The 72,089-nt window shown below is 40.1% G+C and overlaps 3 protein-coding genes across 4 annotated transcripts in view; 1 reads left to right on the plus strand and 2 right to left on the minus strand.

Moving 5' to 3' along the window:
- The first annotated feature begins 1,458 nt into the window (after positions 1 to 1,458).
- On the plus strand, positions 1,459 to 23,297 carry LOC149319358 (granulocyte-macrophage colony-stimulating factor receptor subunit alpha-like). Its single transcript, XM_089511547.1, has 10 exons — positions 1,459 to 1,554; positions 7,108 to 7,223; positions 9,469 to 9,607; positions 9,701 to 9,867; positions 11,459 to 11,586; positions 12,423 to 12,449; positions 15,897 to 16,026; positions 17,610 to 17,703; positions 19,884 to 19,962; positions 22,389 to 23,297. Exons 2-10 carry the CDS (start codon positions 7,139 to 7,141, stop codon positions 22,473 to 22,475), a joined length of 936 nt encoding a protein of 311 aa, XP_089367673.1. The 5' UTR covers positions 1,459 to 1,554; positions 7,108 to 7,138; the 3' UTR covers positions 22,476 to 23,297.
- Positions 23,298 to 31,556: 8,259 nt separating this feature from the next.
- LOC149319359 (ADP/ATP translocase 3) lies at positions 31,557 to 41,121 on the minus strand. Its single transcript, XM_089511548.1, has 4 exons — positions 40,920 to 41,121; positions 37,581 to 38,067; positions 35,406 to 35,546; positions 31,557 to 32,904 (listed from the first exon to the last, which is right to left on the minus strand). Exons 1-4 carry the CDS (start codon positions 41,028 to 41,030, stop codon positions 32,747 to 32,749), a joined length of 897 nt encoding a protein of 298 aa, XP_089367674.1. The 5' UTR covers positions 41,031 to 41,121; the 3' UTR covers positions 31,557 to 32,746.
- A 1,890-nt stretch (positions 41,122 to 43,011) lies between these two features.
- The window catches only part of ASMTL (acetylserotonin O-methyltransferase like), a 33,058-nt gene continuing 3,980 nt past the window's right edge, over positions 43,012 to 72,089 (minus strand). Inside the window, exons 2-13 of one of the 2 annotated variants that reach the window (XM_089511549.1) lie at positions 69,458 to 69,589; positions 69,223 to 69,270; positions 66,114 to 66,178; positions 62,932 to 62,993; positions 57,487 to 57,595; positions 54,038 to 54,449; positions 53,432 to 53,594; positions 52,729 to 52,913; positions 50,558 to 50,690; positions 49,474 to 49,617; positions 47,604 to 47,726; positions 43,012 to 43,411 (exon numbers count right to left, since the gene is read on the minus strand). In XM_089511549.1, coding sequence (XP_089367675.1) covers positions 43,194 to 43,411; positions 47,604 to 47,726; positions 49,474 to 49,617; positions 50,558 to 50,690; positions 52,729 to 52,913; positions 53,432 to 53,594; positions 54,038 to 54,449; positions 57,487 to 57,595; positions 62,932 to 62,993; positions 66,114 to 66,178; positions 69,223 to 69,270; positions 69,458 to 69,589 — 1,794 coding nt within the window. In that variant the 3' untranslated portion in view covers positions 43,012 to 43,193. Of the gene's footprint in view, positions 43,412 to 47,603; positions 47,727 to 49,473; positions 49,618 to 50,557; positions 50,691 to 52,728; positions 52,914 to 53,431; positions 53,595 to 54,037; positions 54,450 to 57,486; positions 57,596 to 62,931; positions 62,994 to 66,113; positions 66,179 to 69,222; positions 69,271 to 69,457; positions 69,612 to 72,089 lie in introns of both variants that reach the window. The other variant, XM_089511550.1, reaches the window with a different exon arrangement.

Raw genomic sequence — 72,089 nt, forward strand, 5'->3', positions numbered from 1 at the left:
TTTTCTTCAGGCTACCCCTTATGGAGCTGGGCCTGCCTGGTCAACTCCCTCATAGGCCAGAAGATGACAGTTATGGAGGGAGGAGTCTCTTCTTCCAGGCTAGCCCTGATGTATGTATGACCTATTGATTGGGCCTACTCTAGTTGAAATGAACAGTTGGTTTTAATCCATAGTAATCACTATTTGTCAACAAAGAGCAACTTGCAGTACCTCAGCTACCCTTTTGTCTCAGCTCAGCTAAGAAGACATGAAAATGGGAACTTTACAAAGGAGAAGCATTTTTTCTGCTCTTGTACAGAGGAAATGACTGCTTTCAGTGAGGCAACTGTGAGCATCAGAACTTCATATGAAAACCCACTGAATTCTCTGTAATTTGACATTTTCTGATAATTTCCTTTTTTGTGTTTTTTCCCCATAAACAGCTGAAGAACTTTGATCCACCAATAGACTCTTCATTGAAATTTCCACCACCCCATGTTCCTACCCACATATAGTGGATTCAACCCAATACATGTTAATATTGTTAATAATAATAATAATTTTTTTTATTTGTATACTGGTTTTCCTCCAGATCAAAGCAGTTCACAACATACAAGCTACATGTCACATACTATAGCACAAAGCAATACAATACATCAACAGTGACATCAGCGATCTCATACAATTCAACAAAAAACCTCAAAAACCATGTACAAAACAGTCAAAGCCATCAGTTGAGGCCTGTTGCCACCGGCCTGCCTCTCTCCCCCTCAAGATTTGGTTTGGAAATGTTATTGTATATTGATGCTGTTGTTTTTACTGTTTTTATTGCTATTTGTCTGTTCTGGGGACGCAACCCCACTGTTGTACGCCGCCTTGATCTGTGGAAAGGCGGGATTAAAATAAAGCTTTTATTTTTATTTTATTTTATTTAAGATGGTGGTCAGAAGGAGGGCTCTTTGTCTTTCAGGAGAGGCCTGTTGTTACTGGCCTGCCTCTCTCCCCCTCAAGATGGTGGTCAGAAGGAGGACTTGTTGAAGGATGCAATGGTCCCTGTCCCTTCCAGTCATCTCCACAACTCATTGGTGCCATTATTCATCTAAATGAATAGTATAGGTTTGTTCTGCGTCTTGTGTATGCACTTTTGTTTGAATGCTCGACCTTCAAATCAAAGAACTTGATATAATGTGTCATTTGTGTCTTCAATGTGTCTTCAAAGGTGTCATTTGCTTTCTGCAATTTCTGTAGGCACTTTTGTGTGAAAATAATATTTTTAACAAAAAAAAATCTGCCCAGTTATTTTTCATGCACCGTTAAATCAGGGACATACAAGTAAGATATTTTTTTAAAAAAAGAGGAAAGGATTTCACTTCTGTTTTATTATTATTATTATTGTACTAACTAGAATTGGAAGTGAAAAAAGGAACTAAAGAAAAGGCAAATGCAACACAATCTTTACAACACACACAGACACACCTTCCACTTGACAGGAGAAGACTTCACAGCTACTAATGCTACAGTGATTCTCAGTTTTCAGCTGTCTTTCAACCCTGGCAGGAAGAGAATGAGGAGAAGGTAAGGACAAACCCCCACCAGCAGCTGATCAGGGGACACCCTGAAATATTATTCATTTTGATTTGAAGGAGGGAAAACAGAAAAAATGCTCCCAAATGTCAATTAACTACCCTTGCTCCCCAAGTCACTGTTCATGAACAACAAGCCACTGTGATCTCCCATGAGCAGCTTTTCCAATACTCTATTGTTCACATGGATAGACTCCTCAGTTTATTCTTCTTATCAGAGAGCTCTAACCCTATATAAACAAGCTATTCAGTGAGCAGAAGATATTTCAAAGAACGAACAATCTGGGAAATTATGTTTACAGTATTTAGGAGCCATCACTTCACCAGCTTCTGAAAGAATGGAACAGAAACTGATGCTCATTATTAGTAGCCACTGGTGGATCCAACCATTTCACTCAGATACTGCTGCCTGGCAGTGGAAGATATTTCCCAAATCATCAACATGTATCCTGTTTGTTTCTCTGCTTCTCTCTCTCTCTCTATCTATCTATCTATCTATCTATCTATCTATCTATATATATATATATATATATGCCCTTAAATGAGTTAGCGTACGAAATACCATAATCAAAATACAGTTTTAAAAAAGTTTTCCCCTTCACTTAGTGATTTTACTAACCTCTCACCGTGAAAGTTGACTAAATATATACAGGGGAACCTAAGCACATCATATCAGCAGAGACAAATATGAGTGGAATAAACTCAGTGTCGGGGGATAGTTGATGGATTTGTTCATGGAACAAGCACGCCATAAAAAGAGGAGTCTTATATGAAGCTTATATAGTTTTTCTGATTGGGATTTATTTATTTATTTTTAAAAAGGAAATATACACAAGACTTTTCCTAGACTTATACTCCAAGTTGATTTTTTCTTTCTCCTTCTTTTCCCATTTCCTTTAAAGATTTTATTTAGAGACTTCAAAATAGCATATAGGACCTAAAGTAGATCAGAACGAACTCCAGAAAGTCAATCTTTATGTACTTCTAAGCATCTATGGGTTGGGGTTTTTTTATTTTATTTTTTGTATGTATATGTCAATGTTGTTATTATGTGCAATAACTAGTTATAGACTTTGTTAGGTTTTTGTTATTGTAGGTTTTATTGTCACTGTTATTATATGTTTATTGTTTCAATTTATGTGCTTTTTAAACTCTCTAATAAAAATTTATATATATATATATATATATATATATATATATATATATACACACACACACACAGAGAGAGAGAGAGAGAGAGGAGACCTCAACTTTCCAGATGCTTGTGTGCCAGAAATCTCACATACTTTTATTTCTTTTCAAGTATTTCACTCTACTTTCCCTTTCCTCACTTGTATTAATTCTAATTTAACTTCTCTTTCTCTTAATAAAAATTGACTAAATGGGTTATTGGGATTAAAGTATGAGAAATATAGAGGTCATTCAGACTACCTTTTAGACCGAATTGCAACCCGGATTAAAAGTGGGTTGTTCCCACTGGCACCAGTTTTTGCACACCCGGATCGAGTTTTGCACACCCGAACCAGAGCAAATCCCCCTCAGAGCGGGTTTTCAGAAAGCAGGTTTTTCCCTGTTTCTTTTCGGAAAACCCAGTACTTTCATGGTGCCAGCAAATGTGAACTTGTCCCCGGTCATGATCGGGTCATTTAGGGGGATGGATAAAGGTCAGAGGGTGGGCAGTGGGCAGAACTCACCTCCCCTCTCACACCGGTCACTTTGCAAGCGGCGGCCTTTTTAAAAATTTTAATTTTGTGACAGATTATGCACATGCATATGTTTCCCTTTCAAATTTGGCAAATTGATAGAATGTGTGAATGTTTGTGCTACATATGTTTCCCTTTCACTTGCTTGCTCCTGTCACTGCAGGCAAAAAGTTGTGGCTGGGATCCCTGCTTCTGCTTTCCCTCACCCTCCTCCTCCTCCTCAGCCTCCCCCCTTTGCTTTGGGGACTGTTTGGTAGGGACTGAGAGCCATTCCCTGGCCGCCTCCTTCTCTTCTCTTCCTCAACATTAGGAGGAACGTCCTGACAGTAACAGCTGTTCAACAGTGGAACACACTTCCTCGGAGGCTGGATGGCTATCTGTCGGGTATGCTTTGATTGAGAGTTCCTGCATGGCAGGGGGTTGGACTGGATGGCCCTTGTGGTCTCTTCCAGCTCTATGATTCTATGATCCCCCTCTCTCCCCTTTGCCTCCCTCAGCAAGGCTAGATGCAGATCCCTCTCCCATGTGGATGCCTTTCCATTGCAGGGCCGCGGTAGGATTGAAGGGGCAAAGAGGCAGGGTGGCAGGGGAGAAGCTAGCCCTGGGCACCTAGGAGTGGGGAGTGGGCTGAGGAGAGCGTGAGGGAAGAAAAGAGGGAGGAAAAGACGAAAAGAAGGGGGCATAAAGTAACCCGGGCACAAAGCTGGAATGGAGGGCCTCTGTTCACTCTGTGAGGTTTTTTCCATTTCACAAGTTGATAGAATATGCTAACATTGCCGCTAGATATTTTTTTTAAAAGGATGGGGGAAGCACCCATGCCATTGATGAATGGCTGCATGACACATCACCATTGATGACAGCAGAAGTGAATATGCAAATCATTTGATTGACAACGAGGAGGCTCCATCTTAAATTGCTACTTTGTGAAGTGTGAACATCAGCGGGGTAAATTGCATCGGGGAGGTTCGATTGGGGTAAAGGTAGTGGGAATATCATTCCGGACATATTCGATATTGAGATTACCGGATCTACCCAGGGCAAAAACGCCTGTATGAAAGGGGCCAAAGATTGCTCTTAATGTGGAGGATGTTCTTATTCAGTTTCTTCTCCCACACATGTAACAACTTTGAGATGGCACTGTCACAGTTTTTCAAAAAAATAAAGACCAGCTAGTAATGACCTTCAGAGGAAAGCAAAGACAGAGCCCCTCTGAACAGATCTTGCCTAGAAAACCTTATGATAGGATCACCTTAGCATTGCCATGATTTGGAAACAACTTGAAGGCACGTGACCACAGCAGTAAAGATCTGGTTCAGGAGTAGACATCTGCCATGAGTCCAGGAGGTATTTCTCTCAACCCACACACCAGGATCCATGACAGAGTGCACCATGCCACTGAAATACATCTACATTTCAAAAAGGCATACAAAGATTGTACACATTGTTTTAAAAGAAACTTGTGCTGCCAGAATAACCATGAAATTGTTTTAAAAGTGTGGGCTCCTTGTGCATCTTGGTTTAAAACAAAAATGCTTGCACACCACTGAATTTTGCCTGGTATAAGAAGAAGGGAAGCATGTGCTAGCCCAGGTGAACTATCTTGCATCTCAAAGCACCTATGATCAGAAAGCTATAATGCCCAAAGGCAGACAAGTGGAACTTCTCTTTTCTTGGCTGAGGGAGCTATGGGATTATATGATCACTTGCCAAAGGATCAAATGACAGATAGAGACATATATTTTCAATCACAGGACAATGCAAAATGCTTTTATACCCAGATATTTTCTGTGAACAGGATTAGCCAACTCATTGCCTGGACACTGTTGAGTATGAATGTACATAGCTATGTGTTTATACTCCACCATCTTGTTTCTCATCTCACAAAATTGCCTATGGACTCCTCTACTAACATCTTTGTTACTAGTGGTTGGTAGATCAATTCCAGCTCCAAGATAATTTTATCTGCTCATTTATTAATCTGCTAGTGTTGAGGTGTCACCAGACACTTTGTTCTTTATTATTATTATTCTTTATTTATATAGCGCTGTAGATTTGCAACACAGAATGATGGCTAGTCCTCTGAAAATAATATTGTGGAGCGACAGATGTCCATAACAATTATGCAACAATGATACACATTCCTATTTATAAAACTCTTAAATTTCAGGTCTTCTTTACTCAGCAGCTATGAAGAAGGAAATTGTAAATTTTTAAGTAAATGTGGCTGAAAGTGAAAAGAAGAACAGAAAGTCAAGGAATCTTTTTTAAAAGACTACTGGAATTGTAACAGAGAATGTATAAGCAATACAAATATGGAGATTCTGGCTTATCCATGTCATCCATGAGGGGAACTACAAGTGGTATATACTATCTGAGGGGAGGGACTTTCTCCACACTAGCAGAAAATTCCCATTTTATTTATTTATTTATTTATTTATTTATTTATTATTTATATAGCACTGTAGATTTGCACAGCGCTGTACATAAAAACAATAAATAGTTATCAAAGAACTTTATCACACTTGAGGAATTTCTCTTAATTTCGAATGAAAAGAAAGTGGGGCCAGAACGTTTAGCAAATTTATGTGAATGTGAATTGCGTTTGAACTGGCTTCCCATTGCCCGAAAATATCATGCCATTGCCCAAATTTGCATGTGGTAGTCTATCATGCAATAACGTGAAACCCCATGATTGCGTTCGGACTGACTTCCCATTGCCCAAACTTGAGTGTAGTAGGCTATCACACAAGAACATTAAACCCCATGATTGTGTTCAGATTGCCATTGGATTATACTTCCAATTTCCCTTGTCTGGTAAACTTCAAAGATAAAATAGAGATCTCTGTCCTCTGAAGTCTAAATGGATGTCAGATAAAGATAAGGCAAAGATTTTCTCTGAATAGGAAGATACTGAACTTTGTCCATTTCTCAACACTGAAAGACTGGACAGAGGGATCAAGGAGTCAAGGCCAAATTCTGCTAGATATTCAGGGGATAGGAACTAGACTGAGACTTTGAGGAGCCAATGGTACTGACAAAGAAACGCTGAAATCAGAGACCAAGGTATCATAGACCCCTAAACCCAGGTCCATAAGCTCAAGTGCAGCAGTAGTAGCACTACTACTCTAGCACTAGGATAACTCACTCTTTTCCATGAGTTCCATGGTTCCTGGAACTCATACACTGAAGTCAGAAACATGTTTGGCATGAGCTGTTGGAAATATTCAGGCTTCCCACACTTTACAAGGGGGTGGAACCTGGGAGAGGTGGTGTGACCCTGGAGGAATAAAATGTCTCGTTGAACTGCAGAGCTTATTGGAATAAGTTGCATATTCAGAAGTCTCTAAAATGCTGCAGTGTCCAGTAAGAGCACCCTATGTGCTCTCACTGAACACAATATCAGTGGAAGGAGAAAGTGCACCATGACCTGATGTCCTCTATCCCAGTCCCACAAATCAATTTGGCCCTCAGAGAGCAAAGGGCTTTCTCACCACTAGTCTATTTGTGTTCCCTTATGTAAGTTCTGTAGTCTGATATGCCTATATTGTTTACTTCTATCAAGCCAATACTAGCTGTCTTTTCCCAAGAACTCTGTAGGATGTTCTTTAGGTTTACTACAGAGAAGTAGTTTACTACTCAGTTTCATTATGTTCTGGACTACTACTGCTTCATTAGTAATACCTTGCCCATGTATACCTTGTGCCTCTTTTCTTGGCTTAGGGAGTAATGTTGTTTTTTTCTATGTGTTTGTTTGTTTTAAATAGCAAACTACATAACATTTGTAAAGAGAAGGTTTCACCAAAAATATTACTAAATAAAGTAATTCCTCTTTTTCATTTTAGGTTTTATTCTTGACTATTATAAAGGGAAAAAATGACAACAATTCTTGGATGTATTCACATAATTTGGCTCATTGTGTTGTGCTCCATATTACAGGTTGTATTTACACAGGAAAATGGTATGTATATATATATATATATCCATTTGTTATTGTTGTTGCTGTGTGATTTGAAACCATTTCCAATGTTCATAAATTAAACTTACGAGAGCATTGCTAATACTCCAGTGCCTGTGCTATTTGAAGACATGGTGGGGAGGGATAAAGTGTTTTTAATTGTTATATTTTATATTTTACTGTTGTCAACCGCCCGGATTGGTTTGCCATAGGGCGGTATACAAATAAATATTATTATTATTACTATTGGATTATTTATTACACTTATCTTTGCTTCAACTTCTCTAGTGTCCATAAGAGCAATTCTATTCCTAACTCATGAAATCTGAGGATATCAGCTGAATAGCTTTATATCATGTGCATGATTAGCAATGATCAGAGCAAGAGGGATCAGTTTTTGGAGACAAGAGGGTGGGCTGATCCTACCTTGTTCTGGCTATTTGTTTCTTATTGGCAAAACATAGTTGTATTTAGGATGACTATAGCCCGTTACAAACGAGCCGTTTTGTGTGTGCGGAGTGCGCACTAGGGTTAGAAAGGGGCGGTGCTTCCGCACCCCCCTAACCCTAGTGCGCGCTCCACACGCACAAAATGGCAGTGGCCGTTCCACACGGCCGCCGCCATGAGGATGTCTTGACCGCACCGCCTCTATACGGGGCGGTGCGGAAGTGACGTCCTCGCTTTGCACCAGGGCGCCTAGTGCGCCCTTAGCACGGAGCAGGAAGGAGCTCCGTTTCAGAGCTCCTTCCTGGTTTGGTCAGCTGGGCACAGCCTTCACACGGCTGCGCTCAGCAGAACAAAGGAGAAAGGGGCCAAGCGGCCCCTTTCTCCTCCTCCCTGCCACCGCGGGGTGTCCTTGGGGCTTGAAGGCCCAGGGACACCCCTTTTCAGGCTGTGGGGAAGCGGCATTTTGCCGCTTCCCCGCAGCCTGAAAAGCGGCGGATCGGGGCTTCAGCGGCTGCCGTTCTGGCCGCTGAGGCCCCGATACACTGGGGAAAGGGGCGGGTACAGCCCGCCCCAAATGGGCAGTCTGTAATCCGCCTCTGAGTGTAATTTGAGATCTAAATACCCTAAAGGCATCAAATCCCATCTGATCTTGAAAGGTTAAGAGTCAACCCTGACTAGTACTTGGATGGGAGAGCACCAATGAATATCAGGTACTTGAGGCTATATTTCAGAAGAAGGAACTGTCAAAACCACTTCTGAGAATTCCTTGCCTAAGAAAATCATATGAAATTCATGGGGTCACCATAAGTTGACAGGCGACTTGAAGATGTGTGTGCGTCTAATAGCACAGCCATTACTTGCCACCATTCAGCCACAAAAGCCAAACTAGAGTGCAACCCTTCAGGTGACCTTATTTGATAGATTAACAGCATTAGTGTCAAACTAGATAGGGTGCCATTCATGCAATTAGTAACTGCATGAACACGTTTTCCCCAAAAAAATGAAGGTGGAGGAGCTCATTCTGGACTGAGTTCAGTACAGAAAAATGAACTTGGATTTTAAAAACAAAATGCCTGTGAAAGGCATAATTGATCATTTTGGGATAGCTCTGGGATTACTCAGGGCAAATGTGGCCCATCCCTCTGGACGTTGCCCACCATGGTACATGATAATGACTGAATAAAGTAGAAGCCAAATGCCTAATTAGTTTTGAATTTTTAAGTAGGGGATGGGTAGGCAAATCTAGTAGGAAAGGCGATGAAAATGACAGTTCCCCTACCAAATATACAGCAAGTAAATAAAAGCTCTGTTGAGCAAATACAAGGCACACTGTATAACAGTGAGAGAACTGTTATATATTAGGAGTTGAGGATGTGACTTCCAAACCAATGGAGGCTGTCATCAAAGAAATTCAAGCATCACCCCATTTTCTACAGAATAAACATTGTTCATTATATCAACTGCAATTGAGACTAACTGTGTGAAATTATGGTGGAGGGGGAGATTTCATGGATCACTTTAACACACTTCCCAAATCCAGTCTCCTTTATAGAAGCCATGCTTTTCTCCAACTTTTTCTCAAAACTATTTTGAAATCCTGATCAATATTTTAGCCATCTTATTCTTTTAAAAGGTGTCTTCAGCGACAATTTAAGGTTAGGTTTTTTTTTTCTGTCTATTTTATCTCTGAACTCCACTGCAATGATTTGGTCCACACCTGAGCTGTCAGCCCTTCAGCATATTACATTAATGCTAAGCATGATCATAATAAATGTTTTTTTTTTTTTTCATTTTTTCCTAGGTACTAATGGAACATCAGCAGAAAATATATCCTGTATTGTTAACTCATACACATTTAAGGGGCCTTCTATGAATTGCACTTGGAAAGCTGGCAAAAAGGCTCCAAAAGACACTCAGTATCATATTTATCTAAAACACATGTAATTCACTTTTGTTTCTTATACTGATAATAAGTGGTTTAAAATAAGTTGTGGCTCACTTTTTAAAATGAAGCATTTTATCTTTTGACACAGGAAAGAAGAAATAGAATGCCCACATTACATAAATAATAATCTTGGAAGACATATTGGATGCTATTTTGTCAACGTGGTTGTAACTGAAGAAAAAGTGACCTTAACAGTGAATGGATCAAGTAAATCAATTCAGCCTCTTGTTCGTAAACTGTATCTATTTAAACATGGTAAGAAAGAGAAGGCAGTGCCTTGTTTACCTCTTTTTTCTTTATTTTTTATTGCTCAATGATGATAGTAGACATGAAATACTTATGAACCATGTGGTTAGGAATGGACTTCTACTAAAAGGCACAAACATGGAAGAGCGATCATGGGTTTCCACTCCCAGATTTCCCATGCTCATCCTCTTGAATTTTCATTGTTCATTAAAAAAAAGAGGTCTTCAGTTCTTTTTTTTTTATTAAGGAGACATAAAATTTGAGATGGAATCATAGGACTTTATCAGGGGGTTAAACAGTGATTATCCCATGAAAATCATGTGATTGTGATTAAGATTTTCACACACATTGCGATTAAAGTATCATGATCCAGGAAATAACCAGGGAATAACCAGCAACAAATCATTCACAGTTATTCGATCTGTAGGGAGAGGTGGGAAATAGAAATAATAAATTGTTGTTGTTGTTGTTGTTGTTGTTATTCCCTGGTTATTCCCAGGATAATTATCCTTTAAGCATGACATTGTGTGAAAATCTTAATCATGATTGCATGGTTTTCATGGGATAATCCTTATTAAAAAGCCCATTTCCCCTGATTTCCCCATGTGATAAAGTCCATACAGTCCAGCACAAGCCCTACCTTTAGGTTGAATGATGCAACTATCTTATGTAGCAGGGTGCCAAAAGCAGCAATTTTGTTGTTCCCCCTCAAGACCTCGACCCCTTCACCCCATCTACTCCCCAACTCACCTCCTCTCACCCAACACTACACCAAACTTCCTTGCCAGTTCCCTTCCCTGGAAAGTAGTGCTGCCTACACAAAACATACTATATAGCTTTGTGCACAGCAATTTGCATTCAAACAGGCAGACTGCATTTGGCACTGCTTTGCAGAGAGGTTCCTCAGTGTACAAAAGAAATGGGGTGTCAGCCAAGGGGGATGGCTGGATGGAAGCTAAGGCTGAACTGCCAATCGTTGTTCTTCTTTTGCCTGAAGGAGCAGGAGAGCTTAGGTCAACACTGAGCTAGTTAGTTATTAAGCAGTAAAAGTGAGCCATCATGGTACAGTGGTTTGAAGATCAGATTTGAATCCTCAGTCCACTACGGAACTTGGTGACAATGGGCATGTCACACTCCCCCTTTGCTTTAAACAAAGGGAATGACAAACCTCCTCTGAATCAATCTGGCCAAGAAAAGCATAGGATAGGGTCATCATAAGTCAAAGTTAACTTGAAGGCATCTCACAACAAAACCTACTTCTGCTTTCTATTGCTTTGTTCCACAAGTGAAAAGTTACATAAATAATTAGCAAGTTCAGGACCCATTTTTAAAAAAATGGTTATCTCAATCTTATATGAATAATGTTTAGCACAATTAAATTCAGTACAATTAAATTACTCTCAAATGAATTTGGCGCACTTATCACACCCTGTGATCACTATCCCTCACCACAAAGTCTGACCATACCCCTGGCCAGATACACACACTACAGCAATGTATGTGATTTTCCAGTGCCTATGGAGAGGGTTAACTGCTTTAATGTATATGAAACTTCACATATATTCATTTATCAATGACAGTACTGGCAATTTTGTTCCAGAAAAACTTGGCCCACCAAGAAATATCACTGTGAATTGCCAGGAACAATCCACATACTGTACAGTAGAATGGAAACCTCCTCCATCTTACATTAATGTCCGAGAATCCAGCTTTTGGTATGAAATAAAGGTAACAGACCAAGGTATTTTTGTATGTTAAAGAGCTTTTGATCACTGTTGGTACAGTATATCTATCTGATAAATTATACAGTATATATGATATACTCCTTAGGTTTGGCTCTATCCTATGCCTCCATAGCCTTCTCTAGAAAAATACTAAAGGTTACACACATTTATTTATTTGATTAATTTGATTTCTATCCTGCCTTTCTCCCTGAAAGAGAGCCAAGGTGGATCAAAAATAAAAATTCTAGAAACATATTACAATAAAACAATTAAAAATATCATCCAAAAGCTATATAAAATCACAGGCACTAAAACCATGATACCCACCCTATATAACAAACACCCAAGACAAGGATATTCTGTAGAAAGGATTTCACAGACAGAAAGGTCAGTTAATGTGCCTAATGGGGTAAAAACATGTTGTAGATGGGTGAGTTAGTAAGAAGCAAGTTTATTACAAGGAGAAAATCAGTGGAGGTGAGGATACAGAGGGGAATAGAATCTACTAGACCTGTAGTGAAACTGGGAAAGTACATCCTCACATTCAGCAACACTCAGGAACACCTGAGAAAAAAGGGAGCTGTCTGTCTCAGGACCTGGGTGTTTAGGAGCACCTTCCCTAACAATTCTTCTTATAACGAAAGGAGGAAATATCTGGAGAAAATTCAAAAGTCTTTTGTCTTCCCATCCAGGTGACCTAATCAATGGCTATGGGCAGTTTCTGCTTTCCTTGATCTTACCAGCATAGAACTGAATATGTAAAGATAAGCATAGTTAGAGATTATAGAAACAAACATTTTATACCAGAATTCTAAATATATAATTTTATTTGTTTCTTAGGATGAAACTAGAAACAGAACTGTGAATGTAAGTACAGTGTTGTTGTTGTTGTGTGGCTTGAACTCCAGAGTCATAGTCCAATGTTCAAACCACTACACCACATTAGCTAAACATGTGTGCTGAATTGATGTAAAGTAACTTCTATCATGCATTTTGGTCAGTACCTCTATTTACCAGGTGATTCAGGATGTTGGTATGCTGTCCCAGAATTACTGAGTGGCTTAAAATATACTGTAAATACTAAAATATAATTCAAAATCATAAAAATATGAATACAGCAGACAAATATTAACCTTCCAAAATCAATGCAAATCAACAAATCAATGTGGCAAGACTCTGCAGTGGCCCAAGCAGTATTTGGAAACAAGTTCCAAAATGCTTCAAAACCTTTATAAGGACCAGAAAAAAACATTTTTAAAGTCTTCATCTGGCATATTTGTTGTTGCTGTTAGTTGCTCTCAAGTCAGTTCCTACTCATGGTGAAGGTTCTTAGTGACAACCACTATGCTTGACTTGGAAGGCCTCGGAAGGTCTGCCTTCCAAGAGGGCCAAGCATACTCTTCACCTCACTGCATTATATTGTTATACTCATGAGTAGATTGGCACTACAGCAGTAAAGAAAGGAGTGAGCTTTTTTGGGCCCCATCTCCAGAAGCCCCCCCCCCCCCCAATTGGGTGACACCCTGGGTTGGGATGCCACTGCCTGTGAGGGTAGTGGAACTGACAAAACATCCTCTCTTGAGCTCAGGCAGGCTCATACAAGTTGGGATTGTCTTTCCAATACCTGGACCTAAGCTGTATAGGATTTTGTAAACATTACAACCAGTACTTTGTATTATTCCCACTGTTGTAAGCCACCTGGATTCCCAGTGATTGGGCAGGATATAAATAAATCCTATTATTATTATTATTATTATTATTATTATTATTATTATTATTAGAAATGGGTCAGGAAATAGACCAGTAGCCAGTGAAGCTGTAGTAACAAGGGAGGTGTGCGTTCCCAGAAACCAACTCCAATCAACAGTTTGAGGGTATTTTGACTAGCTGGAGTTTCTGAACACTTTTCAAAGGCAGCCTCACATAGATCATATTGCAGTAATCCTAGCTGCATGTAATTTAGGCATGTTTTACCATGGTTAGATCAGGCATCCCTAGAAAAGAAAACATGGTTTAAACATGCAAATGCAATCTTGGCTGCTGCAAAAAGCCTAGCATCCATGCTCAAGAGCCTAGATTTCAGAGCTCACACAAACTGCAAACCTGTATTTTTAGTGGAAAGTAACCACTCAAACACAAGCTGAATCCCTGTTCCTCAGGAGCATGTCCATCTTATGTGTATTAAACTTCACTTTCTTTGCCCTCATTCAGTGCATTACATACAGCAGGTACTGGTAGAGAAATAAAATATCTTTCTTGGGTTTCGATAGAAAGGCGTTTTTAACTTTTGTATGTTTTTATATTAATTTTATGATATTTTAACTAGATTATTTTAATTATCCTTAAATTTTTATTGTGTTGTTTTAATTATGTTTTTATCTTGTGAGCCACCCTGGGTCCCTTTTTGGGAGAAAGGCAGTGTCATGCCTCCAGAGCATCTTTGATGCTCTTGAGACATATATTTAGTTGAGATTATATTAGACTTTCTATGGCCCGTTACAGACGGGCCTGAAAATACGGACTGGGTCTGTATTAGGGTTAGAAAGGGGCATCACTTCCTGACACCCCTAACTCTAATACAGACCCAGTCCATACAAAATGGCGGCGCCCTATAGGGGGCGGCGCGGACGTGACGTCATCACGGCGTGCCAGGGCGCATAGTGTGCCCTTTCCCTGGCCGCAGAAGGAGCTCTGAAACGGAGCTCCTTTTGCTGTTTGCATCGCTGGGCGCAGCCTTTACATGGCTGTGCCAGTGACACAGAGGAGAAAGGGGCCAAGTGGCCCCTTTCTCCTCCACCCCATCGCCGCCATCGCCGGGTGTCCTTGGGGCTTGAAGCCCCAAGGACATCCCTTTCCAGGCCATGGGGAAGTGGCCTTTTGCCGCTTCCCCGCGGCCTGAAAAGTAGCAGATCGCGGCCTCAGAGGCTGCCGTTCTGGCAGCTGAGGCCCCGATACACTGGGGAAAGGGGCGGGTGCAGGCCGCCCCAAATGGGCGGTCTGTAACCTGCCTATGTATCAGTTTAGGAGGGGAAATAGAGATCTACAGCTTTAAGAAAGACAAGGATTGTGGGAAATCCCAGGGTCTTTTACTGTCTCTCTCCAGCTAGTTTCCGTTGTGTAGTAAGATTTCAGCCAAGTCAAACCTGGAGAGAATATTTTCCTTTGACAAAGATAAGTCCACAGAAGAAGAAAGATAAAACCCACCAAGAAGAGAGAGCAAGGTATTTAAGAATGACTAGTGAGAAAAAGGAGATCAGTTTCATGTTTTGTGTTTATAACCAGTCTCTCTCCAGCTAGTTTCAGTTGTGTAGTAAGATTTCAGCCAAGTCAGACCTGGAGAGAATATTTTCCTTTGACAAAGATGAGTCCACAAAAGAAGAAAGATCAGTCCACCGAAGAAGAAAGATAAGCCCACAGAAGAAGAAAGGTAAAACCCACCAAGAAGAGAGAGCAAGGTATTTAAGAAGGACTGTTGAGAAAAAGGAGATCAGTTTCATGTTTTGTGTTTATAACCAGTAAAGCTTTTGGAAACTTAAGAAATTTGTGGACAAGTCTTTTGTTCTGGCTGTGTTCCCGAGAGCCAGAGACCTTACTACACCCAAAGTCCATAGTATTGCTCTTGGGACAAAACAGGCAGCATAGAAGTAAAAAAAAGAAGAAGAAGAAGAAATAAAGCTGAGTGTCATGAGCATGCTGGTGGCACTTGAATTCCAAAACTTCTCCCAGTAGGTTCAAATATATGTTTATTAGCATGGGGGATAGAATGGAATCCTAAAGGACTCCATATGCCAACAGCCAGGAATTGAACTAGGATTCATCAAGCACCACCATCTGGGGTTGCCTCTCCAGGAAAGAGTGGAATTACTGTTTTTAAAAATAAAAAAGCCCTCCAAACAAAGCAAAGTGATAGGACACCATGTTTGATTGTATGCAAAGGGACCAAGAAGTCCTGAAGAACCATCAGGAACTCCCCTGCCTAGTTTGCAGTATACCAGAATAAGCCCCAAACGGCAAAGATTTTCATTAGTGTAGGATTCTTCTTGTCAGAGTTTCTCACCACTCAATGAACATGTTTTTCAACCATTTTTCAAATATTTTTGAATGTTCTTTGTTTGTTTTTTTCTTTGCATTTCAAGTGTGAAGATTTAAAACTGAAGGACCAAATGCTATAATGTGTACGTATATAGGGGGAGGAAGGCAGGAATGAAACCAAAAGAAAAAGAATAAAAATTGCACACAAACGATTCAGTGCCCATTCACTGACCAATCAATCAATCACTCAATCAGTGAAGCAGATAAATATTCTGCTTTTAGATACCCGAAAGAATCGCCTCCAAAAATTACTCTAAGGATGCAAGATACAGACTGAGGATTCGTACACGTCCACAACTTCACTACCCCCTTACAGATGCATTTGGTGAATGGAGTGAACCAATTGAATTTGGTAAGATTAATTTTTTTTTCTGATTATTTTCAGAAGAATCTTCATTCTATCCTTCCAACAACAAACCTATATGGCTGAATGCACATCAATTTGGATGTAAATGAGGCCACGCAAATAGGATATTAATTTTAACTTAATCAAGTGTCTTTCTTATATGCAAAAGGATAAATGTTTATAGATTATACAGTCGCCCCTCCAAGTCCACAGACTTGAAATCCGTGGACTTGAAAACTGGCAGAGGGATGACCACCATTAACCTCAATGAGGTGCACGCCTGTGGCATGCACTCCACATGCACATGGGCCCATTCAAGTCTATGGGGCTTGAACATGCGCAAGTTTTGGGACTCACTCAGGGGGAGGGGTCCAGAACCGATCCCCCACAACTTCCAAGGGGCAACTGTACTTTTTTTAAAAACTAGAAAAGCTGAAGTGGCCTGTCAAGGATGTGAGTTTTCATGCTAGCTTGCTTTGTGCCAGAAAAAATAGCATGCTAAGGTCTATCACATGAGGCTCTTCTCCTGTAAAATTATCATTGTTTCTAAAAATTCTATGCAATCAAGATTGCTCTCTTTCCTATTGCACCTTAGGAACAATTTCAGGATTTCAGCCTCCATTTGTGCTAAAAAAAATTATCAGAGGATTTGGGATTTCCCACCCAGTACCAGTTGCTGACTTTCATCTGCAGTCTGAAGCTCTAAGCAACAAGGCAGAACAGAGTTAATGAAATAAATGAAATTAACTCTTTTTCACTTACATTTCTAGTTGTGTGTGTGTGTGTGTGTGTGAGAGAGAGAGAGAGAGAGAGAGAGAGAGAGAGAACTGGGTTACTTAGCTGGAAAAGAAGGTGGGGAGCAGTGAACAAAATGTTGCCTTCTCAGCTTCTCTAACAAGCCTGAGTTAACGATGGCAGAGAGAATTCCGAAATGATTTTTTTTCTCTAGAGAAAAAAAGGTTAAAGGTTTCTCAGTTACTTTGCCAATTGAAAGGAAATCAAATGGAAATGTCTGCTCCTTCTTCTCACCTGATCACTAGAGTACCTACGTACCCGATGCCTACCCACTGACCACCCTTTGGTCATTCAAAATCAACATTAAAATAGAATTGAACTATAATACTGGTAAACCTAGTAGAACACTAGTGGAAAAAGAGGTTATTCTTCAATACCAAATCCTAAATGTCTTTGTTCCCATCCTTTTGCAGGATGAGAGAACTGGACACTCAGTTGCAGCCATGCTAAATTTCCAGATTTACTTACTACTTTCCATGTAGAACTTTCACCGTGACTGTAGGAAAAGGAAGATAGGAATCAGAAATACTCCTGTTCGGGCTTTCAGTTAAATGGGTTGGTGGGATGTGAGCTTTGTACCTGCTTCTGGGTCAATATGTTTACAGGGATACCATGATATTTAGAGCTGAAACCCCACTTTTAAATAAAATAAAATAAAATTATATGCTACTGTCCACTATAGTTGGCTCTCTGGTATCCCAGGACTTATCCAACCATGACTTATGGAGATGTGCAGCTTTTGTTTATAATATGCACAACAATAATGCCAGATTTCTTCCCCCCCCTCCCCCCAGGCACTGATTCTATTCTATTCCCTACAAATACCCTAATCTATGCGATAGTTGGAACCATCATAGGAACCCTGTTTCTGGTTTTGGTTTGTAAAAGGTAAAACTTAATCATCTTCTTACAGTAATATGCATATAAATAATCACTATATTAATTCATTGGTTTTCTTCTGATATTTGCCAAATGATCTTTGTTTTCATTACTACGATTTTAACACACACAAAAAAATCTCATTGCCCATGTAAGATTAGTTCAGTCTTTGGGGCCAACTATAACAGCAGTTGAAAATGTAAGATAGTTCAGTTGGTCCCATTAATGTGTTCCATCATAATAGAAAGACGATTCCTATCTGGCTAAGTTTGCAGAAGAGACTCTTCTAAACACTGAGATTGAGCACTAACAGCTACAGCTTTTCTTTCTGTTTCTGGAGCTGAGTTGGGAAAAGTGCAACCTATGGGTCAGGTGTAACTATTTTTAACAGCCCAGCCAAGTCCCTCAAAACTGGGCAGAATTGTGCAAAAAATATTGGCGCAAATGCCACCTGGTAGCATTTTCATTCCTCACCCTCATCCCAATTTTCAGCTTGAAAAAAAGTATATAAAACCCCAAGTGAAAACTGGGTAGACCTTCAATTTGGCCCAATCATGGTACAGGGTGAACTGAGCTCCACCACACCACAGTTGCCTTCGATGCTCTAGATTCAAGCACAGGGGATCTTAATCTGGATCAAGAGCTTAATGCAGAGGATGAAGGTTATCTATTTTCTCCTCATTGTGGTTCCAACCTACATCAGGGGCCCCAGGCCAACAGTTTTGATTTCTCAGAAGTGACTGATTGAAACAAATTTCAACAAAAATGCAAAAATAAAAGGCCTGATCTGGATCAAAGCCACAGTTGGGGACAAAGAGGTGAAATTTCTGACCCCTGGAGCTGGTTCCCCAAAGTTACTGTAGAGCAAGATGGGTACCAAATGGCCTCATCTTCTTTTCCATGCCCATATGCTAACAAAACAAATAAACAGTCATGAGAACTGTGCCCTCCAGAAGATTCCAGTAGTGATGCTTCTTTTGAAAAACTGTATGCACACACAGTTTTTTTTTAAATGAGGTGCACTTTTGCATGCCCACATATTTTCTTCCTGTCCCAAGACGGACATATACAAGTCACTGAAAGGGATTGATTTGTTAGCAGGTGTGTCATGTTGGAACTACACTTGCTGTCAAAAAGAACACCTTCCAACATTTGTTCCCAGGCTTATGGTTAATGGGTGTAAAGGAGAGCTAGTTTCAGCACAAATGAATTAGCAAAGCAACACCTGAGTTTTTCTTCCTCTGCACCTGATGCCATTGGTTAGGAGGGGAACACACCAAGGAGAAAACAGAGAAAACTTAGTGGGGCCCCTACAACAACTAGGGGTAGATAAAGGAAGAAAGACTAAAAAGCCCACTTTAAAAAAAAACTTTTAATTTTTCTCTTCAGTATCTAGTAACACATAGAAAACAGAAAGAAAAAGAAAAAGCCATTTGTTCAAATGATGAAAAGCAACAGAAACCTGCAAGAAAACAGAATCACTGACTATCTGCAGATTTTCTTCTCTGATCACATCTTTTAAATGACTTAGGAACCAAGTAGGGTCCATTTAAATGTTGGATAACATAACACTCCCCTTGAAAAAACAGGTATATAAAATGGGCTTTCTTCTGTACCCAGCTCTAAGCTTGGATCCTGAATCTTGGCAGTAGTAATAATTGCCTTTCTCCAGCCAAGACTGGAGTACACTGAGGCCTTGATATCTGCCAGGGTTTGGCTCCAGGAACCCCCACGTCCATGCATACCAAAATCCATGGATGCTCAAGTCCCATTATATACAATGATGTGGTAAAATGATGTCCCTTCTATAAAATGGCAAAGTCAAGGTTTGCTTTCTGGAATTTATACATATATACCTTCAAGCTGTGGATACCTGAATCTGTGGATAAAGAATCCATGAATATGGAGGGCCAACTGCACTAACAACTATGCCTATTCCTGGAGAATTGAGATCTGGTTACATCACATGTAAATTATTGGAATGTTGTCTGCAAATGACTGCCTTTGAAGAGTAGTTGGCAAGTCCAGTTAGTCCATGGACTTGCACAGGAAGCATGCGACTGCCTTTTTGGATCAGTCCATGCTCTGTGCATACTATTAAGCACATGTAGCTCTTTTATCCATACAACTCTCTGTAGGAAGGAATTATTTTGGACATTGACTAATGTCCCCATTTATTCTACCCATAGATCTCATGCATGGAAAAAACTTAATGCTCCAATCCCACAACCAAAAGACATTATTAAGCAGTACGACAAAAACATGGAGGTAAGTTCTGGATAATAGTGAACAATAATGATTTATAATGTCAAATGGTTCTCTGTATTTGCCAACTAATTTTAGATGAATTATTATCATGATCATTACCATCATCATCATCATTGTCACCATCATTATCATCCCACCTTTCTCCCAAAATTGGGACTAAAAGTGGCTTACAGTGTCAAAACAACAACACAGCTACACCAATGTGGCAGATTCATTAAACACACTTTGTCACTAAAAAATTCCATTTGTTAGTATAAATGAAGAGTCAAGGATTACCTAAGCAAGTGAAATATTCCACAAAAATGTCCAGAATTATTTGGCAGTGCTACGTAATCATTTTGGCCTCAGTAGATCTAATCTATACAATACTCATATTTTCCCCCTCAGCAACAGAAACCATTACTATACTGGTGTAGCATGTCACAGTTTCTAATTTCAGTGTTACTTTTTAAAGAAATATTTGGACAGGATTTTGCTCAAAACATATGCCATTATCATATCACTTCAAAGGTCCCTGTCAAAAGTAGTAAAAAATAACACAGCACAAAAAGTAACAAGATATTTTTCATCCCTGGTGGCGCAGTGGTTAAATGCCTGTACTGCAGCCATTCACTCGAAACCACAAGGTTGCGAGTTCAAGACCAGCAAAAGGGCCCAAGCTCGACTCAGGCTTGCATCCTTCCAAGGTCGCTAAAATGAGTACCCAGACTGTTGGGGGCAAATTAGCTTACTTGCTAATTAGCTTACTTGCTGTTCACCGCTATGATCTTTGGAATAGTGGTATATAAATAAAACAAATTATTATTATTATTAATTAAAGTATTATTAATTAATTAATTATTAATTAATTATTAATTATTATCAATACAATGACAAAAGGCTACTTTTCAAATGCTTTAAATAACAGGATTTTTTTAAAAAAATAATAACTTTCCAAGCTCTGCTGCATTTTCACACTGACCCCAGAGACTAGGGACTGACCAAAGTTAACCTACCCTCACAACAAGCTTTATGATACAAATAATAGACCCAACTAGACTAGATAGATTAATTCAATTACTGAATGGGAAGTCAACACTTCTGTGTGTGTGTGCGCACGTGTGTGCACGCGCACACGCGCACGCGCACGCACGCCTACATGAACCATATGACAGATGCCTGTGGATTTATGGTGATTCATAGGGTTTTCTTAGGCAATGAATACTCAAAGGTGGTTTTGTCTATTCCTTCCTCTGAAATATAGCCTGGTATTTGTTGTGATTCTCCTGTCCAAGTACTAAGAAAGACTGACCCTGTTTAACTTCCATGATCAGATGGGATCTGGTGCCTTTAGGATATTTAGGCCCATTAATAAACCCCATTAAATCAATGAGTTATATTATCTAGGTCTAGTATTTCGATTTAGGTTTTAGTGCCTTTGTGCATTTGGGCCTTTTCTGCATGAGACAAAAGGCCCATTCTCCCACTCCACCCCCGTTCAGGCACCATCCTACTTGGACGATGCATGGCCCATACCCTGGTTTTGGTGTGGATAGTCCAGACAATGTCTGGCATGTCCCACACCAGAACCATGCCATAACAGGGATTTTTGTTGTTGTGTGCCTTCAAGTCATTTCTGACTTATCGAGACCCTAAGGCAAACCTATCATGGGGATTTCTTGGCAGGATTTGTTCACAGGAGATTTGCCATTGTCCTCCCCTGAGTTTAAGAGCATAAAAAAACCTTACCTGCTGCTCTGAATCTTTAGAAAAACCTGGAGGCCTCCATTTCCATCTGCTCATTGCTGGGCACCTCATTCTAGACCCAGTGGGATGCCCGTGTAGACAGGCACCACAGTATGGAAACAGAGGCCAAAGTAAATGGAGCAGAACAGGGCAGCTGTGCAGCCAGGGTGCCCCTGGAGTATTCTGGACAGTGTAGACAAAGCCTTAGGCATTAGTGCATAGGCTTAGTGGATAAAGTGCATTGGCTTGCATAATACATCCTTTTTATGCTCTTTTCACAGTTGTCTATTTTAATATGTAAAATCTATTCCTAATATAATTTCTGTTATTTCCTAATCTGCATGCATTTTATTGGCATCTCAGTGCTAAAGTTGGTTGCTCCAAATCATATATTTTTATTTGAGAGATGGGAAAAATAGGATGTCAGACAAGATAGTTTTACATAATTCAAAATTGGGAAATTTAAACATAATTAGGTTATGAAAATTGAAACTTTAGCTACAAAGAGACATTGCCAGACCTCAGTGTTTTCATTTTTGTTATCGTGGAGAAAATAAGGAGAGACGCTCAGTAACAAATGTTACTGTATGTGTTAGCCATGTCAATAGAATTTTGCTATAAGCTATAATGCAGAAATGGGACTGAAATAGTTGTGAAATTTAGGAATTAACCCAAGAAGTTTTTTCTCTTCCTTTTTGTAGAAAGCATGTGATGACCCATTACCAACAGCAGCAGAAGTTGAAAAAATCACAATGGTTGAAGAAATGACTGTTAGCAAAGAAGTTTGAGTCATTTTCCTTAACTATCAAGCAACTAAACCTCATAAATTATTGAAATACCGTTGCTTTGGTAGTGTTCACACAGACAGCTTCTAAAATGATTAATTAGTATTCTTCCATGATAAGCTACAAGGATAATTGACCACCTGGTAACATTCCATCTTTTATATATCCACTATATTCTGTCCACAACATTGCCCTTAGGATTACTTTTTCTTCTTTTTGCGTGGTTTGGCATGGGTAGTAGCTTAATGGACAAAAGAGCCTTTTAAAGCTCAGTGCACATTCAGTAGATATGGTGAGTTTGTTTTTATCTTTATAACTCATTAGAAGATTTAAAAATAAAATACAAAAACAAAAAACAAAAAAACAACCCTACACAGCAGCTCTTTCTCTATATGATCAGGGACGTAGCCAAGGGGGGGGGGTTCTTGGGGTCCGACCCCCCCCCCTTCCATTAGAAAAATGAATGGTGTGTGCAGCTGCGTTGCTGCACCCAAGCCCCATTATAATGATGGCACTTAGTCTGGACCCCCCCTTCCTAAAATCCTAGCTACGTCCCTGATATGATAGTATGTGATGGTGCTCTAATGACAGCCTTCTGAAATGGTGCCAGAGCAGAATAAATATCTCTTTAAACAGGGAGTGACACAATTAGTACAACTTATTGTATCACGTGTTGTAGAATGCAGGACTAGGGATGCATAAAAGTCTCTTTTTTCTCATAAAAGGAAAAAACGCTTTCATTTTTTTCTATTTGCCTTTATTACTCATCATTTTTAAGATAAGCTGTTGTAACTATCTGAGCTGTTTAGATATTTTATTAGGAAGAAATTCAAACAGAAAAAAGTTTGGAAATAAAACTATTTTAAATTCTGAAAGTATGTTTAATTTTTCCAATTGATCATTTAAAAAAAAAAACCTATTCCACAAAATCTGGGAAATCAAAGGAAAGTTCAAACCCAGGACCGATACACTCTGTGACAGTAAAAATAACATAATTCAAGACCAGGAAGGAATAAAAAGACATTGGAGCAATACACAGAAGAGTTATACAAAAGATATGACAAAATGAAGGATGCATGGAACAAAAAGCCATATGAAGGTGAAACCCAAATTCTAAAAAGCAAGATGGAAGCTGCAATAAGAGAATGGCCAAAAAGAAAGAAAGAAAGAAAAAAGAATAGATGAAAGAAAAGAAAAGAAAAAACAATCATCAGAACAGATAATATTCCAATTGAACTGCTGCATTCCACATTGATAGAGTCAACTCTAGTGTTAACCAACATATGTCAACAGATATGGAAAAGAAAACCATGACCAAAAAGTTTGGAAACTATCAATATACATCCCCATCCACACAAAAAAGGAGACACAAAAGACACCAACTATAGGACCATAGCACCAATCTCCCAAGCAAGCAAAATTATGTTTAAAATTCTGCTACATAGGATTTGTTTAATTATAGATGCAAAACACATTGCAAAAGTAATCCAGTTTGGGACCACTTTAACTGTCCTGACTCAATGCTAGAGAATTCTGGAAACTGTAGTTTTTTGAGACATTTAGCCTTCTCTGTCAGAGAGCTCTGGTGCCACAACAAACTACAATCACCAGGATTCCCTACCAATGAGCCAGGGCAGTTAAAGCAGTCTTAACAGGATTATTTCTGCAGACTCCAATCATACAAGCAGAGAGAAATCCCAGAGGTCCAAGTGCAGTTCAGGAAAGGAAGAGGCACTAGGGACCACATTGCAAACATATGATGGCTAATGGAAGCCACGAAGGAATTCCAAAAGAAAGTCAGCATGTGCTTTATAGACAATAATAATAATAATAATAATAATAATAATAATAATAATATTTATTTGTATCCCATCTCTCCAACAGAACTGAGGCATTTTACAATATCAATAAATTCATGCAAAACAAAAGTAATCCCATTATCCCCCCTCCCTTAGACACAATATAATAATCCCTACATAACAATAATTAATACCAATGTGAAGTCGAAGGCTTTCATGGCCGGCATCCATAATTTTTTGTGGGTTTTTCGGGCTATGTGGCCATGTTCTAGAAGAGTTTATTCCTGATGTTTCGCCAGCATCTATGGCTGGCATCTGTGGCTGGAAGAGAGGAAGGAGGCATTCTCTGAAGATGCCAGCCACAGTTGCTGGCAAAATATCAGGAAGAAATTCTTCATGGCCACATAGCCTGAAAAACCCACAAAAAACTAATAATTAATACCATTTAAAACATTAAAATAACGAGAGACAAAAAGACGAGCATTTATGGGTATTTAATATGATGATCCATATAGGTGGGTGACCAATTTAATTACTCTGGGAAGGCCTGTTGGAAGAGTTCTGTCTTGACAGCCTTTGACTGAAAGTTCATGAAAAGCTATGGAATGTCCTTAAAGACATGGGAGTGCCAGCACATCTGATAGTCCTGATGAGGAATCTGTACTCAGGACAAGAGACTGTCAGAACAGAACACAGAGAAACAGAATGGTTCCCAATTGGCAAAGGGGTCAGCCAAGGCTTAATCCTTTCATCCTACTTGTTCAATTTATACACAGAACATATTGTAAGAAAAGCAGGATTTGACATAGAAGAAGGAGGAGTGAAAATAGGATAAAGGAATATGAACAATGTAAAAGATGCAGACAACACCATAATACTAGCAGAAAACCTCCCAGACCTGAAACAACTACTAAGGAAGAAGAAAGTGCAAACATGGGGTTATTGTTGAACATAAAGAAAACAAAAATAATGACAACGGAGAAACTACACAAATTCAATCTAAACAATGAGGAAATAGATATTATCATACTTGGGATCAAGCACTGACAGGAACAGGGACTGCAACCAGGAACTCAGAAGAAGATTAATAATGGGAAGATGGCTATGAAAGAACTAGAAAAGAGTCTAAAATGTAAAGATATACAACTGAGCACAAATCAGAATCATACAAGCCATTGTATTCCCTATTACCGTGTACGGATGTGAGAGCTGGACAGTTAAGAAAAAAGGATAATAAAATGCGGCGCTGGAGAAGAGTGCTGAGGATTTTGTGGACAGCCAAAAAGGCAAACAAATGGATCCTAGAGCATATCAAGCCAGAAATTTCCCTGGAAGCCAAGATGACAAAATTGAGACATTCATATTTCAGCACATCATGAGAAGGCATGATTCACTGGAAAAAACAATGCTAGGAAAGGTAGAGAGAAGTAGAAATAAAGGAAGGCTGCATGCAGAGCAGTGGAAAACAGGGAGTCTTGGAAATGGCTCATCCACAGGGTCGCCATGGGTCAAGATTGACTCAAGGATGGTTAACAACAAAAAAGGAATCTCCATAGCAACATTATATCTCTTACAGGAAAAACATCTTTCCTTCAGACACAAGGTTAGTAGATACAAATGACAGACAAATTGGATCATTTCAGCTGCATCAGGAAAAGTAACCAAAAGCCCTGATGTGACTAGCTAATATATTCTCCAAGCTCCCTTTATTAAACAGTACTGTATGTTCAAGCTACTCATGGTCTTTTCTCAAGCTTTTATAACATCTTCTGAGAAAGATATTGAAGAGTTGTGCCTCTGCCCAACTGGTCGTCTTATTGGGCTATTGCTATCTCATCACCTCTGTGATGCTGAGCTTCATTAAAATATAACTGAGAACCTCATATAACATCTTTATTAACTGGAAAGAAGGTTCAGACAAAGTGGCAGCTCCCATTATCACATGTGTCTGGTAATTATAATTGGTACTCACCATGATCATTAGTGGTTGGACCTCCTGTCTGTTTTGCAAACAAGGACGTTAGGCTCAGATAACAATTCTCCCTATCAATCCTGTTCTTGGACAATCCCATTTTCTATCAAGCAGATATACACCAAAAGTTCAAAAAAAAAAAAAAAAAGGGGGGGGGGGAGATTGCTGTGGGACAACGGATTTGCTTCACATGCAAAATGAATCAACAATTCAAACTGAGTACTGCTGAAAGAAAATACATATAGCCAATTTAGTTGGATGCAGGCCCATCAGCTTTTGTCTTCAGTTACCAGTCTGGTGATCAAAACCTCTCCTTCAAACTTCTTATAAACTACAAATAAACATCTAAAGGATTATTCTCAATGATTTATTTAATATTTCTCACCATCTCTCTTTATGGGACAAAAAATTGTGGAAAAGACTTGTGAAAAGTTTTTATGAAGAGTGGGATGGAATTTGGCAAAGGAAGGAGGCATTAAAATCAGCATCTGTGCTAATTAAGAAATTCCATCCAATCAGTCCATCAAAACTCATTCCTGATTTTAAGTCCCTTATTACAGGTTCAGGCTTATCTAGGTGTTGATTGATGTGTGACAGCACATGTACATGCACACATATGTGTTTTGAATATCCAACAACTCAAACCTTGGAACAGTGTACAAACAGAACTGCAAAAAATCATTGAAGACAGATTTTTTTTTTTTTTGCCTTCTTGTTTCTTTTTCTGTTGTTTTATAGTAACAAAATGATTTCTTAAGAAGAATGGCAAGGAATTACCGATATCTTCAGTTTTGTTTGCATGAAAACAAGTCTTCTGGGGAAAGGTAGTGGAGGTGACTCACACATGGAGTAGGCCACATCCATACTAACCAAAATACATTCTGAAGTAAAAAAAGGTGATAAACTTCAAATGACCAGTCAGATCCTGCAGGCCTCTTTTTTTCTTAAAGATCCTACACCTTTAGGATTCTGCATTCTAGTAATAGTAATTTTCCCAAAGGCTTTTACAGCACAAGTTTGATGATGAAATATCATGTGAGAAATATCTGATCACAAAACAAGATAGGCTAAGTGACTACTGTATCCTGTTCTACTTGAGAGGGCTCCTATGTAATATATCTCATGATGTGTAATATACTATACTATGATGGATATTGAAACAGCTAAGTATTTTGGCAAAATCATCTGTAGGACATATATCAGTTCAGTAGATTAATATCTTTCCTCCACAACTAAATCAGGAACAGCAAAAAAAAAATTATTTTAATTAAAAAAAATTAAAAATGACAAGAACATTTGTAGGGAGTGCATTTAGTGCACCTTCTCATCTGAAGAATTATTTTTCATGCACTATTACATTAAAACAAGAAAATTCTCTATCAGTAATGTCTATAAGAGACATATTTCTTTGCTCGGTTTTTAAATTATGAATTACTGTTCAATTCTAATTGGATTTAGGTCATATGAAGTGACAAATCATTTACCACTTCCTATGTATTGTCAGCTTACCCTGGCCAGAATGATAGATAAACAGGCTAAGTTTCCATTATGGGACTTAGGTTGACTTGTGCTTTTCTTTATTTCCTTTCCCCATGGTTACAAGGAGAAGAAATTTGTTATGTCACTTCCATGATGATGTAAGGAGGTGAGTGTGACATATTTGTAGCAAATGAAGGGGCTTAGCATCAAATGGATTTGAGGCTGTTTGCGTTCTACCAGCAACTACTTCCATAGAACTCATCTTGTGCCTGCACCATCAGAGATATTACAACCATTGATCTTTTCCACTAGAACAACTTAAGAACATCTGAAGCAGCCAGACACACACACTAACAAAGCTCCTCTCAACTAGAAAAACTCCCCTGAACAGCTGTCTATGAACAATTGTTTTGCCTTTCTTTATCCTCCATATCTTTTTGCAGGTGCTGTCTCTAAGTGAAATATTGTTTTTTGTGTGTATTTATAGTAGACAACTCATTATGAGATGCCCTGTCTTTACTTAACTCAAAGAATAGACTGCATGGATGATTGTAGAAAGGTTGTATTGAAGATTTGGAGGCTGTGCAGACAGCCCCTAAGGGGCAGCCTCCATCTGCCCCTTTTACAGCCAGATCAGGGCCGCAGAAACCGCATGCTGCAGCCCCAATCTGACCTTTGCAGGGTGCAGAAAAGAACAGCAAAAAGTGGCTCCTTTTTGCACCCTGCAGAGGGTGCTATAGCCATGACTTTACAGTGCTCCTTCAGTGCCGCCAGAGGAGCATCGTGACACCACATGTCGTCATAATAATAATAATAATAATAATAATAGTTTTTAGTTATATCTTCCTGCCTCTCCCGATGGATCGAGGCGGGATCACAACAGAGTTAAAAACAATTACAATATTTTACAACATTAGTTACCACATAATTAAAATCACAGCTAAAAACATGAAACATCAATCCATCACAGGGTCAGGTGCTCTCGTTCCATACCAATAGTCTTCATAGGAGGTCAGGAGGATATGCACAGCAAAATAGCTCTGTCTTTACCGCCTTCTTGAAAATTTCCAAGGATATAATAAGGCGAATCTCCTCTGGAAGTCCATTCCAGTCTAGGAGCAGCTATGCTGAATGCTTTTTGGGAAGTAGAGACATGTTTGGATGCTGGTACCTCCAGCAGATTCTTCCCACTTGTTCTAAGAGTGCGGGGCGGATTGTATAGGGAGATGCGTTCCCGTAAGTAACCCGGGCCCAAGCCATATAGGGCTTTAAAGGTGATAACCAACACCTTGTACTGTGCCCAGAAGCTGATTGGGAGCCAGTGTAGATCTTTCAAAATAGTTGTTATATGGTCATGTGGTGCGGCATACAGCATCACGCCGCCCTCATGGTGAAGCCGGGACATATGTCATATAGACACAATTTCCCAACTCCAACTCCAAACTGGCCTTTCCCGCCATTGTACACAACTCCTAAGTCCAGCTAAGCAGCAAGTTAATTGCAGATCTGAGGCTACCACTTTGTTTTCACTTTTATAAACTCTCCACATCTCATGCCCCTCCCCAAAGGCCTGCATGCTTTCCCAGTCCCAAGCAACCTAAAGACCTCCAAACCCACCAAACATTCTCCTGCACCTGCTTACCCCTCTCAACACATCAGACTCAATATGGGTACAGAGACGCTAATAAAGCTTTAACATGGCAAGGAGGCTTGAGTCTGAGCTGTCAGACACATTAAATCAAGAATAGTAAAATCTTATGGCAAGTGCATCTGCAGGAGACATATTTGTTCAGTGGGCTTATTCGTGGTGCAGTATTATTTTTCATGCACTATTAAAGCAAGAACATAAGAAAGATGTCTAATGTTCAACAGCATGTTCTTCAATAGCAAGAGAAATACTCCAGCTTTTTATTTTTTTAAAAAAAAATCAGTGAATCTGGATGTTCTTAGAATGAACTTTTTGAATGACGCGACACTGCTTATGAAGATGGGAGACAGAAAGAGAGAGGGAGGAACATGTACTCAGGAGGTACCTCTGCACGGTGCAGTTTCCTAAAGCATCAGCTTTCTTTTGGCCCTGGTGAGAGATAGTCTACAGATGACTATGGGGAATATAATTTTTCATCAGAAAAGCAGTACAGTTGGCCCTTCTTATACATAGATTTTTTATGCACGGATGCAAGCATCCACAGTTTGAAAATGTTCCAAAAAAGTACAAATTTCAAATATCAAACCTTGATTTTCCAATTTTTATAAGGGACACACCATTTTGTCATTATATTTAATGGGATTTGAGCATCCGCGGATTTTGTTATCCACGGGGATCTTGGAACCAAACCCCAGCATATAACAAGTGTCCACTGTATTATATTACTATAATTTACCAAATATATTAAGATTATTTATTACAATACCTCCAACATTCAATCCCAATCTTCTATGCAGCAGTGCTTTACAGTAATCATCATTGCCCCTGCAAGTTTGAAGAATCCTTTGCCTGACACAGTCATTTCCTTACTATCTAAATGTAAACCCTAGTTTCTGCTTGCCCTCCAAAATCTGTTCAGAGCATGACCTGTGCGTTCCTACCATACAGGTAACAGATCACTGCCTCCTTCTTTTATTCATATACTTCCTTCATGGAAGAAAGCACAATATATTACAAAAGCTATAATTTCCAAATCTGCTGAATAATGAATTTCTGGTGTGCCTTGCATTCATCGTTTTCCATTAGTAGCTTTTTAGATTCCACACACAGGTAAAGCATTCAGCTTACTTTTTGGTCAGTTTTAACTGCATCTGAATTTACACTCGTTAGAAGCAAAGGCTTCATGGGGGGGTGGGGGGGTGAGAACCATTATGTGCATTTGAGAGTCATCATCTTCCTAGCTTCTACAAGAATGGGATGGAGATTAGTCTCATTATTAATAGCTGCGACTCATAAGCCAAATCATTTGCTGTATTATAGCTTGGCTCCCTTGTCTTAAAGTCCCCAGTATGAGTAATGGACACGTATTTGTAATTTTTACACATGTGTGTGAGTACACACAAATGAATGTGTATATATTTTTTCAATTAATGCTGATATAAAATATCTATATATAAAGTATCTATATATAAAATACAAAAATAAGATTACCTCCATTATTCAGAGGTTTATTTTTTAAAGGTTGTAATTTCAGAGAAACTCTTGTTACTTAGCTTGGTATCTGATAGTTTTCAAATACTGTTTGGAACACTACTTTGTAGATGGGCTGTTACATCACAGATTAAAACTAAGATTTAAAGTTCTTTTTCTGGTTTCCCTCCAACTCTCATTTGGGTTTTTTTTTTTTTTGGGGGGGGGGAGCATGGTGAACAAATAAGAGAATAATCCTACCGAATACATTTTCCTAGAAGAGCCTTTTTGGAACTTACGTTTGAAACTGATGTACTGATACACCTTTATGCATGTAATGAATAGGCTCACTGCATGACTTTAACACTTGGGTATTCACCCCAAAAACTGAGTGGTACAAGTGGTGTTGGACCTTATGTAGAAGTGTAGGGAGTTGCCACTAGTTGTTGCAGCATCTTCTTACCTTTAAAAACTGTTTTGTAATCAAGAGTCAACCAGGGATATTCTCTTACAACTTTACTTCAAGCAGTTATCATGGCACAGAAGGAGAGGGGAGTTGTTTCACAGTTAAAGTAACACTTTTGCTAGCGTAAACAGCCAACTCCAGAGTTCACATAAAGACATAGGGAAAAGCCCTTTGGATAACTTTAGACTGTAAAAGCTACATTATCTCTTACACAGTGAGTAGCCATTTCAACAAAATGACACCTGTTCCGTTTTTGTTTGAAAAGTATTTGTTTATTGTTTTAAAAACTTAAGTTAAAAAACAAAAGTCATACAAATGGTTGTCCAAAGGGCCCTGTAAGACCAGAAAGTGTGTATAATTAGCTAGCTGCACCACTTTAAGCATATGCACATTTTGTAACTTAACTGATACAATATGCCACATCTTTAATACTTGTGTAATAAAGCCAATGTTTGTTTTGGGCTGTTAAATATACTCCTTGTACTGAAAATAGAGAAATAAATTTATTCAATACTGCAACTCATCCATAAACTGAAATACAACATCTCCTAATTGCTCTCCCAGTTGTTTTAATGACCTGTTGTCTACTTCTCTAAAGAGCCAATCAGTACCAGTACAGAATCATTTACTGCCAAGCTATTTTATTTGCATTTTGTAAGTTCTATTTTCTCAATATTCAGAACAGGATCCTTGGAGTCCCATTCAAATTGTTTTACTTACTTTTCATCAAGGTGAAATCAAAGTATAATTAAGATGTTTCATGATCAGGAGAATTGTTAAAAATGCCTGTACAGGACACTTCAATGCCTGAAGAATAGCCCAAAGGGTGCCCATCCCAGCCTCTAGGATGAAACAGTGCAAGTTTTGCTGCACCATCCTCTCCCCTCTGTCCCCCCAAAAGTGCTGCCTGAAGCCGCTCATATTATGCTACATAGCAGGGCTAGCCATGAACATAAAGGTTTAACAGTGAATTCATCACAGTTATATTTATTGTTTCACAGAATGCCCCAAATTTAAGAACACAAATGCTAGATGTTCAGCTGTGCAAAACAGTATAGTGCTTAAATACAAGTGGAAAAACATGATTTGTTAAACAAATACTTCTCAAAACATGATTTTATGGTCCTCTAAGATAGGACTTAAAACTTCCAGCTGCTCTCCAGACAATTGCAGATCAGCTACCTTGGACCCAAACTGTTACCACTGCAATAAACACCAAAAATAGACAAATCTAGTAACTGAACTGTCTGTTTTGATGCCTTAATAATGATTTCACAAAGTGTATCAGTTCACTGAAGGCAGTTTCTAGTCCTATTTAAAACATGATCTGGCCCCGATAAATAAGACTGCACAGGAATTGTTTTGAAGGTCAATGGTCCATAATGGTAAGTTTTCTACATGATCTGTCATGTTAACATACAATTTTAGCATTGTATTTTTTTAGATGACTTTCTTGAATTCATCATACAACACAAGCACAAAAGCACCCCCCATGCCTCGAAGGACGTTAGACCATGCACCCTTGAAGAATGCTTTTCCACCTTCATCTCTTGCGATCTTTTTCCAGCAGTCAATTGTTCCAGAATACATGATGTCACCTGTGGGTTAAATAAGTGGATTCATTTGCAGTATTTAATTCAAAGGACAGCAGGCGTTGGTTTAAATTTTTGAAAAAGATTTAACAGCTAACATTCTACAATTTATTTAAAGATTACTCTGAAACTATACTGCACATACACATCATTTATCATGGGCGAGGACGCAAAGTTCTTAAGTAATTAAGCAAAGTTAAGGTCATCTGGGCGATTAGTGAGCTGTCATCAGCATGCTCTTATTTCTTTTTTTCATCAAACTCAGGTGAGATAGCAGATGTGTTAGACCAAAGTTGTAAAAATGAGGACCAATAAATTCTGAATCAATCCAGACAAAACTGAATCAATCCAGACAAAACTAACCATCAAGAATGGAATAATCTAGTGCCTTCCAGATGTTTTAGGCCATAAATGTCATCAGCACTACATTATGGGAATTATGTTTCAAACATCTTGAGGGCACCAGGCTACCTACCTACTGCAAATTATTTATCTCTTCAGAGTAGTGGCATTCAGCCCATTCTGGAAGAGTGTTGCACTTCTCCCTTAAGGTTCATGTTTGTAGTTTGGAAGTAGCCACTGATACCTATTTTGTCACTAGAACCAAAGGTGGCCTCTTATGACTTGGAACAGCCTCTACTAGCTTAGGCTGAGACCATCTTGCTCTCATTCTCCATGACCCATGATTCCAATCTAGATCACTAAGATGTGAAATGCATCATATGCAAGGCTGCCATTCAAAGACAGCAAAACTTCCATCTTGACAATAACATGTTTATAAGCTTCTATTTAAGTGCATACACTCCTCAAGTCTTTTCAGTAGCAGCACTAGCCTAAATACAGTGTGCCCTTGCCTTAACGCAGGGATCTGTTCCAGACCCCTCCACATAAGGCAAATAGCGCGTATGCTCGAGCCCCATTGAAAATAATGGGGCTTGTGCATGATGTGCAGTGCACACGCCATTGCAAACCTGTCACATGGCTTTGTAAATGCCCTTCCAATTTCAAGTGGAGTTTAAAAAGTTGCTGCAGCTTTTAAAATACATTTCAGTGCTTACATTTTATAATATACTCTTGTTTTGGGGTCTGAGGGCCCAAACAGACAGGCCAAAATAAAGCTGCTTTGGGTCACTTTGGAAGTATGCTGTTTAACTGACACACACATCTTAAGAGGCCAGAAGCTGCATCAAAACTGTGTTCCAGTCCTTAGGACTGGAGTATGGCTTTGGCGCAGCTTCTGGCCTCTTATGAGGTATGCATCATTTAAACAACATATCTCCAAAGTGACCCAAAGCAACTTTATTTTGGCCTGTCTGTTTGGGCCCTGAGTTTGATTTTCCTTAAGTGTTATTGTGTTGTTCACATTACTATGATTTTTCAATATTTTATTATTTAATTCACCATCAAGTTTTGTTATGGGGCAACTTATACTGTAAATAAACACCAGGATCTTTCTCAAGGATATACATAATATATACAGCTACTTCACAAGCCTGCAGAAATTATCCCACAGAGACGCAGTTTCAAACACCTATCCACGCTGCTAACACCCAATCCAATCAAGCTGATGGGACTAAAACATAAATATTAGTGCTCACTTTACAAAAGATGAAACTAATTGGTGAAACTGTAATGTCTCATACCTTCAGGAGTGCCTGGTACCAGCTTCGGCTGATACACCAACTGCATCCCTGTCTCGACTGAAAGGACCTTGAAACTGTAGTACATGCACTGGTAAACTCTCGCTTAGATTTCTGTAACGAGCTCTACATGGGGCTACCATTGTACCAAGTTCGGAAGCTCCATCTAGTTCAAAATGCAGCAGCCAGAGTGGTCACTGGAACCTCAAGGTCAGACCACATGACGCCTGCACTAAAACCTTTACACTGGCTGTCAATTAGCTTCCAGGCCCAATACAAAGTGTTGGTTATTACCTTTAAAGCCCTATATAGCTTGGGCCTGAGTTACTTGAGGGAACGCCTCTCCCGACATAATCCGCCCCCCACTCTCCGAACATCTGGGAAGAACTTACTTGAGCACCCCAAGGTGAGGTTAACATCTACTCACCAAAGAGCATTGTTGGCTACGGCCCCAACACTTTGGAATAATCTTCCAGAAGAGCTCTGACTTATTTCTACCCTGGATGCCTTCAAATAGGCGTTGAAAACTTACCTCTTCCGGCAAGCATACCACCCCGCCAATCTTTTATTGACTTCAGAAAAATACTACCTCCCGATCATGAGTCTACCTCAGGTTGTCAATGAGATTTTATATTGTATTAACTGTTTTTAGATAGCATATGGTTTATATTGTGATTTTAAATAATTGTTATTAGAATTATTGTTGATTGCATATTTGACTGTAATCCCGTTTCGATCCGTCGGGAGAGGCGGGATGATATAAATAAAGCTTATTATTATTATTATTATTATTCATAATCCAAAATTATCTATCACTAAGAGATTTATTTTCCTACCCCTCAAGTGTTTATTGTAAGTGCTGCTTACCCGCTTTACGCCCAGACTGCATCATCATTCGACGTCGCACTGTGTCAAAGGGATAGGAGACCACACCAGCTACTGCAGTTACCGTCTGTGCAATCATCCAGCTGATCACAATGTGAGTATTCCTAGGATCTGGTAGCATACCTGTAATGAAAAACAAGTAGTTCTGTACTTTTAATGAAAATATGGCAACATTTATGTTAACAGATTATCTTGTAGTAAAGTATATCAATTTTGTTTACAAGTTAACACACTACTTGGTTAATACATTTTACTACTTCAAAAAAGTGTACTGTTAATTTTCATTATCTAATTCAGCAATTAAAGTATATCTGACAGTGCCTATACTTAAAATCTAGACCTATGAAGCTCTAGTCTATCATGTTTTATCAGTAACGTTACAGCCAGTATGTACTGGCAGGTCCAAAGTACAGTCAGCCCTCTTTATACGTGGATTTGCCATGTGAGGATTTGAGCATACGCGCATGGCAAATCCAGAAGTTGTCCCCAATGGCGGCGCGCGGGCACGCACGCCGCCATTGGGGACAACTTCCCTCCCCTCCCCCCCTCTCCTCCCCCCAACTCTTTCCTTCCCTCCCTCCCTCCTCACTTACCTTTTCTTCGCCGGTGCCGCGTCGCTGCCGCCGCCGCCGCCACCTCGGCCGTAGCCGGGGGAAAGGCCGGGTGGGGGTTTTGGAGGCCAAGAAGCCTCCAGTCTGCCACCCGGCCCTTCTGCGGTGGCGGTGGCGGCAGCGGAGGACCAGCGCCAGAGGCCTCCGGCCTCCTCTCCGCCGCCGCCACCAGCACCTCTGTGCAAGGGCCGGGTGGTGGGCTGGAGGCCTCTTGACCTCCAGTCCGCCACTCAGCCCCTGCATTGAGGTGCTGGCGGCGGCAGCAGAGAGGAGGCCAAAGAGGCCCCAGGCGTTCGTCCTCCTCCTCCTCTCCGCCACCATTTTAAGTATAGGTACCGGCGAAGAAAAGGTAAGTAAGGAGGGAGGGAGGGAGGGAAGGAAAGAGTTGGGGGGAGGAGAGGGAAAAGGAGGGAAGTTGTCCCCAATGGCAACGTGCGTGCACGCGTGCCGCCACTGGGGACAACAGGAATTGAGCATACGCGGATTTTGGTATACGCGGGGGGTCCGGAACGGATCCCCCGCATATACCAAGGGCCGACTGTAGTAAGAACTGCCTGCAGGAAAAAACCAAACAAAACAGAACTTCACTCAGCAACTGCCTATTTTGCCCAATTAGTGAATTTATAAAAGAAAACATTGCTGATTCTACCTGGGAACTCTTTGTAGCCTCTTTGATATCAAACATGTCAGATTAACATCTTTTCTCTATATTTCTTTGAAATAAACATTTGTTAAAAAGAAAACAAAGGTCCAAAACATACTGCAAAAATAATCCAGTTTGAGACAGCTTTAACTGCCTTGCCTGAGACCTAAGAAATTCTGCGAACTGTAGTTTTGTGAGACATTTAGCTTTCTCTGTCAGAGAGTTCTGCTGCCACAATAAACTGCAATTCCTGGGATTCCTTAGCACTGAGCCAAGGCAGTTAAAGCAGTCCCAAAGTGTATTATTTCTGCAATGTGTTTTGGACCAAAAGTTCAAAACATTTCCCAGACAACGTGCTGTACTTGTAAACCAATATATGACGTACAGTGGACCCTTGTTATACGCTGGGGTTTAATTCCAAGATCCCCCGTGTATAACAAAATCCGTGTATGCTCAAGTCTCATTAAATGTAATGGCATAGCAAAATGGTGTCCCTTATAAAAAATGGAAAATCAAGGTAACTTAATCCTTTTTGGAACATTTTCAAACCGTGTATGCTTGAATCCGTGTATAAAAAATCCATGTATAAGAAGGGCCGACTGTACTTTATATTTCCCCTACATCAATGGTTCTCAACCAGTGGGTCAGGACCCCTTTGGGGGTCAAACAACCCTTTCACAGGGGTCACCTAAGACCATTGGAAAACATATTTGGACATAGCAATGAAAATAATTGTATGGTAGGGGGTCACCACAACATGAGGAACTGTATTAAAGGGTCACGGCATTAGAAAGGTTGGGAACCACTGTCCTACATGAACAGGAAATCTATCATGGGAATATATCAGTTTTAACTGCATAATCTTGTTTTGCCAAAAAAAATCAACCTAACTGTCTCTTTTACCTTTTGCTGTGTCATAGATCCCAAAGTAGGCAGCTCTATAAATGATTATACCCTGGACAGAGACATTGAAGCCTTGGTATAGGCCACGCACACCATCAGACTTGAAGATCTTGGCTAGGCAGTCCCCCAGACCCCTGAATTCTCTGTCAGTGCCAGCTTTTCCAACATCAGCAGCCAGACGGGTTCTTGCAAAATCCAAAGGATAGACGAAGCAGAGGGATGTTGCTCCAGCTGCGCCACCAGAGGCCAGGTTACCAGCAAAATACCTCCAGAACTGTGTGTGCTTATCTACTCCTCCTAAGAAAACTTGCTTATACTTATCCTTGAAGGCAAAGTTGAGAGCCTGAGTTGGGAAGTATCTGATGACGTTGGCAAAATTCCCACGCCAGAAGGACAGCATTCCTTGCTCTTTAGGAATGCGGACTACACAATCAATGATTCCTTTGTACTGTTTGTCAGCAGTAATCTGCTTGCTTGCATGTTGTACCTGTAAGGGGAAAAACGGATTATGTTATGGGTCAAAAATATCGTTATGGGTAGAAAAAAAGTTACTGAGACATTAACTTCAATACCTGGATCATATTCTTTCAGCTTTAGTCCAAAATATATATTTTAAAGACCTGAAATCAACGCTTATTCATGAATGTACTGCTAGAGGAATGTAAATGCATATGTAATTGTAAACAGTCTCCGCCTAAGATATTGGGGCAGGGAGAAGCTCAACAGCCACACTGAGGGGAAAAGACTTTGAAAATGAAAGCTACATCTACTTGTTTTCTCAACACTGAAATAAAATTTCAGACTTTCATGTTTTTCTTATTTCTGTTTTGTTATGCAAGCACAAGACCAACAGTTTTGAGTATTCCTTATCAAAAATCACCCACATAGTCCTTTGATTTCTATTGATTTAATGTACACCAATTTCATTTCATGCACAAAATTATTTTAAAAATAATGTGTATAAAATCACTTTCAGGCTATGTGTATATGAAACATAAATGAATTTCGTGTTTATACTTGGCTCCCATCTTCAAGGTACAGCATGCCCGCGCCATACGTGGGCGCGCCATACACACTCAAGCCGCGGGGCGCGGGGCGGAGCGTCCCATTCAATTGAAAGGGCGCACGCGCCCATTGCGCCCCGCGCGCTCCCGCACCGCCACGCACGAGCCCCATTGTTTCCAATGGGGCTCGAGCATAGGTGGAATTCGCCTTATGCAGCGGGATCCGGAACGGATCCCCCCGTAAGGCAAGGACGGACTGTATCTCATTTTGTTGTTGTTTTCCTTACAATTCGTTTCTGATGTATGGTGACCCTAAGCCGAACCTATCATGGGGTTTTCTTGGCAGTGTTTGTTTAGAGGTTTGCCACTGCCTTCCCCTGAAGCTGAGAGGATGTGAATTGCCCAAGGTCACCCAATTTCATGGCTGAGCTGGGAACTGAACCCCGATATCCAGAGTCGTAGCGCAACACCACTGGGTGATCTTGCGCAAGGGAGCTGGGGATATTTAGCCTGGAGAAGATATGGTTAAGAGGTAATATGATAGCCCTGTTTAAATACTTGAAGGGATGTCATATTGAGGAGGGAGCAAGCTTGTTTTCTGCTGCTTCAGAGAGTAGGACCCGGAGCAATGGATGCAAGCTCCAGGAAAAGAGATTCCAGCTCAACATTAGGAGGAACCTCCTGACAGTAAGGACTGTTTGACAGTGGAACACACTCCCTCGGAGTGTAGTGGAGTCTCCTTCCTTGGACGTCTTCAAACGGAGGCTGGATGACCATCTGTCGGGGATGCTTTGACTGAGAGTTTCTGCATAGGAGAATGGGGTTGGACTGGATGGCCCTTGCGGTTTCTTCCAACTCTACCATTCTATGATTCTAAGTCCCACTCTCTCAGCCTCAGAAGATGGCAATGGCAAACCCCTCTGAATTAACTTGCCAAGAAAACCCTATGATAGGGTCACAATAGGGTCACCTATAACGAAGAAATGAGTTGGAAGCACACAATAACCACAGCAAAATGAGATACCTTTAAGATGAGGCCCAAGACTAAGCACCAAATCCATTTACGTTTCATACAGGCATAGCCTGGTGGCAATGTTATACACAATATTTTTTAAAAAATAAATATTGTGTGCGTGTATGTATATATATATATATATATGTGTGTGTGTGTGTGATGTACTCTCGTCCCTCCGTATTTGTGGCTTTGACATTTGTGGATTTGATTATTCATGGATTTGATTAATATGTTCTCTCTAGGAATCTCTAGGTCCTCCAGCGCAACTCTATGGTCAACTTTAACTAAAGGTTGCACCGAAAGACCTAGGGATTCTAGAGAGAATACTCTACTCGGCCTTTGTAGCTCCTCCAGGGCAGTTCTTTGGTCAGCGTCTGTGGGGCAATCCAAAACGAAAACACTTCATCTAGTCAGAAGCATTTCAGACAAAGGAGCCTCAACCTGTAGCTACTGATCTGGGTCCTTAGATCTCAAAACTAGGGAAATTTAGAGGGGGGCTCATTGATCTGGGCCACTTGCGAAAACTAGGAATGTTACATCTATACTTTTACAAAAGTCTTGCAGAGGTCCAAAAGAGTCAAAAGCGATCCAGATTTGTGCCTCGTTCAGACCCTTACCCTCCAGGTCTTTTGGACTACTACTCCCAGAAGCCCCAGCTAGTTTGGCCAGCAGCCAGGAACCCTGGGAACTGAAGTCTTTTTAGAGAAAGCGCACACCTCGCGCACAAAGCGACGGTTAAATCGTTGGCGCGGAACTGGCAGCAAAAAGGGGCGGAGCCAGCAGCAGCTCCGCGCAGGCCCAATCGACGAGGCGACGCCTCAGCCGAGTTGCGCGAGACCACACCGAATGGGAAGAGGCGGGGCTTTCCAGTTGCTTCTATCTCAGCCATACGCTTACGGTCGCGTCAATCAAAAGGCGACGCCGCCGGAAGTAAGTACTTTTCCCTCCTCCCTTCGACCTCTCTCAGTGCTCGCCTATCCACCCAAAGGAGACACAGCGGGAAGAAGAAAGGCGGAGGGACAAGGCCTTCCGCGTGGGGAAGGCTCCCTCGAGACCAAGCCACGTTCCATCGTCTGCACAAACATAAAACGTGTATAACGCGTTCGTTCTCACAGCCTCCCAACGGCTATTCCGTAACGGAAACCGGCCTGAGGGAGGGAAATAAAGGCGGCTAGAGGAAGGGAGCAAGTCTCCCCTCACACAACGTAGAATGAATGAACAACACTGTTAACACACCACGCGCCCCCCGTTTCCCCTCAGGCTTCCTTCCTTTTCCCCTCCATCCTCCACATTCCCTCCTTGGCCCCCTCAGGCCCCGACCTGAAGTAACAGCTTGACCCGCTCGATGGGCGCCACGGCTGTCTTGCTGATGGCCGCCGCCACGCCGCCGGCTAAGAAGTCCTTGGCGAAGGAAAGGGCCGCGTCTGCCATGGCTCTGCGGGAGAAGGGAGGGAAAGGCTCCCAGACGAGGAAGACGCCGACGGAGAAAAAGGAAGGGCTCCCGCCGCTCAGGAGCTAAATGGCCGGCTTGGGAAGCTCCGCCCGCAAGGCGCCATTGGCGGAGGACGGAGGCGCCGAAAAGGAGGGGGTTTTAGGACGGGATTCGCCGGCCGGGAAGCGGCGCGTGTGTTGGTCACTAGGAGGCTGCATCCACACTGGAGAAATAACCCGGTTTGGCATCGGTTTAACTCTTTGTCTGTGTCTTTGCTATGGAATTCTGGGAGTTGGAGTTTGTTGTGGGCCCAACAAACTCCAATTCCCAGAATTCCATAGCAAAGACACAGACAAAGAGTTAAACCGGATCACTGCAGAAATAATCCAGTTTGACACCACTCTAACTGCCACGGCTCAATGCTATGGGATTCTGGGAGTTGCAGTTTGTTGCAACACCAGAGCTCTTGGAGGGAAGACTAAATGTCTCGCAAAACTACAATCCCCAGAATTCCATAGCACTGAGCTAAATGACAGTTAAAGTGGTGTCAAACTGGATTATTTCTGCACTGTGGGTGAAGCCCAAGATATCCGCAAAGCAGAAGTTTTGGGTTGTTTTCTTATGTAACAAAAATCTCCACACAATATAACACTATACCACCTCCAAGAAGTGATAGATTATTAACAATACTATGGAATTCTGGGGGTTGTATTTTTGTGAGATGTTGAGCCTTCCCTCCAAGAGCTCACTAGGAATAAATGCTTTTTCACAGGAAGATGGACAGAAATCAGTCACCTCAAGATCAGACAGAAAGCGTCATATTACCTAAAAGTCTCCTGTGTCTCAACTGTAGTTAGTACTGTCCACTTTATTTTGTAATTATGAAGATCTTTAGGTACAATCATTCTGTGTTACTGTTTTTAACAATTTGTATGCATACATTTTCTGTTGTGTAATACATGCCTGTAGTCCAGTGAGTAAAATATTCCAGCCACGTTGCTTTTCAACTACAAAAAATAAAAATAAAATAACTGATGTACAAATAAGTACTGTCTAAAAATTATGAGGGGCAATCTTTCACTTACATTCTTTTCTGAAAAATCTTAAATGAAACCACAAGATTTCTTAAAACAATCTGGACCATCTAGTGCTGAAGAATGGTCCCCTTCATTGTTCCTTTTCAAAGTAATTGCTGGAAATGTTAATATACTTAAACTGACTTTGAGTCAGTCACATAGACTGCAAGTTTGTTTCCAGACTCCATAAATATCTATCTATCTATCTATCTTACTGAGAACACATTTTCTGTACCAAGAACTGCAACAAACCAGAGGCTGGAGTGGTTTGAAAGAGTGTGTAAACACAATTTATCTTTATAGTGGGTCATAAAAAAACACCTGAGAGTATATGGTAGTTTTCCGAAGAATGCAATTCATCTGCACCCCATGACCTCTAAGAGTGTTTTTAGCACTACAATCCTATATATGTTTACTCAGAAGCATTCAGTGAACTTGTTTTCTCATGTATGTGGGACAGAGAATTGCCTCCTAAATAACTTGGGCTTTAAAAGCAGAAACAGCAGTTTCCACATTGTCAGATAACACTCGTCAGATAAATATGCATCTCGTGTACATTCACTGCAGTCCTGTGCATGTACTGAGAGAGAGAGACTTGCTGAAAGGGGATATGTCTCTAGTGTACATACATTGTGTGTATGTATCCATATACCCAGAGAAAGAGAAAAAGAGAGAGAGAGAATGAGTCCACCACATACTTAGCAATACTAATAAAATCCAAGCTTTAAATATATTTTAAAATGGTAGCTATTATATCTGGTTTCCTTTTTCTTGCAATTCAGAGGGTGCCATCAAAGGATATGCATAAAGAGGAAAATAAGTAGAATATATTTAGAATTAAAAATGTTCAGTTACAGAAAGAGGCAGGCAGCACATTTTCCAAACAGGAAAAGGAAGTCATTGGGCATTTTTAAAATACTGTTTTAATCATCAAACTGTTTTATAGACAGCTCACAAACTAAGCAAACAGTCATTAAAATTTAATGATTACAGACACCCAAAACAGAAACAGAAACATCCATATGAATTCTGGCTGATGGGCAGTACTAAAATGAAAGTACTCAATAAAGTCAAAAGAGGACTAATTTAGTGGACAGATGATTTCTTAATGCACAAAATTGCATCTAACAGGTTTCCTGTGATCTTAATCTGCACACTGGTGAATCCGTGTTTCTCCAGTAACTCTTTGTATTCCAAGCTACTTCTCTGCTTTCCTTCTGTCATGCTGAGGGACTGTAAGACACCTCTAGCGGGGCTTGTTCCTTTCTCATTGAGCACAATTTCTGCTACTAACAAAGCACTTCCTGCATTTGCAAAAACAAAAAAACCACAACACAAGAAGTGTTTAGTAATACATTTCTAGCTTAAAATTTGTGATTTGTTTAGTGGAAAAGTTTTCTTGGAGACAGAAGTCTTGCTTCTTTCTCCACAGCTTTCTCACCCAGACATTTGGGATTCTTTGAATGAAGTGTTTATTATGTAGTAGCACTGTCCTGTTCATGGAATAGTTGTCCAGATGACATCCAGGCCTATAGCTGGAAATTCTGAACTAGGATGGCTTGAATTTAATACATTAGATATACTTTGAACCCTCCAGAGGAAATAAATATGTACAAAAGCAGGGCAGGAGCAGCACAAAGAAATCTGATTGATCCGTGCCTGCACTGAGACAGTGGTGTCACTAGGAGGGTGTGGTCCACATAGGGTGACACCCCAGAAGAGGGGCAACTCTCAGTCAGGGCCTCCTGGCTTGCCATGGAGAAGCAGGCCTCCTCACCTGTCAGCTGGGGGGAAGGAGGGCAAGTGGAAAGACCCTATGATGGAGGGCAGGAGAGAGGGCTGCCGAATTCTGGCAGGGCCAGCCTCATTTGTAAGGCAGGTGGAGATCTCCAGAGCCAAGCCCTCCCCCCGGCTGTGAGAAAGTTGGCATCTCTAACTCCCTGTTTGGCTGCCTCCCTCCCAGAAGAGAGTGTCAGGGATGCGCCCTGCCCTGGCAGAGTCTAAGTGCCTATCAGTGCTCCCCCTGGGCAGCCCATACTACATCCATGCCTGCAACAGACACACAACGGGGCAGGGAGATGCCACTGGGGTTTTCAGAAAGGGGAGGGGCACCACTAGATCTACAGGAGACAGGGGTCCTAAGGGGGACCTAACCCTTTCCTGGAGCTGCCCATCCAATCACCCCACCCACCCAATATCCTTCTCAGAGGATCACTACTATGGCCACCTGGGGCCCAATGACACTCCCTAGAAAAGGTGTGGGCTGCTCCCAGGAGTGGGTATAAATAGAGAGGCGGAGCTGTGTGTGAAGGGAACGTGTCATTGTACCTTGAGAGGCCAGCAGCCAAGCAAGGCTGAGGGAGGTGCAGTTAGAAGGGGATTAGTTAGTCAAGTCAGGGACATGGGGAGTCCAGAGTTAAAGTGTATGTGTTAATATCCTGCGGGATATATAAATCACTAGGAGGCAGTGGAAATTATTAAAGTCATCTGGAGAACAGATGAAATAAAATTTTAGGAAACTGAGGAAGTTCAGTTAGAGTGGTTGTTGGTGTAACAAATGTCTAGAAGGGTCAAAAGATACATAGGCTAGATAAAGGTTCTGTGGGAACTAGGAGCCAGAACAGGCCAACATAAAAAGGGGGCTTCCAGACGGTTTGGAGGCATGGCATACAGATGATGCATGCCCCAAGACGCCCGGAAGCTGGTTTCAAGTCACCCAACTGCCCAGATATGGGCTAGCTTCCAGGCACTCCAATGGCATGGCATTTATACACTGCATGCTGCCGGAGCGCCTGAAAGCTGGGTTCCTGCTGTGGAGCGATGGAGGGGTTGTTCTCACGATTTACAACGATTTAAAATACACCAGTTTCGGTAAAACCGATTCAAAATAACACGGGAGTTATCCAACATTCCAAATCGCTTTTTTTCTTTGTTCTCATTTACCAACTGATTCACATTAAATGATCCGCTTTCGTTCCTATTCAATAATGAATCGGTGTATATATAAACCGGTTTTAGCGTTATTTCGTTCACATTCACCTTTTTCGGCTGTCATAGAATCATAGAATCATAGAATCATAGAGTTGGAAGAGACCACTAGGGCCATCCAGTCCAACCCCCTGCCATGCAGGAAATCCAATTCAAAGCATCCCTGACAGATGGCCATCCAGCCTCTGTTTAAAGACCTCCAAGGAAGGAGACTCTATCACCCTCCGAGGGAGTGCATTCCACTGTCGAACAGCCCTTACTGTCAGGAAGTTCCTCCTAATGTTCAGGTGGAATCTCTTTTCCTGTAGCTTGCATCCATTGTTCCGGGTCCTGTTCTCTGGAGCAGCAGAGAACAAGCTTGCTCCCTCTTCAATATGACATCCTTTCAAATATTTAAACAGGGCTATCATATCACCTCTTAACCTTCTTTTCTCCAGGCTAAACATCCCCAGCTCCCTAAGTCGTTCCTCATAGGGCATGGTTTCCAGACCCTTCACCATTTTTGTCGCCCTCCTTTGGACACGCTCCAGTTTCTCAATGTCCTTTCTGAATTGTGGCGCCCAGAACTGGACACAATATTCTAGGTGGGGCCTGACTAAAGCAGAATACAGTGGCACTATTACTTCTCTTGATCTAGACACTATACTTCTATTGATGCAGCCTAAAATAGCATTGGCCTTTTTAGCTGCCGCATCACACTGTTCACTCATGTTCAACTTGTGGTCTACTTGGACTTCTAGATCCCTTTCACACGTAGTTTCATTCAGCCAGGTGTCACCCATCCTATATCTGTGCATTTTATTTTTCCGCCCTAAGTGCAATACCTTACATTTCTCTGTGTTGAATTTCATTTTGTTAGCTTTGGCCCAGCTTTCTAGTCTATTCAGGTCATTTTGAATCTTGATCCTGTCCTCTGGGGTATTAGCTATTCCCCCTAATTTGGTGTCATCTGCAAATTTGATAAGTATGCTCCCAATTCTGTCATCCAGGTCATTGATAAAGATGTTGAATAGCACTGGGCCCAGGACAGAGCCCTGTGGGACCCCACTGGTCACTTCTCTCCAGGATGAAAAGGAGCCATTGTTGAGCACCCTTTGGGTTCGGCCGGTCAACCAATTACAGATCCATTTAACAGTTCCTTTGTCTAGCCCACATTTTACAAGCTTGTTTGCAAGAATGTCATGGGAAACCTTGTCAAAGGCCTTACTGAAATCAAGATATACTATATCCACAGCATTCCCTTCATCTACCAAGCTGGTAATTTTATCAAAGAAAGAGATTAGGTTTGTCTGGCATGACTTGTTTCTCTGAAACCCATGTTGACTTTTTGTGATTATGGCATTGCCTTCTAGATGTTCACAGACTCTCTGTTTAATTATCTGCTCCAGAATCTTTCCTGGTATTGATGTCAGACTAACATCAATCAAAGCGACGTCATCAAGACGTCACAATAATTTGGAGTAACATGCACCGATGTATCCTGTACCTGCGTTCCCACTACCTGGCCATTTTTAATTTGTTTTAAATTTCGCGGGTTTTTTTTTAAAAGAGCCAATGAGGAGGCGCTTAAAGTGCCTATGAGCCTATGAACCTAAGCTCTGAGTCCTGTAATTTCCAGTCTCTCTTACTTTTGTTATTCGTGGGGAAGGATGGTTGAGGGAGAGACAAAACTGCCTCCCCAAAGCACTTCTGCTTGGCTGCCTTGGAAGAAAGACCTCAGAGAGGCTGGGGGAAGTTCCTCCAGCAAAACAGTTATCCTTCTGGCTTGGAGATTTGGGGAGTGATTTTTTTTGGAGGGGCGGCAGCCAATGAAAATCGTCTGCAAACTATTAAGCTTTGTAACTACTGAAACAAGTTATACACCGTATGAAGCTTGAATAACATCCTAGAAGAAAGGCACTGTATTCAACCTGGCTTGTAAATAGAATTAGTTCCTTTGTTTCAACAAGTAGTTGCTTGAAGTGTGCTTACAGATCACATCATCCACACTACCAAACGTAAGTAAAATACTTCCAAAGGGGGGGAAAACCTTTTATTATTTAGGACACTTCAGATAGTGGTGAGGTAGTTACCAATTGGTGGCAGTGGTTTGATCAGATAAGGAAGGAATCACCATAGGATCCTGGTCCTGAGTGAGACTCTTGTTGCCACCACGTCAGTTATAGGTGCTAAGCAGTGGGATTCAAAAGACCCATTGTGTGTTATTCAACTCTCTTATTCATCTAGGAATTTTAATTTGTTGTGAACTGTTTAATTCCCTGAAATGCTATCTGCCATTTTACTGTTTTGTGATCTATTTAGACAGAAACCATCTTGAAACTATGTCAGGATGAAAGGCAGTCTATAAGTATTTTAAATGATTAGAACACTTTGAAGTTAATGTTGTTTTTGAGAACCATTCAGTCCTTGCTATTGTCACCAACAATTTTCAGTTCTACAAATAAAAGTACTATTTCATTTCGTTCAGTAGATACTAAGAAAATGAGGAACAAGAAACAAAACTCTTACCAGGTTTGCAAATAGCAGATACTTTACTTAAAAGTGTATGAATCTTTTCTTCAGAACAGTCATGTAGGATTCTTGAAAGAATATAAAGATCTGCTTCTGGAAGATTATCTTTAAAGAAGTCACCTATTTGAAAATGTATTTGTATTACTTGTAATAAATGTATTTGTATTACTTGTTTAATCTCAGTAACTTCATATCCACATTAATATCTTAAATGCAACTGGCAGTTAAACTTCCTAATTGCCCAGAGCAGGAATGATGTATGGGAAAGAAAGTAAAGGACTTCACCAGTACATAAAGCAGCTCATAACTACCTTTAACCATACTATTCTTTGATCAGCACGCACGCACGCACACACACACACACACACACACACAGAGAGAGAAAGAAATAAAGAAACAAAAGAAGTCAACTTGCATCAAAACAAATATCCAGCAAGTTATTGTTTCCACAGAGAAAGATCTATTTGCTGCAGCAAATAAAATAATCAATATTGTGGCAGCTGGAAAAACGAATGCATTTCTTATTGTATAAACTTCTGTGACTACCATACACTCCATCCAATGTATGAAGTATCCTGAATTTGTTGCAGTTACAGGTGTATATACAACTAGTTCCAGGTGTTGGAAATTGTGCATACTGATATTAGTGGAACATGAAATGCAGAAAATAAACTACTTATCAGGGTAATCACCACACATAATACAATACTTAAGCAAATATTCAATACATATATTCTCAAATATATGTGTATTTGTAAGAACCTGAGTGTTCAGGAAAGCAAAGATGATCGCTCATCTTACGAACTTTGTAAATGAGGATATCCCCAATGCAGCTATGCTATATTAATCCTAGAATCCTAGAGTTGGAAGAGACCTCAAGGGCCATCCTGTCCAAACCGCCATGCAGGAAATCCAAATCAAAGCATCCTCAACAGCTAGCCATCCAGCCTCTGTTAAAAGACCTCCAAGGAGGGAGATTCCACTACACTTCGAGGGAGTGTGTTCCACTGTCGGACAGCCCTTACAGTCAGGAAGTTCCTCCTGATGTTGAGGTGGAATCTTTTTTGCTGTAGCTTGCACCCATTGTTCCAGGTCCTAGTCTCTGGAGCAGCAGAAAACAAGCTTGCTCTCTCAATATGACATCCCATCAAATATTTAAACAGGGCTATCATATCACCTCTTAACCTTCTCTTTTCCAGGCTCAACATCCCCAGCTCCCTAAGTTGTTCCTCATAGGGCATGGTTTCCAGACCCTTCACCATTTTAGCTGCTCTCCTTTGGACATGCTCGTTTCTCCACATCCTTTTTAAATTGTGGTGTCCAGAACTGGACACAATATTCCAGGTGGGGCCTGACCAGAGCAGACTATAGTGGCACTATTACTTCCCTTGACCTAGACACTATACTTTTATTGATGCAGCCTAAAATTGCATTGGCCTTTTTAGCTGCCGCATCACAGTGTTGACTCATGTTCAAGTTGTGGTCTACTTGGACTCCCAGATCCCTTTCACATGTAGTTTCATTCAGCCAGGTGTCGCCCATCCTATATCTGTTCATTTCATTTTTCCACCCTAAGTGCAGTACCTTACATTTCTCCATGTTGAATTTCATTTTGTTAGCTTTGGCCCAGCTTTCTAGTCTATTCAGGTCATCTTGAATTTTGATCCTGTCCTCTGGGTTATTAGCTAATCCCCCTAATGGAATCTTCTGCCTTTTAAGACCCATATTATCTTGGTCCAAAGTATGAGGATCAATTTTCTAGCAGTGGATGAGACCAAGAGCTAGCAGACTGTGAAACTACACCAAGGTCTACATACAGCCCTTGGATTGCAGGTTCCTGCTGCTATTATATAGATTACATGTTTACCTGATGTGAAAGATACTTGATTAGTGTTTTGCCCTGAAGGCTGAAAGCTGGAAACACTTGCGATGACATCTGGAAGGTCAAACACTGTGACTTGCATTGCTGGGTAGATATAGACTAGCTCATAAGCTAAAGCTCCAGTGCAACCTAGAGGGGGCAAAATATTAAAACAAGAGGTGTTTCTGTTAATCCTAATTCAGTTAAAACCTAAGTCTGATGTATTAGCACAGAGTGGTTACTTAAAATCAATTATGTAAAACTTTACAAGAGGTTTGTTTTTTGTATTATTATTATTATTATTATTATTATTATTATTATTATTATGTACAACTTCCTCACTCAGAAATGACAAAACCATGCAGTCAGACAATTGTACAGGATCATAAAATCCTTAGTATTTGAGACTTGAGACCTATGGGACTGCTCAACACTAAACTCATCCTAAGAATACTCTAGAAAGTGACATTTTTGGCATATTGGCTAAATGAACCAAAACCAAAAAAGGAAAACCACAAGAAACAAGCAGAATGTTTTAATCTACTATAGGAGTTCACGTACAGAATACACTTGTCCATCCATATTTGCTAGGCACAAGACCCTCGTGAATATGGAAAAACCGCAAATAACAAAAACACCATGTTTTTACCTGAGAGGACACCTCTCTAGGAATCTCTAGGTCCTCCAGTGCAACTCTGTGGTCAAAGTCCAACAGACACTGACCATAGAACTGCATTGGAGGAGCTACAAATGCCTACTAGAGTATTCTCTCTAGGAATAATCTCTTTGTCTTTCAGTGCAATTTTTAGTTAAAACTGACCACAGATTTGCACTGGAGGACCTAGATATTCCTAGAATGAACATATTGATCAAATCCGTGAATAATCAAATCCTCAAATATCAAAGCTGCAAATATGGAGGGATGAGTGTGTATATATGTCCCCCAAACACACATGCAAAAAGCTAAATAATCTTGTAAGGAAGTTTCCTCAGGGAAGAAAGTTTATACAGTAGACGATCACCAGTTCAACCACAATGGTGATTATGATGTTATTTCAATACACATAGGCTTTATTCTTGGAACCCTTACCTCCCAAATCACATACAACTTGGAATTTTGAAAGATCAAATGCGGTGCTTAAATCTCTTGCTGTCAGCTTGGAAATGCTGTGCATTGCCTTCATAAAATGCTGCTTCATCTCCGTAGATTGATAATAGAAATCCTTTTAATATATAAATTTTAAAAGAGAGGCAACCAAATTATTAGGATAAACTTGTCATATCAACTCCAACTTACAGCAATCTCATTGTAGAGTTTTCTTGGTAAGATTAATTGAGACACTGCCTTCCTCTGAGGCTGAGAGAGTGTCACTTGCCATGGTCACCTGGTGAATTTCCAGGGCTGAGCTGGAATTTGAACCCTGGTTTCTTGGAGTCTTAGGGTGTAACTGCACTGTACAAATAATGCCACTTGTCACCACTTTAACTGCCATGGCTCTATCCTACAGAATTCTAGAATTTGTGGTTTTGTGAGGCACTAGTACCCTTTGGCAGAGAACATTAAAGACTATGGCAGGATACAGATGGGCAAAAAGGGGTGTGTTCATGACGTCATGAAGGTATAGCCTTCAGACGGCCCTTACCTGAATGCTGCCATGAACACGCCGCCCGCACGCCCCAAGCGGGAAGAAGCGGCATTAAAAAGGTGCTGCTTTTCCCCCGCTTCTTTTCTATATACTGCGCAACTGCGCATCTCCGTCTATAAGCTGCTGCACCGGTACGCCAGAATTGTTACGCCGCTAATTTAAGTTGCCCATTTAAAAGCTCCGTGTCTGCTGCGTCGCATAATGAGTCGGGGCCCTGGAACATGCGCAGTTTGCACCGAGGCTCTAATTAGAGCGTCAGATGCCATGCAGATGTGGAAGCTGCAGCACAGCTGCACTCTATTTTAATGCTCGTAACTCTAACCCTAACCCTAACCCTAGAGCAACATGTACGCATGTGCTGCTAGAATTGGGGAAAGTTTGGAATTTAAAGTGAACCCCTACACACATTCCTGTGCCATTTTCACCTAACAATAAAAAAAAACCCTAAAACTTTAAATATTTACATATGTACAAGGGAGGTGATGGGGGATGGCAGGGGGACAGCGGTGGCAGCGGCGACAGCTGTGGCTGTGCATTGCAGATTCAGCAAGAGCGTGGGGACCAAAGGAGAGGAGGCATCCATGATGCTGGTGACACTACCAACGTGCAAGCGGACAAGGATGCCAACACCAGCTGATCACCAGCTGGCAGGAGACCACCATTGTTCTTTGGCAGGGCGAGGGAAAAAGTTTAAAGGGGCCTGGACGCTTTAAATGTGCACATAGGCTTTCTGCCGCCGGTGCTGAGCGCCGCAGCTGCGCAGCGGCGCATCCGCCAGCCGGCAAAAGAAAAAAAAAGCCCCGTTTTTGGCCGCCCGTGCAGAAGCTGCCTCTCTCTTTGCAGCGTCCTCCGAGGTGGCGGTATGGAAACTGCGGGTCAGAAACGGCCCCAGGTGAGGCGTCTTCACTGCCCCCCATGTGGAAGCCCCATACACCTGAGCCACGCCCCCGGGGCGGGCGGTCTGGAGGCTCCGAATTCAGCAGAATACACCTCCAAGACGTCTTCCCCTGCCCGTCTGTACCCCGCCTATGTAAAACTAAAAATCTCAGGATTCAATACAATGGAGTTACAAAACAAAGTCGATGCATCCCTATTCCAACATTCCAACCACTAAGCTACACCCGCTTCTTGATTAGGATAAACAGCTAATATTAAAACAGATATATCCATTTTGTATTTTACTGAAAATTGCAGTGGGCCTTAGAACTACAGTATGGTTAATTTTTTCCATCCAAAACCTAAAGAATTACATACAGTGTTTTTTTTATTTCCTGTCATATGACTACTGAACATTAGATACATTTCTTTTAGCAATGCAGAGTAATCAATTCAGACATAGCTGACAACACAGACAATTTAAACATACAACAAGAAAGACCAAACTCCATTTTGGATCCTGTCAGAAAAGAGAGTTCTCTAAACTAGATATACATAGAATCATCTGGACAGCTTTAGGAGCAAGAGTTTAAAGAAATTCATTCCTGAGGCATACCATGTTAAGTCACATTATAAAATTAAATAAATGGCAAAACCTGCTTATCAACAATTTTCAATTATTATTTTCAATATTTCAAAAGATTTTCTATGCATAAAGAATACGTAATATGTACAATACCTGAAACAAATCATCGGTTTTCTTCCCAAATGCACGATGATTCTGTGAAGTCCCCTCTTTGACTGCTAATTCCAAATGTGTATACAGAGGCCACATGCGCTCATTACAATGTAGAACATAGTCATGAAGAGAGTATTTACTGCTCGATACCAGATATAGATTTGTCAGTTCTGTATTGCTGTAACCTTAAGGACATTTAAAAAAACTAATCTTGAAAAATTCTCTTAAAGAGTCATTTTCAATCAGTACAATGAACACCACCAACTGTAAGAACACTACCAATTGGCAAGAGATTTAGAGTCCTATTGCCGCTTCTCAGCCTTTCGGCTAAAATCAGGTGTGTAGAGTCCTATTGATTTTCACAGGTCAAGTCACAGTTCTGCTCATAATTTAAATTCTCCCTCCTTCTACAATCTCAAATAAAGATAAGGATCCCTCCATGTGACTATTTAAAAAGAAAAACAAATCAATCTATAATAAATGTTATGCATTTTGCATCATAATTAGTTAGATCCCAAGTTATGTTGCCGTTCATCATATTTGAAACACTGTTTCTAAGCCCATACCAAATTCATTTTTATGACAAGATTTCACTCATTTATCTCAAAACATTTTTCTTTTCAGCGATATGATAATGTACTCTAGTAAAGAACCCAATTGCTTTAGCAAGTTATTGCAAATTGTTTCAGAGAAAAAAAATCACCTTGATAGCTCTTTTCCAACAGGTCAAAAGAAGTACACGCATCAAGTAATCTTTCTGCACCACACAAAGAGATACTAAGTTGTTTTGCAATATCCACTGGACTCATGGTGCCCTTTTCTTTGAGAAGATCAAATATTTTCATCTTACAGGCCACAAACAAAGCCTGCAGATACAAAACACATACTCACTACTGATGGAAAATTAAAACACAGAACAAATTAAGTTGATTTTCAAACAACTTAGCTCTATTAATAACTACTTTAATCCAGTCATTCTTCATGGAAGTTAAATATTTTTTGACCAAATTGCTCAAAGAAATATGGCTAGAAGACAGTAATATGAATCTATATGAATCTGGCTATAAAATTTCCAACTTTAAACCCAGGAATTACCTTTTAATTTTGTTCCAAAAATGTACCAACCTATATGAAACAGAGCTGCCATCCACTGCTTCCAGCAGAAGGTAAAAAACACCAGTGTATTTAATTTAAGGTCTCTGGAGTTCTGAGTGTTTCCTTAAAACAATGGCATGTGTGCCAGACTATGCACTATAGAAAAATCACATGTTTTTACAGATCCATATGCTAAAAGAAAAGAAAATGTTACCTTTGATGCTCGGAAACCATCCAGGAGATTCATAAGTTGAGAAGGGAAATGTGTTGCATTTTCTGCTACTCCATTCTGACTTTCCACAGGCACACTGCAATTATGACTGTTGTTTATGCAGCTCCCCAGGTTGTGGGCCACTCCACTGCTTTTTAGCTTTTTTGCATCTTCACATTGTATATTTATTGAAGAGTCACATTCCCCATCACTTAGGATCTCAAAAGTCTCTACTGAAGGGATAGAGTCATGCTTTATATGATGGATGCTGTGTTTCAGGGGAGGGTAATATAATTCTGCTAACTTTTTGCAGAAGTGATTCAAAGGAAATCCTACCACATTCAGGAAATCTCCATGAACATATTCCACTAACATTCCCCCAAGTGCTTGGATTCCATATCCACCAGCTTTGTCCCTGAAAAGAAACAAACATGTAAACAAACAAATAAACAACAATAAAGAAGTACTTATATAAGGTGCAGTTTTGAGTGCCTCCATATCAACTATTCAATATACTATATTTATGTATTTCAAAAACTAAACCGTTTGACCAGAAACCAAAGCTTAAATCAGGAGTTTACCTCAGCAAAGTCTTTTTCACTCCTTTGCCACAATGCAAAATATTGTATTTTGAAAGCTTCCTTGGTTCCAAACAGGACACTATTAAGCCTGGGGAGTTGTTATATAAGAAAAAGAAATGTAAAACTTCCTTTGGATCATGGAGCTTGTGTCACTCTTTGTGGGCTCTTGAACTTTGTCCACCATATAGGCAATGAATAGAACTAACTTTCAAAACACTGTATATTCAGTTCTTACCTGGGTCTCCCTTTTAGGATACTGATCAGATCTGCTCCTACTTAGCTTTAGCAACTCTGTGAAAACAAGTGTTTTCACTAAATTTCAGCACTCCTGGCTTATCTTTGATGTCCTTACTTAAGGCATATAAAATTAGGCTGTGTGGAACCTTCTGGAATCCAGATGCAGAGCAGTCCAACTGTTTCAATTAGGTATACAGCTGTTGGCATGAGATTATAAGCAGCACTGAAAGCCTTATGTATCATTATGCGCACAGCTCAAAATGCTGGATATAAAGTGACCAGCATGCCAGCAAAACAAAGGAGTCCTTTAGCATTAACACACACACACTATTTGTTAGGTTTAAAGGTGCCCTTGGATTCTACTTCAGTAAAGTAATGTTGCTGTTTTGCTAGCATATGCACTACATACCTAGAAACAGCAGTGTAAAAACACATAAGGAATAGGGATGGTTTAGCTCTCTTTCTCTGGGAAAGCAAACATGTTGTATGAATATACCAATGCTTGCTTATTTAAGTCTCATTTCACTATAAATGCACACACATTTTATTACTATAAAATATGAACTGCCCAGGGAAAATAATACAAGCTAAAAGAGTAGATAAATCATTCTTTGCAGCCATCTTCAGTTTTTCTACTAGTGTGGAACAACTTCTTCTGTTCTAATCTAGAACTTATTAAGGGCACAAATGTGCCAGATGCTGTTGATACTAATTTCTAAACCCAGAGGGCACTTCTCTGGGTCATATATTTTACAGCTGACCAATTTTGGCTCAGATTTTTGAGATCTCATGTACTTTTGACCTTTCTGTAGCACACACTTAATGGTGGGTAAGCCACAAAATCCTGGTAGTAAGAGAAATGGCTAAATCCACTGTCAATCCTTTTCACTAACTGCTGTGGCAGCAATTAGTTTATTGGTTTGCACAGCGAGATCAGCATCTGTCCTTCTTTGTTGTGAGAGTGACATTCCTCCTAAAGATCCCTAGTATTTACCATGCTGATCCCATCAGTCTGCTCTCGAGGAGAAAACATGGGAGTTTGCTTCTCAAATCTGAGCACTGCAAACAAGTGTGTTTTCACAAAATCAGCAGAATGGACTACACTTAAATTTAGTTGGCAACTACTGGCATCTCTTGTTTTTTCAAAGGTCCAAAACACACTGCAGAAATAATCCAGTTTGAGACTGCTTTAACTGCCCTGGCTCAATGCTAGGGAATTCTGGGAACTCTAGTTTTGTGAGACATTTAGCCTTCTCTGTCAGAGCTTTGGTGCCACAATAACCTACAATTCTCAGGATTCGCTAGAACTGAGCCAGGACAATTAAAGCAGTCTCAAACTGGATTATTTCTGCAGTGTGTTTTGGACCAAATAGGAAAAACACCAAGGTATGAGATACACATAACCAGTGTGGTATAGTGGTTTGAGTGTTGGACTATGATTCTGAAGCCTAGGGTTTAATTCCCCACTCAGTTGTGAAATTCACTGGGTGACCTTGAGGGAGTAGCATACTCTCAGCCCCTGAAAACCCCAAGATAGGCTAGTTATATGTCAGAAATGACTTGATGGCACACAACAACAACGCAAGATAAAATTTGGGGATTTATCTTACAAAACGCAGCTTCCTGGGGCTGTATCTCACTACTTATCCCCAGCATATTAAAAAAGCATAAATCTATAAATTTGCCTACCAATATGGAAATCATAAGAAAAGCAGAATCTGATGAAAAAAAGTTATCCTGGAATGACTTTTAGAAGAAGCCTTCAATTGCATTCTAGAAAGTTCAAAATGTTTTTATTTACGTATGTGAGGCTTCCATGGCTGTCTTAGTTGTTTCATCTCACACTTCCATATTGTTAGTTTTGAATTAAAAAGTTTGCTCAAACATATTGAAATGCTCTTCTTTTTTGTGGTACCGAAACCTATTCCTATTCTTTCCATGTTATTTCTACTTCTAGTTCTAAATTTTCTGTTAAAGAGCTAATGCCACATCTGCTTTGTTGACTGAGGTATACTTGTATATCGTTGACAATTAAAACCATAAAAAGAAAAGTATTAACTAAATTCATAGTCTGGGGGTGGGGTAAGGTGGAATACTCAAGACACATTTCTGCTCAGACCACTGTATAAGGACAACCTCTGTCTCTGACAATGTAGCTCACTGATCCCACACCCAAGCACCATAAACTGTTAAATGGGCCTCTATTGCAAGTGTTTGAGCTGAGTGCAACCCCCTTCACTTAAGAAACAGAAGGCTTCTGTTTGTGTTAAGTTGATGACACTATGACTATTAACAACTGTGACCAAAATAAAAGTGAGTCCTTTGCATGTACATAACTTTTACTTTTTAAAATTGTTGATATGTAGTGGTCCTTTGGACTTTTCAGTGAATGTTTTCCTGCTCCCTCTTCCCCACCATTGAAAGGGCCACTGACTAGCCCATTCCCACTAGAAAACAAACAGCGTGAGACAGTTCACTACTTTGTGTTCCAGTGTAGTACCTCATGTTTGCTTCAGTACACCATACTGACATATGTACAGTGTGTAAACATAACTCTTTTTCTCCACACTACACATTTTCTAGAACTATTTGGTCACAATTTAAGCCCATTCACATTCCAATTACTATACGTACATTGGCTCACCACTGTGAATATATTCCCATAAGAGTTCCTCAGAGAGTTCAGCAAACTTAACTTTAGTTTCTTCGTAGAAGTCAGTGACTTCAGTCTCCAGCTGATTATCTACAAAATAAAAATTCTGGGTAAAAACCAACTTATCTGATAAAAGACAAGCATGACTTTTTAAGATGTTTTATATCCTAGGAAAGAAGAAGCAAGATGCAGATCTTAAGATAAAGTGTGACAGGCTGCACTTAAATCAATAGTCTAATGCCTCCCCTCTTCTCTCTACCCCAGTTCTGTTATAATAGGAGAAGTTAACAAGGAAAACACAGAGGAACATGCAACGGGTTAATAGAAAATGTTTTGTCCTACTACTTGTTAATTACACACATCCTTACCTTCTTTAAAAATACCAAAGGTTTGCAGAGCACTTTTCATCAGCAGCCTGACCACCATTCTTATGGCACAAAAGACTCTGTAAAGTGTCATTCCAAGAGGAAAGCACCAGCAAGGAAAACAAGGTGTCACTTGGGACTTGCCTTCCCTTCTTAGTGTCAGAAGGGGTAAGTCCCAATGACTTCTTTGTTCTCTACTGAACACACATTTGAGTCCAAAGCACATCTGTAGTGAAGGAGGAAGCAGAGCCACTGTGGTGCTCAATGGCCCACTCCAGAACAATGAAATCGTGTCCAGCTTCGCCATCTGTGAATGTGGCGATGGTACCATTACATCTCAGCCCTACAGGTTAAAGAAAGACCTATCACTCTCCACCTAGGATGATCCGTTCTCCTGTATTTTGCCACCCTGGCCCTGCCTGGCTGCAAAATTTGTACTAGTGCTGCAAGGATCATCTGAAATAATTCATGATTACTAAAAATGAAAGACTGGGTAAGTATTATTTTTCAGATCTGTATCTTGTTTTTTGGGGGGAACATGCACAATGTGGCTCACAAAATGTTTATGTAGAAGCTTAAATCTCATGGCTCAAACTGTAGGATACAGAATGGAAGCAGAGATGGATACAGTGTAAGTCTGTATTCCCCAGTTACTAGAAATCTGAAACAGCACTTTTCAACATTTAATGGTCAAATATACGTGACTAGAAGCCTTCTCACAAGTTAAAGCCAGCAATCTAGGAGAGCAATAAAGCCATACTGGCATACAACGGGCCTTCCACATTAGCCAGGGCTATGGGCACAGGACCTCGGTGAAAATGGGAAAATCACCAATAAAAGAGGGGAAAACCCCACTTTTTTAAACCTAAGGAAACACCTCTCTAGGAATCTGTAGATCCTCCAGTGCAATTGTATGGCTCATATCTGCCAGAGGTTGGCCATAGAAGTGTTTTTTCTATGAATCTCTAGGTCCTCCAATGTGACTCTAGCAGAGTCAAGCTGAAGGACCTAAAGATTGCTAGAGGGAACATATTAATCAAATCCATGAATAATCAAATCTGCAAAAGTCAAAGCCACAAATGTGGAGGGTCAACTGTTTCAAAGGGGGGGTCAATTTATTTATTTAAACTATGTATTATTCCAACATATTCTAGTCATGTAAGCCGCCTTGACTGCTGCAGCAGAAAGGTGGGGTATAAGAATAAAGTTTATTTATTATTATTATTACAGCAATGTATGCACTTGGTAGATCATCAGTCCTCAATTCTGAGGAAAGAGAATTTCTGGTGTTATCTGAGAACGAGTCTGTACTTCCAGAACAAAATGCTATTTTGCTACTTTATAGTAAATTTTCACTTCACTGGTGTGACATTTGGGTGCCATGTATTGAGAGCCAGTCCCCCCCCCCCCCCCCCGGTCCTTCCAGCCAAAAATACTCTGCCTTTATCTGCAGTGCAGATCTTTGTTAACATTCTGGGGGCTGCAGCAAAATGCAGTGAGCTAAAAAGCTGCAATCTATACAAATGTAATTCAAGTAAAAACGTGCTACAATTATTATTCCATAGTAAGGGAACACCATAATTTAAATATTAATATACCTCCTGGATATCAGTATGCACAGTTCAATTAAATAATAAGAGTTTTAGACACTGACCTAGGCAAAACTTGCATGCATTGTGGTTGCGTTAAATCTGGATGGGATGAACTATTTTGAGGATCTGGAAATCATCCCCATGTTTTGATGAGTATTCAGACTACAAAGGTATAGATGTCTGTCTGAGAACAAATCTCATTAAAATCAAGGGGACTTCTGAAAATATATTTGAAAAACTGTAAAAATTGTTTATATTCTGCAAGGTGAAGGTAGTAAATTGCAATAAAATCCTTTCAACAGGAATGTGTGTGCTTCAGGTCAGTGTAAAAGATAAGATTGCTAACTGATTACGGCAACAGAGATTGCATATTTCGTGACTTCTGGACTTCAGCCACTAGAACATATCTAGCAACTAAGGTATCTGGCTATAAACTGTGTTATCTATCATATCTTTTCCCACTACAGATGCCAGACTGGACACTCACTAAGTTCTTGTGAGGATATTAAATAGAGATCACCTTGTCTAAACAATTCTTCAGCTTTATTTTATTATCACTGAATATGATCATGCACAGTGGAGGCAGGCATTTGGGGGAAGAGGTATTAATTATCTAAGATTTCTGGAAAGATTTAACAGATCAAGCTTGGCTACATTTTGAACACCTATGCAAGTAGAATTGATGCAAACATTATCAAAGCAAACCACATCCAGTAAAACAGCAAAAAAAAAAAAAAAAAGAAATCTGACAAAGATGGTACAGTGATTCTAGAGTCCCCTCCTGCTTCTGCTCAGTAGGATGATATCTCTAGAGACCACCAGTCTGAGCTACCACCACCTACTGATTTTAGCCCACATGACCCAGTAACTCAGTGAGCGTTTACTATGGGTTTAACTTGCACTGTTCACTTCTGACTCTGCAGAGACTTTCCTTCCTTCACCCTTGTGAAAGATTAGACTAGCAAAGCAGGTGAAAGAGTGTGGGAAGTAAGAGTGCCTTAAAGGAAGCTTTATTCAAAGCAAAAACAAACAAACAAGCTTCATTTATATACCGCTTCATACCACCTAAGCAGTGTCTAAGCGGTTTACAACTGTAAGCTAATTTGCCCCCAACAATCTGGGTACTCATTTTAGTGACCTCTTTGGAAGGATGCAAGCCTGAGTCAAGTTTGAGCCTTTTTTCTGGTCTTGAACTCACAACCTTGTGGTTTTGAGTGAGTGGCTGCAGTGCAGGCATTTAACCACTGTGCCACCAGGGCAAGTAACCTACATATCAAAAGGATATCTCAATATGAATGCACCATCCTTCAGGCAGTTACTTAAAAGGTACAGACTTACAAAAGTCTAGATCAGCCAAGGTTTAAATAACGAAATATAATTTTCCAAACACATATATCTAAAATATTTTCTTATTTTTAGTTTTCTGTGGGTTTTTCAACTTCACATTTTCTTATTCTACTCACAATATCAATGGGATTCAGAGTGGTCTCCTTGGTTTTTTTTTTTAATCTGTACTGGAAAGGATCTCAAAGATTCACACTTCTGTCCAACTGGCCATTCTTACTGGGCAATTGTCTCTCCTATTATCATTATTATTATTATTATTATTATTATTATTATTATTAACCTTTATTTATAAAGTGCTGTAAATTTACACAGCGCTATACATATAATCTTTATAAGTAGACGGTTCCCTGCCCTCAGGCTTACGATCTAAAAAGACATGACACAAAAGGAGAAGGGAGTGGTGGCGGGGAAGGGGATGAGGTCCAGCAGTTCTTCTCAACCTCCGAGACCTGGACCAAAGCAGATGGACTGGAGGGAGGACTTGGCTCTCTCTCCTCATCTCTGTAACACTGACTACAATAAATGCACCTTAAAATCCAACAACTCATTTGTTTACCTGGAGGGGAGACTATACCTCTCTGCTGTGATGCCCAGATAATGGGAAAGACACGTCTAGTTCCAAGAGTTTTACTAAGGAACTGAATGTGGATAATACCTAGTCTCATTACAATTTATGTAAGCTCATTTCTAGATATCAGCCTTATTTAAAATACTGTTGTCTCAGGTATTAGGTCTAAAATCAAAAGACTGTCTAGAGATTTAAAGTAAATGTTATTATACAGTTTCCATTTTGCACCAATAAACCATTATCAGGACAGCTTTCCAGCAGGTAAACTTGAGGTACAATAGTATTTATTTGACACTGAGATTTCCAATTTCCCTTTGTTTATGCAAATAGCATATCAAAACTTTCTTCCCCTATCCTAATAAATTCTTGAAACGTCAGGAAGAAACTCTTCTAGAACATGGCTACATAGCCCGAAAACCCCACAAAAACTATCTTTCAGGAACATCTATAAACATATTACACCGCCGCAATGCCCCCTGTGGCTACAACACTAGCTTTTTGTTACCCCTTGTCTATTTTCCAGACCATTGTTACAGCTTCTGAATGTCTCTACATGTCCCTCATACTCTGTCTCTGCTTCCTTCTAATCCATTCTAGATATTCTAACTGAAAAACCAACTAAACAACAATCTTAAGACCATTACTGCTTTTCTGCTGATTCTTTCAGTTTGTTGCTGCTGATTGGGTTTAAATATTCCAAGGGCACCAGATCCTGTCTAATATTGGAAGCTAAGCAGTCAGCCCTGATTAGTGCTTAGATGGAAGTCTGCCAACAAATACCAGGTGCTGCAAGTTATATTTCAGAGGAAGTAACTGGCAAAAGCATCTCCAAGTATTCCTTGCCTAAGGAAAACCTATGAAATCATGGGGTGACCATAAGTCAACAGGCAACTTGAAGGCACACGTATATATGAAACTACATCATCCACTGTCTCTCAGTGGGTGTCACAAACCTTTCAAGATGTTACTAAGGTACCACTAGATTACATATTGTATCAATGTCAGAATGAACAAGAATCAAGGCCTCTCTATGCAATTTGACTGATATTAAAGCTGAACCCTTAAAAAACAAAGTGTTCTGCAACATGAACAAAGAGAGGCATGACAAAGCCCTGGAATTTCTAGCTTTTTAGTGCTGCTGAAGAGTAAGGCCAGAATTATGTTGGGTCCACAAGCATAGTTATAGCACTTGCAGAATCAGTGATGGTTAAATGGAAACTGCTCTCTGCATAGCAGTGGCAAGGGACAGAGAGGGGGGAAATCAATGATGGTGTCAAGAGAAAACTGCTAGTTCCAAGATGTGTATTTTCCCAGAGCACAATTGGAGCAGTGTGGTTCTCAAAACTAATGTGCTCTGGGACTGGGACTTAGGCAACCATCAGTCCTTTGGCACAAGTGATTTTCCACTTCTCCTACCCATTGTCATCTCCTCCTCACATGAGTCTACAGAAACTGCAACCAACAACAGACCACTACATGGGCACCAACATGATTAAGATGGTTACAGAGCCAACCATTTGACATGGGTGTCTGTATTGATTCTTACCACTTTACCTTTATTGCTGCAGTGAACAATTGCAACACCTGTGAAGACGCTGTGCTCCTTCCCGCTCAATCTGTTAAGAACAGATAAATTACTGCAACTGTTTTGTTATAAATAATAATTTATGAATTATTATCAATAATGAATAGTATATGTAATGTTGGGAAACTGCTCAATTTTGCAGCTTTATATCACTGTGTTCTGAACAATGGGAGATTTTATTTCTAGGGTCATGAAAAACTAAAGCAAAATAATAATCTCCAAGAAATTAGACTGATGTGCAAAGCCTTTTATATCTGAGCCACCTCTTTTGTAACATCAACCAACAACACATATCAAAAAGGACACGATATATAATTACATAGGATTAAAAAGGTATAGACACAGATACAAGTGCACTAGTAAAAGTGAACTTTCACAGAAAATATAATAAAAAAGACCAAATATCAAACTCGAGAATCTATAAAATAGAAACTTGATACGTTAGCACTTAAGTACATTTCTTTGATTCAGCGGGTCTACTCTATGCTCTTATGTTCTTCGCTGCCACTCCCAGACTATGGAACACCTTGCTGAAGGAAATCCATCAAATAACCAGCCTAGACAGCTTCAAAAAAGCTGTCAAGATGGATCTCTTCTGGCAGGCCTACCCAGAATAGTTCAATTTAATTTCTCTACTCTCCCACTGCCTCTACTAGAAAATTGCTGTCGTTTGAACAGGTTTAATTTTTAAACTGTATTGTTTTTAATCCTGTTTTAAAGGGGGGGGGGTCAATCTATTTACTGAAAGTATGTATTGTTCCAACATATTCTAGTCATGTAAGCCACTTTGATTGCTGCAGCAGAAAGGTGGGGTATAAGAATAAAGTTTGTTTATTTATTTATTTATATGGTACTAACAGTTAGATTTAGATCAGCTGTCCTTACTGTAGAACAGCATTCTCTTTTAAGATTGTACAGTCTAGACCAGTACTACTCAATGTGGTGATCCCTGGGCTGGTTCCAATCCTAGAGCCATTGACTACTGGTCCCTGGGGAGTCTCAATGGGTCTACTCTAGCTGGAAGAACAACTGAATTTACACCATAGTTTGCCATTGGCATTTTGACATAAACTAGCCAAAGTTCAAGTTCATTGCTTTCTTCCTTTTGTAAAAAATAAGTTTTATTAGACAATATAAAAAATAAACCTGAAATATACACTACATCCTACATATAAACAAACATAGTCAAATTATAACATAACTAAAACATTCCTTAAGCATCGTATCATTAATAAAGTTCATTGCTTTCAAATCACTTTTTTTATTTATCCACCGATTTTGATGTGACTGTGAAAGTGTTCACCTTTGGCTCCTTATAGTGATTACTACTAGATTCAATCATCATGAATTGAATTCAATTACTACCAAAATGAGAATAAAGCAAAGAAGACAAGGTAAAAACTAAGAACTTGTAGTTTGGTTGGGCAATGCCAAATGTTAGTACATGATTTGATTTGTAGGTCTTTATCTGTGATAACAGTTATTCTAAATTTGGAATTTTGGAAGTAAAGTTACATGGTTCACATATATGGTTTATCTAATGCATGCATAAATTAAATACAGACAGAAAATATGTTAGGTTCTCTAGGAAACCTGAGTAGGTGATGTCCTGTTTAGTTCATGCTTTAACATGTGTCACAGGAAAATCACATACAGCAGCTGTATTCAAACTTTTTACCCTTGGGACTTCCCTTTACATCTACATGCAGTTGTTGCCCTCCCCCAGTACAGTATATGAATAAAAATACTTTGTTCATTTAGGTGCATATTTTCATTCACACACTCATGTATTCATAGAATTCGAAGATATAGCTGTGTTAGGCCCAGTACAAACTGGCCAAAAGTGGCGTGCTGACGTTGATTCTACTGTTCTGGAGTGCGCAGCAACCACACATTCCAGAACCCTAGTTCGTGCCGGCGGCAGCATGACTTTGCAGCCCTGCCCACACAGGGTGCATATCTATGACGCAAGCGCAGCACAGCATCCGCATGTCTGGGCACTGCACTTGAGTCACAGACATGCCACAGTGCGCCAATGGCGCACTGATGGCGTCGTCCGCACGCGCCAGAAAGAACCCATTTTTTTCAGGTTCTTTATGAGGTGGAGAGATGCCACGCGGTTTGGCTCCTGTAGTGTCCCTACGGAGGAAAACTGGGTGTCTCCAGCTCGCCTTTTCAGGGCTGTCTAGAGAGCCCCTTAGTCTGCTCAATCAGATGTAAAGAGATGTTTTAGCACCTTTGAGACTAACTGAAAGAAATTGTCAGCATGAGCTTTTGTAGACTAAAGTCTATTTCCTCATGTATCTGAAGAAGTAGAGTTTAGCCTACTAAAGCTCATGCTGACAATTTCTTTCAGTTAGTCTCAAAGCTGCTACAAGATCTCTCTACAACTCATGTACTGATATTTTGATATTTTATAAGGAAATAAAATCATTCAACAGTTTTATTTAAGTAAATTCAGTATTTAATTCAAAATGTGTAAATTTTACACATAAAAACGATTAGGAAGAGGAGGAGGAAGAATCAGGGCCTCCAAGTCTCGCGACCCCATGAGCAACTCTCACACCTCCCCCAGTTGCCGCTTTACTGTTTAAGAACCAGTAATATACAGCCTTTTTATTAAAGAAACAGATTATATTTGACAAAAAGCAAATTTAGAAAAACTTTACATGAAACTTATGCAACATATAGCATATCTACTGTCAACTTTAGATGTAAGTACAATAAAAAATTTAAGTCACTTAACCACCATACTGTGCTGAACACATCTAATCTTACCTGATTTCTAGAGATAAGTAGGTTAAAGACTGGTTATTATTTGGATAGGAGACCACCAGAAAATACTTTGGAGTTCCCAAGTCGGCTGGGAAATGAACAGTACTTGAAGACTTAACAGCCACTGCCAGTCGGAGTTGACATTAATGGGCTGGTTAGTCCAATTGTCTGCCTTAATATAGCAGTTTCCTATGGAACTGGCTGTAATAGACAATTTTCTTAATAATAAAACTAATAACATATCGTGTCCAACAGACAACTAAATAAATAATTTCTCATTTGTTTTGCAAATCCACACTGGGTCAATCCACTCTGCAATGGCTAGACCTGCAGATATAAGCCATGATGGTGGTGTGAGAAGTTTTAAAGTGCAAACCTTGAAAGCATCTTATATGCATCTTGCTTGTCAACTGGTTTCTCTAGAATCTGGTCTTCTATTGTCTGAAATGAAAATAAATATACTTTGCTATATATATATCTCATTACAGTGAAACTGATATCAAATTATAAATATATATTTTTGCCTGAAAATTTTATTCGCTGCATTCAGACATGAACAAAAGTAATGCAGGCCTAAACTGATGTAATAATATGATGCTCCAAATGTTGCTGAACTACAACTCCGAGCAATCCAAGAGCATCTGGAGGGCAGTGTGATTCCAGTCCATACTAAACCCAGTTGCTACACCTAACCAAAGTAGACCCATTGAATCAGTGGGATTTACCTAAATGTTTCTTTTTTCTAGTTGCGACTATCAACTGGACTTAGTCTCAACACGTAAAAGAGAGGAGTTCTGCACACTATCTCCATGGGATTATATGACATGAGGCCTATTCACACTACACAATTATAGCACTGTGAGTCTACTTTAACTGCATAGTAATATCCTACAGAATCCTGTGGTTTGTAGTTTGGTGAGGTACTACAGCTCCCTTGCTGAGAATTCTAAACATCTCTCCCTAAACCCAAACTCCCAAGACTGGATCATGACTGAATTGTGGCAATTAAAGTAGAATCATAGCACTAGAATTGCACAGTGTAAATGGGCCCACTGTATCTCTCTGACACAGTTCAGAGTGCAGGCCTAGTCCGGTCTTCTTGGCATGGTAAAGAAGATATGGTATGGAACAAAAGATATATACCCCATCTTTTTTTCTAATTTCATACATTACAAAATGTGTAAGGACACTCAAAGCACATAAGCATGTGTGAATATCCTCACTTTCTGAGGAAGAACCAGGTGAACTGCATCAGATAGAGATTGGCTTTCCACGTGGAACACCAGCCCTACATTATATTATATGGATTTGAGGCTCCTCCACCATCAACAGACAAATGAATCATCTGCAGAGTACATGGCTAACAGTCAGGAGTCAATCCGTCACAGAAAACGTAACTATGGAATGATTATTCATCCTAAACACATACTGTTCTATAAGGCAGTAATATATATAAACATACCGCAGCTTAGTTATCCCATATGGTAATTTTGTACCTTTCTCCAATTTTGACTCTTTAATATCATAAAAAGAGACATACTATTGCATATTTATTTTAAATGCTACAGTATTTTAAAAGAAGATAATTCATGTTTATATGTATTTTTTTCTTTGACAAGATTCCAGTATTCAGAGGAGTAGTTGTGTTAATCTCTTACAGCATTAAAAGACAGAAGGGGTATGTGTGTGTGTGTGAGGAAATGTGGAAGCACCTTTAAGACTAACTAGTTTTTATTTAAGCACAAGCTTTCATGAATATAAACCTACTTCTTCAAATGCAGTAGAGAACAGTATTAAGGTCTCAGATATAAAGTGTATTTATACAGTTGTGAGACTGGGATAGAATGTAATAGGATTCAGAACGGTGCAAAATATCTCTCTTGCTCTAAATTTTCAAAGGCCTTTCAGATCTTTGCAGTGGTCTGTAAGTACTGATATTTGAAAGCAATAAATCTGCTTACCAAAAGTCAACATTTCCCTGGGTTCAAAACTCTCTCTGATAAGATTCCTTATGTGTGTGTGTGTGTGTGTGTGTGTGTGCAGTATTGTTGTTGTTGTTCTTATTAGGATTCTTGCATTAACAGATGTACTCTGCCATGAAGTCTACTCTGCCATGAAGCCATAGTCTTTGTTCATACTTCTGCTAATGAATTGGAATTTTTGAATTATTTTCATCCAGCTATTTCTCTTTCTAGTCTTCCTTTGTAATTTCCCTGTTTAAGGACTGCAACCTGTAAATTCTGCAAGTAGTTTTTGGGTACTGGCATTTCTATTGTCAAATTGGTGTGCATTTATGCTTTTGCATAGAAGTCGTCCTGTTTGTGAACAGTGTAAAGGGGCATTGCTCGCATATATCACATTGGAGGAAGAGCTAGTAAATGCATCTCTGATGTTGTGACTGCTGTTATTGGCTTCTGTAATATTGCTCCCAGAGTAGACGTGGGGACAGAATTAGCATCTGGGTTTGTGCTGTGGTCTTGTTGCTGTATTACTATCCATATTATGTATCCTGTTGTAAGTGACTAGTTGTTTAAGAATTGGAGGCTTTCTATAGGCCAATAAAGGCCTATATAGAAGCTCTGGCCCTGTTATTCACCAGAACTGGTTGTAGCTCATTGTGTCCCGCCTGAGTGGTTTCACCTGGTGACCACTAGGGATGTTCTGTCATTTTGTGTTTTTGGTCTGTCTATTTCAGTTCTCTTTGAAAATGCCACTTTCCCTTTGTGAATGTAGTCTGGTTATTTTGGCAAATATGAGTTGGGAGCTTGTGTTCCCAAAGGTAATGTCTGCTTTTGCCCTGGAGACGTGTTGCTAATCAAGGTGATACGGGAGTGTGTGGAGCTGCCTTTTATTGAATCAGACTACTACTGGACCAGCAAGTTGTAGCACTACTGATGCAAATTGGAAGCCAATCTCCAGGGTTTCACATACTAATCTCTCCCAGGCCTATCTGGACCTCTGGCATGAAAACCATATGCTCTACCACTGAGCAATGACCTTTCCCCATATAAACTTCTCTGTAATTAAAGGTGTATCCACAATGCAGAAATAGATCAGTTTGACACCACAACTCTAGTCCGATCCACACTACAGAAATAACCAAGTTTGAGACTGCTTTAATTGCCCTGTCTCAGTGCTAGGGAATTCTGGAAACTGTCATTTTCTGAGACATTTAGCCTTCTCTGTCAGAGAGTTTTGGGGCGACAATAAACTACAGTTTCCAGGATTCCCTAGCACCAAGCCAGGCAGTTAAAGCTGTCTCAGACTGGATTATTTCTGCAGTGTGGATTGGACCTCTGTCCTACAGAATCCTGGGATAAGTAGTTTGTGTGAGGCAAAGAGCTCTCTGACAGACCAGGATGAATACCTTACCAAACTACAAGTCCCAGGATTCCACAGAATGGAGCCAGTTAAAGTAGTGTCAAACTGTATGAGTACTGTAAAGAAAATCCAATTATCAATTGCTAGTATATACCAAAACTCACCACAATAGTGTCTGCTCCTATAACAACATCTGGTGTTCGAAGATGTTTCTGAAAAATATATTAACATACTTTGATAAGTTTCCCCGCTTCACTAATTAGCCCCAATAGCCTGAGAATGCCACAACTCTGATGTAGGAAAAAAGCATAGTATAAGAGCAGCCTTCAGAGTACATGCAAAATACCATGGGCATTAGTTTAGAATCATCAAATTAGGCAAGGGATAAAAATGGCTTACCAAATGCATCCTTTTTGCCACTTCAAGTGCCTTTTGTTTTGCAGTTTCCACAGCATATTCATAAGGAGCTGCAAAACATGACTTCTCCAGTGTCTCTTTGAACCAAGAAGGAACAACTTCGAATCGAAGACCCTGTTGAAGACAATGAAACAAACTAACCTTTCAATAAAATCCAGCCTAACACACACACATATATAAGGGATGTTCTAAAATGGATGGTGTCTGCTTAAGCTCCTAGTGCAGCAACTGCATTCGGCTCTCCGTATCCATTGATTCAAGGATCCACAGCTTGAAAATATTCCAAAAATATGAATTCCAAGTGACAATCCTTGATTTTGCCATTTTATATAAGGGACATCATTTTACTACACCATTATATTTACTGGAACTTCAGCATCCAATAATTTTGGTACCCACTGGGGGTTCTGGAACCAAACCTCAGCAGATAACAAGGGCCCACTGCACTATCTCAAAGTTCTTCATAAACTCAAAATCCACCATCCTATGGCAAATCTATACTTACAATGTGAATCCTATGTAGCCAGCATAGTCCCATTGACACATCAAGCTCAGAGAAGTGTCAGGTTTGTAGAAATAAAGAAAAATGAAGCACGAGCATGCTCAGTGGCCACTTACTTCTGTGACAGAGGAAGGGACAGAGTATTCTGGCAGAGAGCAAGGCTGGCTAGTATTCTGAACTGGGCTCCTCCACACTCTAACATATTGTTGCAGGTCCCACAAATGTTTAGCTGTTTGCTCAGTACAAACACAGAAAGACTGCTCATCCACTTAGTGGACTAGTTGGACTAAGATGTGTGCCAGAAAAAGCCCCGTGCACATGTCAATATGATTCATGTCAATAATGACATGAATCACAACTTGGGAAAGAGATAGATAGATAGATAGATAGATAGATAGATAGATAGATAGACAGACAGACAGACAGACAGACATGATGTTGAGTGCCTTCGAGTCATTTTGGACTTATGATGACCCTAAGGTGAACCTATCATGGGGTTTTCTTGGAAAGTTTCTTCAGAGAGGGTTTGCCACTGCCATCATCTCAGGCTGAGAGAATGTGACTTGCCCAAGGTCACTCAGTGGGTTTACTTGTTCAAGTTGCGATTCAAACCCTGATCTCCAGAGTCGTAGTCCAATTGTCAAACCATTATGCCAGATAGACATATTGGTGATCTTATAATACAGTGACCCTATCACATGACTTTATTTTCAAGTTTTATTGAGGGGAGGAGGATTTCCACTGCCTTTGTCTGAGGTTGAAAGAGTGCAACTTGCCCAAAATCACCCAACAGACTTCCAGGGCTAAGCAGAGATTCAAAACCTGATTTCATGAAATCCTAGTCATACTCATACCACTACACCATACTGGCTATCTAAATTTGTGTACTAAATTCCATGTGTTCAGTGGCTATGGTGGCTGGGTTTGTTCTGGGCAGGTTTGTCCAAAAAACCCATTTTCCTCAACTCTGTAATGAAAAGAACACCTCAAAGATGTTATTTGTTGAACCTATAAAGACATCCCACTCTAAAAGTGGCAGGCTTCTTAAAAGTCTACAGCTGAATGCTGTCTTTATTAAGGACTACAGATCTCGCACATAGACATAAACTTCAATAAATAAAACTTGGTGGCATTTTTCCAGAAGGCTTTGTCTCTGTAGAAAAAGACAAAGCAAGTACTTGCCATTTCTTCCTGACAGATATATCCCACACCAAATAACCCCAGAACAGGTTTGTTAATCACACAATATTTTGCTTCATAGATAACAAAAATGTATATCGCAGGTTTACAACTATTCAGGTCAACTTCATTTCTAGATATTGAATTCCTATCAGGCAACAGGTGCTCACTGACCTGACTTAACCTGTACTATTTGGCAAAGTAAGATTATGCTAGCAATAGATCAACTTTATATTACAAATATGAGAGACTGAAACTAAACACAAATCCATATAGATCAGTCAGAAATTGTGGTTGGTCATAGGGCCCATTTTCTATCCTGGGATCCTTTTGCCAAAAGAAAGAAAGGGATAGGGAAAACAAAATGGGAAGTTACCAGACGTCCACTTAGTTTCTGCAAATGTTTGCTTTTTTGTTTTGTTTTTAATGTTAAGCAGTGTTGAGTGTCCCTGGAACTTGTTTAAAAGGTGAACTGCTTCGGAAGTCATTCAGGAATACCAATTCACCCACCAGAGAAAAGCTGTACTTTGCCCTTCCCTGTGTCAGATTGTGCTACAGAAGCTTCTCACACCATTGCAACACATACATATCTGGGACTGAGTAGAATAAGTTATGTCGGGCCTTGCGCTGCATTGCATTGGACAGGATACACTGATTTCTTATTTGTTCTCTAACCCTGTAACAGTACATACATATATACAGTCTACCCTCCCTATCCATGGACTTTTCATCCACAGATTCAAGCATCCACGGCTTGAAAATGTTTTCTAAAAATATAAATCCTAAGAAGCAAACCTTGATTTTGCCATTTTATATGAGGGACACTATTTTACTGCACCATTTTATTTAATGATATTTGAGCATTCACAGATTTTGGAATCCACGGGGGCCCTGGAACCAAACCCCCAGTGGATACCAAGGGCCCACTGTACA

Source organism: Sceloporus occidentalis, unplaced genomic scaffold (genome assembly GCF_023333645.1).
Source record: "Sceloporus occidentalis isolate IW3139 unplaced genomic scaffold, rSceOcc1.0.p SCAF_2, whole genome shotgun sequence".
NCBI classification, from domain to species: domain Eukaryota; kingdom Metazoa; phylum Chordata; class Lepidosauria; order Squamata; family Phrynosomatidae; genus Sceloporus; species Sceloporus occidentalis.

Bases quoted from the DNA above. Each gene is read 5' to 3' on its own strand.
- LOC149319359 (XM_089511548.1), bottom strand. From the start codon at position 41,030: ATGGCAGACGCGGCCCTTTCCTTCGCCAAGGACTTCTTAGCCGGCGGC. The intron at 38,068-40,919 runs GTCGGGGCCTGA...TTCCCCTTACAG, and splicing joins GGGTCAAGCTGTTACTTCAG to GTACAACATGCAAGCAAGCA. The intron at 32,905-35,405 runs GTAAGCAGCACT...TTTAACCCACAG, and splicing joins GCAGTCTGGGCGTAAAGCGG to GTGACATCATGTATTCTGGA.
- LOC149319358 (XM_089511547.1), top strand. From the start codon at position 7,139: ATGACAACAATTCTTGGATGTATTCACATAATTTGGCTCATTGTGTTG. The intron at 7,224-9,468 runs GTATGTATATAT...ATTTTTTCCTAG, and splicing joins TGTATTTACACAGGAAAATG to GTACTAATGGAACATCAGCA. The intron at 19,963-22,388 runs GTAAGTTCTGGA...TCCTTTTTGTAG, and splicing joins AGTACGACAAAAACATGGAG to AAAGCATGTGATGACCCATT.